The 68031-nt window shown below is 58.7% G+C and overlaps 3 protein-coding genes across 12 annotated transcripts; 2 read left to right on the forward strand and 1 right to left on the reverse strand.

Annotated features, from left to right (window-relative positions):
• Positions 1-5411: 5411 nt before the first annotated feature.
• Positions 5412-26158, forward strand: RGS19 (regulator of G protein signaling 19). 6 transcript variants are annotated; one of them, XM_087749905.1, is made up of 7 exons: positions 13944-14503; positions 14626-14718; positions 17627-17769; positions 17945-18081; positions 20374-20448; positions 21405-21639; positions 22474-26158. In XM_087749905.1, exons 4-7 carry the CDS (start codon positions 17981-17983, stop codon positions 22660-22662), a joined length of 600 nt encoding a protein of 199 aa, XP_087606031.1. In that variant the 5' UTR covers positions 13944-14503; positions 14626-14718; positions 17627-17769; positions 17945-17980; the 3' UTR covers positions 22663-26158. The 6 variants fall into 6 exon arrangements, with proteins under 6 accessions (XP_087606032.1, XP_087606035.1, XP_087606031.1 ...); XM_087749906.1 differs by lacking the exons at positions 13944-14503; positions 14626-14718 and adding an exon at positions 5412-5551; XM_087749909.1 differs by lacking the exons at positions 13944-14503; positions 14626-14718 and adding an exon at positions 5851-5870.
• Positions 26159-26299: 141 nt separating this feature from the next.
• On the reverse strand, positions 26300-43772 carry TCEA2 (transcription elongation factor A2). 5 transcript variants are annotated; one of them, XM_087749899.1, is made up of 10 exons: positions 43559-43763; positions 40773-40835; positions 39998-40103; positions 38435-38525; positions 32230-32363; positions 30707-30763; positions 29765-29919; positions 29277-29423; positions 27213-27284; positions 26300-26595 (listed from the first exon to the last, which is right to left on the reverse strand). In XM_087749899.1, the coding sequence occupies exons 1-10, from the start codon at positions 43625-43627 to the stop codon at positions 26587-26589; spliced, it is 903 nt and encodes a 300-aa protein (XP_087606025.1). In that variant the 5' UTR covers positions 43628-43763; the 3' UTR covers positions 26300-26586. The 5 variants fall into 5 exon arrangements, with proteins under 5 accessions (XP_087606025.1, XP_087606026.1, XP_087606028.1 ...); XM_087749900.1 differs by lacking the exon at positions 26300-26595 and adding an exon at positions 41996-42209 and having other exon boundaries at positions 26605-27284; positions 43559-43698; XM_087749902.1 differs by lacking the exon at positions 26300-26595 and adding an exon at positions 41996-42082 and having other exon boundaries at positions 26605-27284; positions 43559-43607.
• Positions 43773-60248: 16476 nt separating this feature from the next.
• Positions 60249-64579, forward strand: SOX18 (SRY-box transcription factor 18). Its single transcript, XM_087749894.1, has 2 exons — positions 60249-60871; positions 62867-64579. The coding sequence occupies exons 1-2, from the start codon at positions 60469-60471 to the stop codon at positions 63715-63717; spliced, it is 1254 nt and encodes a 417-aa protein (XP_087606020.1). The 5' UTR covers positions 60249-60468; the 3' UTR covers positions 63718-64579.
• The last annotated feature ends 3452 nt before the right edge of the window (positions 64580-68031 follow it).

Consider the following 68031-nt stretch of genomic DNA (forward strand, 5'->3'; position numbering starts at 1 on the left):
GTAGACACTTGACCTTGACTTCTCAAACCTTCCCCTCAAGTACCAGCAGGAGCTCTTCCACCCGCCTGTGGGCTTTTGTACAGAGACCAGACCAAACTCTGCTCTTTTCTACAGGCGGAAGGTCTCCCAAGGGCCTTTCAACTCCTACATTTTAAAAAGTCAGAGATGCCTTTGAACTCTCACAGCAGACAGAGGTTGGAACAGACTGGATTTGGTCCAGCTTTTTCCACCGTCCATCTCGTGGTCAAGGAAAGGGCACAGCTGTCCAGATCTTCTCTGCCTGCCTTGATTTCATCCAAGAGAGTAAAGAGAAGAGCCCAGCCACCTCGGTTTTGTCCTTATTGTCACCACTTTCAACTTCTTTCTGACATACTTCATAACAACTGTTCAGCCATCTCTCAAACAGCGATGAGAGTTTGAGAGAAAGTCTGTAGATCACTGAGAGGTTCAGATGAAAACTATCGTGGTAAAATGGATTATTCCCAAGATAATATTACCAAGGTCGTATGGATTATTACCAAGGGCCCTGAGAGCTTGTACCACTGGCAGCAGAGTTGATAACTTGCAGTGATTCCTTCAAGAAGGACACCTCTACAATACCAAAGGCAGGCTTTGGGGCTGCAGCGCCGGTACTGCCCTTAGTCCCGTCCTCAAATGCCAGCACTAGCCCTTTTGGCTAAGACTCCTGCTAAGCTCCTTCTCCCTGCCCACACCCCCCAGCTTGGCACTAAAAAGCAAACAAACAGCTCTGCGAGCTGCAGAATTTGCAGAGTCTGGCTGTCAGCAGGCTGGCGTCTCTTGGGGGACTGACCTGGGTGCCTGAGAGCGCACAAACTCTGCTGAAGCTTTTCCCACGGTTTGGGCATCAATCAAATGTCAGATCCGTGCAGATTCTCTAGTGTCTAATAAGGTCTGACAGCATGTGTTGGTCTTTCTCACAGTTGCAGCCCTGGCAGGGTCATTCTTTACCCAGCTGTTTGTAAATGCAGGCACTGAGCTCTAGACCTCTGTCAGTTTTGGATAAAACTGGCCAAAGGGTTAAAAAGTTTTTAGAAGAGAGGAATTTGGAAGAATATGAGTGCGCTGATATACAATGTGATTGCATAAGCTCTGTTACATTAGGAAATCAAAACAATCGACCCTTTTCCCTCTAAATGTGATAGAATTTATGGTTGTGTTGCTCCTGGTAGTGCAAAAAGCCCCTTTTCAACTTCGCTCTACAACCTGCAGAGAGCCACGCTCCAGAACTTCAAGCTGTTGCTTTATCTTCAAGCTTGAGTACAGGCGAGACAATCTTTACACTTCAGGCCCCTGGGGAAAAAACGTGACCCCAACCAGAATGACTCTTGAGTCAGCGTGTCAGCAGTGACGGGGAGCCCTGGAGATAGGCAGGTTTGTAGCACAGCTGATGGCTGAGGTAGAGATCAGTATGGGAAACGTGGCTCTGACATTCCCTGGGAAGCTCTGCGGCCTCAAAAGAGCAAAAAAGGCTATAAAGGGTGCCCGGGTGTTTCTCAAAAGGGAATAAATTAGCTGTGATGGGACTGCAGAGCCCAAACCAGGGATTCTGCAAAGACTGAGATGCACAGGGTGGATTTACGGCCCGGAGCAGGGCTGCTCCCCAGGGCAGCTCTGCCTCCTGCCAGCTCTTTGCGGGCACGGCCGGCGCGGTGAGCCTCACCTCGCCGCGTCCTCGGGCTGCCCTCAGCAGACAGGAGACGCGTATTCAGAGAGAGGACGAACACGTCCTTTGCAATCTCAGCTCTGACAAGCAGGGTGACAGCCGAGAGCTGCTTCTCCTGTAACTTCCACTTTGGGCTGCAGTAGCTTCCTTCGAGCTCCAGGTCCAGGTGCATCTTTTTTGGTCGCTCCAGTCAAACTGCCCTCTGCTGCTTGGAAAGCCTGAAAAGGCCCAGGTAGCTGGTGGGAGAAGGAGGCTTTTCTAAAGCAAAACATCTCAACAGCCTCCATACATCCCGTTTCGTTACCTGCCAGCCTCTCAAGGAACGCACAAACTGGCAACACCCTGGGAGGGATCAGCGCGCTCTGCCGCACCAGCGAGGCTGATCCCACCCAGTGCTTTGGAGATGGGTTTGAGCAGCCGTTGACAGGATTTCTCCACCAAACGGTGCTTTGCAGACCCATCGGGCGCCTTGCTGTGTCTCAGTCCTGACACAGGCTGCCTCCTCCCAGATGTTCATCAAAAGAGGCTTGCTGCTCCCTAGCATCCTGCCTGGAGTTCTTGGGGAGGAAAACAAGCTTTGCAGGTGCTTGCTTTCTGCTTTGCCTCTCCAGGTGGAGGTCACCTCTGCTCATTCGGCACCGTCTTACGGCAACACCAGCAGAAAATCAGAGAAAACGCCCATCGAAGGCCCTGCTCCGTGCTTTCGGGGCACGCGCTCTCCCTTCGCAAACGCCCATCGGGTACCAAGCGGAGGCGGCATCAGCACCTCGCAGGATGGTGCCCCGGCTGCCCGAGCGCCCCCGGGCCGGAGCCGCTCCGCCGCAGGCAGCGCAGTCCCCGCTCCGGCCCCGCCGATCGGGCCCCGCCGAGCCGCTGCCGGCGGAGTCGGGCGGCACCTGCGGGCGGGCCCCGCCACTGCAGCCGGGCACCGGGGGCTGGAGACCGGCTGGAGGCGGCCGAAAAGGCCGGGCAGGGTTGGGGTGGGGTGGGAGAGCCTGGGGGTGCTCGGGGGGCGCGGGCGGAGAGGCCGCGGCGGGCCCGGGCCCGGGGCGGCGGCGGGCGGGCAGCGCCTCGGCCACCGGCTGTCACCGTTCAGCGCAGGAACGGCTCAAGCCAGGCCGCCGCTGCCTGCCCGGGGCGCTGGGAGCGGGCAGGGCGCTGCCTGCCCTCCCCAGCAGCTCCCGCTCCCATCCCCGCTTCCCAAGCTGGCTCCGGGGGAGAGCCGCTCCCAAACTCAAAGCCGAACTGGAGCAGCGGTCCTGGCTCTTTATCCGAGCGTTGGCGATTGCTAGGAAAGGTGTCCCTCCCCACGGCGTGCGTATTTAACGAGGTGCCTAGGCCCCGCTGTGGCACCGCGAGCACAAACTGCCCGAGTTTGGCTGTTCATCGACAGCACTACTTTGCAGGTGAGTCGGGAGCTCCAAGCATTTTCTCCCAATCCACGCCTTCTTTTTAAAAAGGCTTTTAAACCCAACACTCGCGGTCTTTTCGCCATCCACAGGGACAGACTGGCTCCAGAATCACAAGGAATCCCAAGCCCCGATATCCATGGGGATTTCTAAAAATCCCAAACGCACGCTACAAAGCAGCTCCTGAAGATGTGGGGGCCTTTCTGGGCATTTGTGAGCTTCCAGCTAAATGAACCGCTAAAGCAAATCCCAGGGCTTCTGGCCCAGTCGCACGGCAGGAGGGAGCAGCCCGGCAGCCGCGGCTCCGCGCTGGAGCCGCTCCGAAGGTTTGGAAAAGTCGCAATGGGAAGAAGGACCCTGCTTCGTCCGCAGAGGTCCTTGGGCAGATCCCCCCTGGGCAAGCGCTTTGTAGCTCCCCCTGGACTGAGCCGGGTGGGTATGGGAGAGAGCGGGTTGAAAGGTGGGAGGCGCGGCGGGTGCCCTGCCATGGCCCCGCGCCGGGCAGGGGCTCTCAGCCCGCAGGGGCCGGGGTCGGTGCTTTCGGCGGAGCAGTCACACGTAGGGGCCTGTTGTCAACGCGTTCCCCGCGTCGCAGAGCGCACGTCTCGAGGATTGAAACAGGCGGTGGTTTGATCATTGTCTCTCCCAGGGAAATGGTTTTTAATGAGGTTTTAAATAATAAAGTGGGATAATTTTCCTGGCTGGCAAGATCATGAAATTTTTATGCCTCCTTTCTCTCCCAAAGTTTTATCACCCTTTATTTTTAGCAACGCATAATCCCCCCTTTTAGAAAAAAAAAAAAAAAACACACAGAGAAACCACTGATTTAGGGGAAGCCGCTCCTCGGCAGGGACTCTCGGCCGGGGAGCTCCGCAGGCAGCCCTGCCCCACGCTCCGGGGGTGGGTGAGGAGCCCCCAGGGGCGGAGGGGACCTCCGGTGCCGTGCAGGGTCCCAGTATTGGGCACTGGGTGCTGATGGAGGGTGCCAGTATTGGGTGCAAGGTGCTGGTACGACGTGCTGATGCACGGTGCCAGTACTGAGTGCATGGTGCTGGTGCAGAGTGCCAGTACTGGGTGCAGGGTGCTGGTGCTGGGTGCCCATACTGGGCGCTGGTGCAGAGTGCCAGTATTGGGTGCAGGGTGCCAGTACTGGGTGCGTAGCGCTGGTACTGGATGCCAGTATTGGGTGCCTAGTTCTGGTGCAGGGTGCCAGTACTGCGTGCGTGTTGCTGGTGCAGGGTGCCGGTGCTGGGTGCCCATACTGGGTGCTGGTGCAGGGTGCCAGTATTGGGTGCAGGGTGCTGGTGCCTGGTGCTGGTGCAGGGTGCCAGTACCGGGTGCTGGTGCAGGGTGCCAGTATTGGGTGCATGTTGCTGGTGCTAGGTGCATGTAGTAGGTGCTGGTGCAGGGTGCTGGTGCTGGGTGCCCATACTGGGTGCTGGTGCAGGGTGCCAGCGCTGGGTGCATGGTGCTGGTGCCTGGTGCTGGGTGTCAGTATTGGGTGCCCATATTGGGTACTGGTGCAGGGTGCCAGTAGTGGGTGCATGTTGCTGGTGCTAGGTGCATGTAGTAGGTGCTGGTGCAGGGTGCTGGGTGCCCATACTGGGTGCTGGTGCAGGGTGCCAGTACTGGGCGCATGCAGTGGGTGCTGGTGCAGGGTGCCAGTACTGGGTGCATGTAGTGGGTGCTGGTGCAGGGTGCCAGTACTGGGAGCCCATACTGGCCACCGATGCAAGGTGCCGGTGCTGGGTGCGTGTTGCCGGGTGCATGTAGCGGGTGCTGGCGCAGGGTGCTGGTGCTGGGTGCATGTTGCTGGGTGCCAGTACTGGGTGCATGCAGTGGGTGCTGGTGCAGGGTGCCAGTACTGGGTGCATGCAGTGGGTGCTGGTGCAGGGTGCCAGTACTGGGAGCCTATACTGGCCACCGGTGCAAGGTGCCGGTGCTGGGTGCGTGTTGCTGGGTGCACGCAGCGGGTGCTGGCGCAGGGTGCTGGTGCTGGGTGCATGTTGCTGGGTGCCAGTACTGGGTGCATGCAGTGGGTGCTGGTGCAGGGTGCCAGTACTGGGAGCCTATACTGGCCACCGGTGCAAGGTGCCGGTGCTGGGTGCGTGTTGCTGGGTGCACGCAGCGGGTGCTGGCGCAGGGTGCCGGTGCTGGGTGCCCACACGGGTGCCGGCGCTGGGCGCCGGGTGCCCGCGCCCGTGTGTGTGTGTGTGCGTGTGCGGGTGTGTTTTGACGTGAGGAAGTGCCGGAGCTGCAATTGCTTTAGGAAGTCAATCGCAGGGGCCGGGGGACGCGTGCGCAGTGCAGCCGCTCCGCTCCGCTCCGCTCCCGCTGCCTCTCCCTCTCCCTCCGGTGCCGAGCCCGGAGGCAGCGCAGAGGCGGCGGCCGGGGGGCAGCGGGGCAGCGGCGGCCGCGGACGGCGCTGCGCGGCGGCGGCGGCGCGGATGCCCGGCCCGTGAGTACCCCGAGCCCCGGCCCGGCGCCGCCGCCGCCCGCGGGATGCCCGGGGGGTGGGGGGGTGGGGGGCAGGACACGGGCCCGTCGCCCCCTCCCTCGCCCCTCCGCCCAGCCCAGCCTCCCTCCCCGCTCCCCCTCCCCGGGCGGCCCCCGCTCCGCACGCCTCCCCCGCCCCCCTTTGCACCCTCCCCTCCGCCTGCCCCCCCCGCCCCGGGCATCCTCCCTTTCGCACGCTTGCACACACACACACACACCCCCACACACACCCGCCCCCGGACACGCACCGAGCACCGCGGAGCGCCGGGGTTGATGGAGAGGTCGGGCTGTGTCTGTCTGTCTGTCTGTGCGTCCGTGTGTCCGGCTGCTGCCTGTCACCAGCCCCATGTGCGAGGGTTTGATGGGGGGGGGGGGGGGGCAGCGGGATGCTCCGTGGGGGGCGGCCGGCGGGGCGGGGGGACCCCGAGCACCCAGCGGGGAGGGGGCCCTCCCCGCCGCATCACCCCGGGGGAGGGCAGGGCTCCTGCGAGGAGGAGGAGGGAGGGGGAGGGAGGGGGGCACCCTCCAGCCGCAGGGCCGGCGGCACGGGGGTTGCCCAGCCCGGGGGGGGAGCTTGCAGGGAGGATCTCCCCCCCCGGAGGCCGCCCCGGCCCTCCCCGCACCCACAGGTGGGTGCCAGGGCGGTGCTGGAGCATCCACGCCCCGGCTCGGCCAGGCAGGCTCCCCGTGCCCCCCGCTGCGAAGGGGTGCCGTGCCTCGTCGCGGAGAGCAGCAGCGATGGGGAGCCCTGACCTGGCCGCCCAGGGCAGCGGGGAACGCCGGGGCTCGGGGAGGTTGGCTGAGGTCAGGGCGACCGTGGGCTCCGGTCCCCACCGGGTCGTCCGGCAGCAGCACAGCCAAAGGGTCGAGCGGGGGGACCTGGCTCGGTGGTGTCCGGGACGCGGTTCTCCCCCGTAGGGACGTGACATCCAGCCCTCGCCCAACACGAGCCCATCACGTGGGCGGCGTCGCGGGATGCCGCGACTTGGCGCCGCGTCCCCGCGGCCGAGGGATGGAGAGGGCCAGGCGTGGCCGCCGGAGCTGCTCCGCGCGTGGGTCGCGGTGCGTCTCTGGGCATGGAGAGGTTCCCCCAGGACGCTCCCTCTCCCTGCCGCTTCCGTGAAGCTGCTCTGGCGCGGATCCATGGCCTTATTTAAGAAACTAAACAAAAAGTGTTAAGTGAGTGGGAGGGATTTCCCCGCTGCGAGGGGAGTTCATTCCCCTCTGGATGCGTCTCCACCATCCCCGTCGATAGAGACGCTCGTCCCGTGTCACGCTGGATGAGCGGAGCCCGTGGCGTTTGCTGACCTGGTGGATATCGTTTTCTTTGGGAAAACGGGTTGCCCCAGTGGGCACATATTTCAGAATATCTCCCAAGGGAGAGCGCCACATCAGATTTCCCTACAAGGATTTTAGCTCCTCCGCGTCAGCCCTTCCCCACAAATGACTCAAGCCGCTGATCAAAATACAGTCGTGTTCTTCAGCAATTAAACAAACTCCACCTCATAAGATTATAGTGGAGAAGCAGGAATTTAGTGACATGAATATATCTCAATCCGGGTGTGGGTGCCCATTTTGATATTGTTATTAAAAAGAAGAAGGAACCACAGGCAGATAATCAGATAATGCAACTCAAACCCCGAGAGGGTAAGGGAGAAAAATACCTTGGCGGAGGGATTAATGCTGAGTCTGCCCAAGGTGCGGGAGCAGCGCGTCTCTGCCACCTCCCAAAGTGCATCCTCCCCTGCCTTTGCTTATCTTTGGTTGTAATCTCACTTCTAGGCTGGACTTGGGCTACAGAGTCTTGCGTTTCCCCTGGGCTTGTGCAAAGGGGGCTGGTGAGCTCGGGGCTCGGGGCCCTTCCCCGTGAGCAACAGGGCCGGAGCAGCAAAGCAGCCGCCGTGTCGCTCCTCGACCTCTGCAGAGCGTGGGCTGAAGCTGCTGTGGCTTTTCCTCTTTCTTTCCAAATTTTTATCCTCTGGATAAAATTATTTCGGAAAGTCAGCTCGAGAAGAGGTAGGAGCCACGCTCGGTGCACGTGGGGTGCCCTGCCTTTCCCTTCCAGCTCCTCGGGCCGGTTTCTCACGCCAACCCCCCGGCCATGCCTGAGCAGCCGCGGCAGAGCGAGGCCGGCAGGCATCGCCGCCTTCGTGCCGCCGCGCCACGCGCTCGTGGGGTTCGGCACTTCGGGCTCTTGCCTGGAATAACAGCGGCTTCCGGGTGAGCCGGTGCCCACGGCCTTCGCCGAGGCTTCCTATTACTCAGTTCCTTATTCGTCTCCGCACATCTCTATGCATTTCCATTACAAAAGCTGTTCAGAGAGGCGTGGATCTAAAGCCGGTTGTTTATACACATTATTTCATAGCTACCTCGTAATCTGGGGGGAAGAAAAGATACTGGACCTTATCACCGGGTATTTTCATCCCCCAACGTGTTACAGTATGTTTTTCGCCCGTGGGGAGGACAGGATGGGGGAAGAGTGTCCGACATCTTCTGTGGTGTAAGAAGGGAAGAAACCAAACTCGCCGGCTTGCGGGGCCTCCAGCAGCCCCGTCGCAGACCGGGAAGCGGCTCTGCGGCAGCCATCGCCGCCCCCTGCTCCAGCCGGCTCAGGGAGCGGGCATCCAGCGCCGCGAGCATCTCCCTTCTCCCACCGTCCTGCGCCCAGGGCCACGCCAGCCTCCTCCAGCTCATTTCCACCAGCACTGGGCTCAGCCAGCCCATTTCTTTCCCCAGCTGCTTCGCCACTGTTGCCCTGTGCGGCACAGGGAGGGTGACCCGCAGAAGGTCCCGAATCCTTACTGCCGCGGCCATGCAACGGTGGTGTTGAGCCGCGGCGCTGTTCATGGCAAATAACTCCACCGGCCGTCTCTCCCCACCGCGCCCACCCATAAGGTTTCTCAGGGATCGAACATCTTAAATCCAGCTCTGCGTGCTCTGCAGGAGCCGCCGGCCCGCTGCCTTGCTCCGGCCAAGCTGAGGCCATGCTGGTCCACCAGCCGTGGGGGGAGTCCCCAGCCTGCCCAGGTGCTGCGTGGGACCTGGGGACACGGGAACCGGTGGCTTTGGGGTAAAACTGTAGAGAAGTCAAAATCCTGGCTCTTGCTGGATCCAGAGTGCCGTGTAAAGCAAGGCAGCAACCCCTGGGTTTTGATCGAGCCTTTGCCCTTCTGCGAAAGCGCTCTCTGGGAGCACAGAGACTTATTTTATTTCTATTATTTTTGACTGTAAATGCACTGGGTTCCTTCTCGGGGGGGGGACCGGTGACAGCGACCTCCCACCTGTGACTTCCCCCCTCCCCAGCCACTGGGGTGGGCACGGAGGGTGATGCCCCAGCCCACCCCATCGGCTCCTCCGGGTCTGTGGGATCTCGGCCATCCTGGGTGAGTTTACCGGGAGAGGCGGGGAGCGCTCTGCCGCTCACCCGTCCAGCAAAACCTCCTGCCTTTGGCCACTCCGTGGAAGCAGAGATTTAACCGGGGGGAGGGTGGAGCAGCAACAGCAATGAAAACAACAACAAAGTCCTTTGGGGTTCAGCTCTAACATTTGCCTTAGACATGGAAAAAAGGGGGTTTCCTGACAGCAGGAAAATGTATGGTAGAGTTTTACAGCAAGCCGCTCTTCCAGTTCTCGAACAGCCTGGAAGCAGCCTCAGTTGACCTTTTGAGGGCTCTTTGCTCAGGCTGTGAAGATCCGCTGGGTTTGGGGGCCCCGCTTTGCCGCTCTCCAGACTTGCTTGTCAGCACTTGCCCGCTCTGGAGGCAGAAACGCTGTGGAGGCTCCGGGGCAGCAGCAGGACGGGCACAAGGGGAGCGGAGCCCCCGACGTCCCCACCTGTGGCCATGGCTCTGGGTGCACGGGGACGGGCTGTGGGTGCGCTGGCAGCCCGCTCCCAGGGACGGATTTACTGCTGGCTCGGTATGGAGCGGGTCAGGGAGCCAGCAGAGGGGTTTAGGGTTCAGGGTTTGGGTTTTCCCATTGCTCCCCCCCTGCAGGCACGAACCCAACCGGGGCTTAAGTAGTTTCTTCTGACAGAAGGCAAATGCCCAAGCAGCGTTGCAGTGCAAAGGGCAGGAGAAGAGCAAACAGGTAGATATTGGCATTGGCAGGCAGGAACCCCGGAAAAGGAAGGGAAAGCTTCAATCTAGCCTTGAAAAACAAGAAAAAACAAGGAAAGATGCTGCCTGTGAGTCTGGTGCGGGTTTCAGCATGAGGAGAGAGCTTGCAAAGGGGATTTGGGGCTGGGGAAGTGTATTGCCATGACAGCGGTGGCAGGAGAGCTCCTGTGTCCTCCGATGGTACAGCCGAGCCCTGCAGCATCCCGGGGGCTCGGTGAAGGGCATCGCCATGGCCGGTCACATCGGGGTTCTCGCTGAGATCCCTAGCGAGGGCCATTACCGCGATCCGAGCCCAGGATGCGATGGGCATCCACCCGCGGCCAGGCTCCTGCTGCCCCGGCCATCTCCCGCAGCCCTGCCTGGCAGCAGCGTGCCCGGCCGGAGCGGGACGCGGCGGCTGCCTGGCACTGCCCCGGGGCAGGGGCCACCTCTGTGGCCCAGGGGCCACGCAGGGTGACAGGGCTTCCTTCCTCCCCGCGCTGCCAGCCCCTCCCCAGGGATGGCCGAGCCGAACCCCGCTGTCTTTCTTCCCCTTTGGTCGGGTTTTAAATAACCGGCGCGGCCGGTCTCGGAGGACACGAGTTGCTCACAGAGCTGCCCGTTGCTTGTCGTGGCTGGAGCAGGGCAGAGCATCACTGCTGCCCCCGCGCCGGGGTGGCTGCGGTGACCGCGGCACAGGGGTCATGTATGTCCCTTGGGATGCTCCAGAGCTGGGACAGGGTGTCAGGTCTCCCAATCTCCCTTGCCCTGGGTATTTGCCTGTAGGTCCTGGGGGACTCCTTCCTCAGACCCTCACTGTTTTAACATGGGACTGAAGTCTGACGTGGGACGAAGTTTTCTTACTGGTGCAAGCGAAAGCTTGGCTCTGCAAGCTCTGGTCCCGGGACCCGCGGTGGCATTGGATCTGGGGCCGGGGGGACATCCCAGCCCTGGGTGCTCACTGGTGAGGCGTGACATCTGCCTGATGCCAGACCCCAAAAGGCATCCCTCAGGGCTGGCAGCGTGCGGGCAGCGGGGCCCGCAGCTGCCCAGCCAAATAAACCACAGTGGGCAAACGTCCCCAGGGTGCAGCGTGTCGGGGGTGGTCCCCCTTCTTCCCAGCCACCGTGCTGGCGTGGCCCCGGCCCGTCCGGTCTCACCGCTGGTTGAGCCGTCTGCCGGGCTCAGCCTTGCCCTGACCACATCAATGCCGCGTGGGGCCGCGCTTTGGGCAGGGAGCGTGGCTGGAGAGCAGGGCCAGACCTGTCCTTGGCGTGGCCGGACGCACCTCCCGCCCGTGCTGGCGCAGGCTCCCAAACCTCCGCCCTGTGCCCGGCCGGCGGCTCCCATGCTGGCATGGGTGTCCGGATGCACCTGGCAGGGTTTGGTCTCGTGCCGGGGCTGGGGAGAAAATCACCCCTCGGCTGCATCGGGGAGCGCTCGGAGCCACGGTAAGCAACCCTGTTGATCCAGCATTTCCCTGTGATGCAGGACCCCTCCTTTTCATCCTGATCCAAGGTTGATTGTCTGCCTGGTTCCTCATTTCCTCGGAAAGGGCAGTTCCTCATCGTCTTATCCTCGGTCCTCCTAGCATCCCTATCCCCCAAATTACCGCTAATGCCCCCTCCTCTGCCCCGTGGTCCCCGGGGGACACGGTGCTGCCAGCACTGGCATACGCTGGGATAGGGATAAGCGGGTCCTGGGCTGGCAGCACCCTGTGGATGAGGAGCACCCTGCCACCCACCCGCCGCAGCTCTCACCCCGGCCATGCCAATACCGTATCCCTCCTTCCCTCTTCCTTTCCCTCCCGTCAGCTGCCGGGCTCCGTCCGTGCTGTTTAGCCCCTGCTGAGTATTGATTACCATGATCACCGTGATCTTTCTTCTCCTTTCGCATGGATCATTACCAAATGCTTAACAGGAGTCTGCCTTAACAATGCCATGATACCTCTACTAATAGAAACGTAATTGTCAGGGCTTGCCTTATTAAATCCCCCAGCTGATTGTCGTGGGTGCTATTTTTACGCTATGAAATAATTAACTCCGTTTCTGTGCAAGAGCTGGGGCCGGAGGGGCAGTGAGCAGCCCTGAGCCCATCGTGCCGCCTGGCAGCCCGCGGTGGCCGTCTCGGCCATGGTGGCTGCGACAGGTTAGAGCTGTGGGTCTGCTTGCCTCTTTCCAGCGGGGGCTGGAGAGGTTCACGTGGTCCTTTTGGGAGGTCTCGTGGTGGGGTTTGGCTCGGAGGATGCTTGGTGCAGAAATACACCCCAGCTGCAGGCGAGGAGAGGGACAGGGAGCAGAGGAGGCAGCCGGTCCGGAGAAGGGCCCCAGCATCATCCTCTTCCTGGCAGGAGAGGTGCCCACAGGGCCGTCGGCCCTCCCAGTGCGAAGGATCAGGGAGGTGCTGGGACACGCTACATCATCTCCCAGTTCCCATCGCCAGGACCTGCCTTTCCACTCTCAGGGGATGGCAGAAAAATCACTGCCAGGCAGAGGAGCTCCCCCAAAGGCATCCGCTCGCCGCCGCTGCCGCCTCCTCCGCCACGTGCGCAGGCACATCTGCCGGTGTTATCAGCCACACGCACTCGGCAGGGCGGCGGGGACACGGCCGAGGCACAGCCACGTGAGCATCGCCATCCCCTCATCCTGGCAGAACCAGGGGAGCCCGACCTGCCTGGTGCCTGGGACCCCCGGCACCTCCGTGCCGGTAGCATCGGGGTCAGCCCAGCCCCGTTCCCGCAGAGTGGGGGGGCTTGAGCCTCACCTCTTCAGTCTTTTTCTAATAGATTGCTAAAAGGGGGGGGGGGAAAAATGCTGGGTCTAAAAATAGCTCCTAAAACTTCCTGTGCCGCTGGCAGGTGGCTGGGGCAGGCTGCGGGGGCGGGCGGCAGCTGTGGGGCTCGGCAGCGGTGCCTGCCTGCGGGGTAACCCCGGCAGAGGGGGGCCCGGGGGGTGCCAGCCCCCCGTTGCCCGCCGGGGCTGCCTGCGGGGCTGGCCCGCGGCTGGTTGCACTCGGTGGCTGGTTTCAGCCAAATTTGGCAGAGGTTGGAGGTGCTGGGTCCCTCCCGGGAGAAAGGCAGGGAAGCTGCAGGCTGGGCTGAGCCCTTATTAGACACTGGAGAATCCAGCAACAGCCAGCGCTGCCGAGCTCTGCTTGCAGTGATCCAGCGTGGCCAGTCCCGCAGCTGATGGGCATTTTGCAGCTCCCCCGAGGCACGGAGAGGGGCCGGATCCAGCGCTGCTCCCCGCTGAGGCATTGCTGGCGTGCGGCGGGGCTCAGCCGTGCCGACAGCTTGGCCTGGGCACCGTCTCTCTGCCGGCACCGGCGGGGTTTATGCATTGCCCCCAGCCAAGTGATCCCCACGGGGGTCTGTGATGAGCAGCAAAGCTGCTCTCGTGGTTTTGACCCATAAAATGTGAAGGGAAGGTGTCCCTCCTGGGGCAGAGAGCTCGTACCGTGGCCGGAGGCGGCCAGAGAATAAAAATACCCTCGGTGCCAGTGGGTGCCCCAAGGCCGGCGAGCTGGGGGTGCTCGGTGCTCCCTTATGGGAGCATGGCCACATCCCAGTATCCCACGGCTCTCGGAGCTGGCCCTGCCCAGCAGTGGCAGAGGGAACCCTGGAAAACCAGCTGGAAAAGAAGTGAGGTTCAGGTGACCAGAGAAACAGAGCTGGGCGCCTGTGGGGATGGCAGCGGTGGCGGGGTGGGTGCCGGCAGAAAAAGGAGCTGCTGATGCGAAGAGTGACTTTTGGGTGACGGGGGCGGTTTCCATCCGGACGGGGTGGGGTTGGCGACAGCGGCAGCGTGACTGCGTTGGTTTTTGGGTGCCAGGGTATGCGGTGTTGGGAGGAGAGGAGATAACAGCTCGGCGTCCCCAGGGAAGGCAAGGGAAGCGGCTGTGCCGAGCGCGGCACTGGGCCGGGCTGATAACAGGCACGTGCTGCGGCCGGGCGCCTGGCCCAGCCCCGCGGCCCCACGGGATTGAGCAGGGGCTGCTGACATCCCCCCCTCCCTCTTTCTCCCCTTTCTCCCTTTTCCACCTGTGGCAAGCCCACGCGAGCGAGGGGGCAGCCGCCAGCAGAAACCGCACACTGGTTTTGGTCACTGGTGCGGTGCCGGGGCTGGAGCCCTCTCCACCCACAGCGGTGCTGAGGGCAAATTTAATCAAGGAAACGGAGCATCTGATTTCTCTCTCTCTCTTCTTTCCTTTTTTTTTTTTTCTTCTGAAGAGGAAAAAAACCAAACAACTTTGTTTGTGAGTCACTCTTGGCCGAGGGAGCCGGGCTGTGCTCTGCGTGGCAGGCAGGCTGGCACATCCCCGCGTCGCAGGGACGATGCTGGCGGGAGGCGCGGCGGGCAGCTCCCCCCTCTTGGGGACGGGCCCCCTTCCCTCGCTGCCCACCTCGCTGCCGGCGTCCTCGCCCCGCAGGCAGCGCTGAAGCCCCAGGGACGCCTGGCGGAAAGCACCATCGCCTCAAAGCGGCCTGGGCTGGGTGCTGGGGACTGGCCCACCCTGGGGACGTATCCTGCCCGTCACTCCTCGGGGAAGCCCTGCTGGCCGATTCCTTGGCTGCGGAGCCGTTCCCGCGCCGCTGTGCCCAGGCTAACTCCGAGATGCCCGGCCGTAGCTGGCACTGCAGCCGGTGCCCATCCTGCAGTGGGAGCTGGGTCCATCTGAGGGGTGGGAAGCAGCAGCATGACCCAGCTCAGCCGCCGGCGGAGCTCGCTCTGCCCCGCTCCTGCCCCGTCGGGGTGGCCAGCCCCGCGGCGGAGCAGCGAGGAGAGCAGCCGGGCCCTGCCGGGGCTTTCCCAAAAAAGGTCTGAACTCTTCGGTTGAGTTTGCCACTTCCCTTACCACTCCCTTTCCTGTGAGAGGATGTGTTCGGCAGCTTTTCTTTTCTCTTTCTCTCCTCTTTTCTCTCCCATCTCCCTGCCCTCAGACCCGGCGGTCCTGGTGATGCCGTGCACCCCCTGAGCCGGCCGGGGTCACCCTGGCTGGCACCCACCGCCGCCACATGATGGCCAGGCTGCAGGTACGGGCGCGCCGCCGGCGGCTCCCCCGCTGCCCCCCCAGGCCCTCCCACCAGCCACGGCACGGGGTCGGGTGGGCGCGCCGGGGGCTCGGCGCGGGCTGTGCTGGGGTTGCCCCTGCACCGGGCTGGGCGCTGGTTTGTGCCCCACTTTGCAGAGGCGGGGGTGGCCGGAGTGGGGTGCCACGCTGCTCTGGGCATCGTCCCCATCCAGGGCGCTCGGGGAAAGTGGGGTGCATGGAGGGCTGTCATCCCCATGGCCAGTATTTGCCGTCACCTTCGTTTGGCCTGCGTGGGCACCCTGATGCCATGGCTCCCACTGCAGCTGGCACAGGGCGATTTTGGCGACTGCTTTGCCCGGGGTGAGCAGGGCACAGGGCGCTTCGTGTGCGGCTGCGTGGGACAGGGCTGACCCAGCGCCCCGGCAAGGAGCAGCCCAGTGGAAGGGGAGATTTCTCTTTTGAAATTCTGGGGAGCGCTCATCTTGTTCGGTTGCATGGGGGGTCCCCTCTCCATTCGGGGAGAGGACGGGGCGGTGCCAGGCTCAGTGGGAACGTCACGGGCGCGTGAGCTGCCACGGCCTGGGGACACCCAGCACATGGAGACTCCCAGGCCACAGCCACCGGGCAGCGGGCAGTGATGGCAAAGGCTGACGGGGGGCTCGGGCAGCTCACGGGCTTTGGGCGAGGGCGGCTTTTGGGGCGTCTCTTCTCTCTGCTGGGGAAACGTCCCCTTTTTGTCATCCTTCCTCTTTTCACAGCCTCGCGCGCGTCCCTTCGGCGCTCATAGGCTCCACCGCCTGCCGGGACTTCCTTATCCGCCAGCCCCGGCAGCCCTGCAGCGGTGCCCGGCCCCGGGGCAGCCGGAAACAACCCCGCGGCACGCGGCGCCCGCCGGCGTGGCGGGGTGGGGTGCTACGGGGCCATTAAGGGGTGCGCGGGGCTGGGAAACCCACCCTGCAAATCCAGAGCACACCGGCATTGCCTTTCGGTGCCACGGGCCGGGGGCCCTTTGCAGCCCCACACCTCCCTTCTCCTCCCTGTCCCCCTTGGCGCAGCCCACGGAGACGAGATGGCCCTGGGTGGGTGCCACAGCACCCGGGATGGGCAGCGAGCTGATCCTGCCTCCTGGCTGGATGCTGAGTGCAGCCCATGGGCATGGGGAGGGGATGCTCCTTGCTGGGGGATGCTGCTCCATCCCGCTGCCTCTCCGGGGTGTTTTGGCTCAGCCGCCTGCGGGTCAGCTCTGGCCAAGGTCGAGCACCAGCTGCAGAAGCGAAGTGCCTGGGAGTCCCCCAGGAGGAATGCCACGCGCTGTCCCCACGTCCCTGTCCCTTGGCCACCCCCTGCTCTGCACCCCAGGGCCGCGGCAGAGCCGGGGCTGCCTTTGCTTCGGGGCGAGCTGGGAAGAAGCAGGGTTTTCCCAGCCTTCAAGTTTTCCTCTTGCTCGCCCCGTTCCCACAGCCTCGTCACCGCTTGCTGTAATTAGTGCCGCAGCCCCGCTGGGAGCCGTGCCCAGAGCCTGGCTCTCCCTGTCCCGCCATGGGGCTGCAGGCCCCCAGCAGCACCGGGCACGGCGGCATGGCTGTGGCACTGCGGGGCGAGTGGGCTCGGCAGCGGGATGTCGCCGTGGGTGGGCAGGGGGAAGAGCGGCCGCTGGGAGTGGACGACGGTCGGTCTGGGGGAAGCAAAGGAGAGGGAAAAAAGAGGGGGTTAAATGGACCTGAGGGCAGCGCGGTGCGAGAGGGAGCGGAGCCTGCTGCTGAGCCGGGTGACAAGGTCACAGCCGTCCTGCCAGCACTCGGGGCTATAAATAGGGACAATTGGGACTGAAACACAGACTTTCTCCTTTTTCGTTCCTGCGGGAGCGATGGGAGCCAGAGGGAGGGTTTGCAAGGGCCCAGGCGAGGAGCTCACAGAAAGCGCTGCTGGGCGATGGCAGTGCCGGGGACAGAGGTCTGCACCCTCAGGGGCGGCCATGGGCTCGGGGGAGGCTCTGGGGACAGCCCTGTCCCCAGCTGGGACCCGTACCCCGGCTCCGTCCCCCTTGCTGAGTCCGCGGCAGGACTCAGACCTGAGGTGCTGAGACCTGGGGCAGCTCGAGACAGGGATGCTGGGGCTGAGGCAGCCGGGGGCTCTTCCTGCCTGCTGCCCCCTGCTCCCGTTCCTTCTCTCTGGCAGAGGAAGGACCGTGATTGCTGCCCGCCGCCATCGGCGGGGCACAGGGAGGCAGAGCCGGCCATGACCACATCCTTACCACCACCCTGCGTGGCGGTGGGTGCTGAGCCCTGGCACCGCTCCTGCCCAGGAGCATCCCTGCTCCAGGCTGGGCCAGCGGTGCAGGCAGGCAGGCAGGGACAGGCAGGCAGGGACAGGCAGGCCTGCAGGCGCAGGGGGAACCGTTCTACAGCAGTGGTGCAGAGCGCTGGACTTGGCCAACACTTGGCACGGGGCGAGTTTTGGTTTAGTGCCAGGAGCTGTGAAAACTCCCCCCACCCCGTTTCCTTCCACTCACATGATGCCGTGGAGCGGCTCCGACTTCCCCATCCCGGGCCCAAACGCGCCGGGGGGGTCTGGCCGCGCTTCCCCACGGCACGGGGCACGGCCAGGGGTGCACTGAGCCCCGCGCCCTGCCCGGCCCCGCTGCTCCCTGCCGGGGCTCGGCAGCACCGACAAAGCATGGGAGGGGGTCCTAGGCGAAGCGCGGGGCTGGCAGAGCATCTGCCGCCGCGTTCCCCCTCCTCCTTTCCTTCTCACTTCCTTTTCTTGCACCCCTTCTGTTTGCCTGCCGTGCCCCAGCCCGCCGCCTGCAAAGGGCTTTCCCCAGCCTGGAGCAGCCCCCCTGGGAGCTGCTCGAAGCTGGGGGTCCCTCTGCGAAGGTAACATGGTGCCGCTCCTCTCCCTCCCCGCAGGCTCCGTCCAGGAGGCGGCAGGGACATTAGCCGGGGGGTCTCGGCAGCACGGCTCACCCGCGGGCTGGGACCAGCGGAGAGCAGCAGAAGAGCCCCCAAAGCACGACCCAACCCCGTCCACCGTGTATGAGGCTGGGACGCAGGTGAGGTGGTGACCATCTCGGGGCTGGCTGGTGGCCGGGATGGCAAGCAGGAGCCAAAACTAAATCCCAGCAAGTCACTGCACGGGGTTCCCTCGTTCACCCCCGGGTGCTTGCACATGGGGGAGGGCAATCGTCAGCAGCTCGCTCACCCGCTCCCTGCCCTCCTGCCTTTCAGTACGCAGGACCCGCGTCCGCAGAGACACCCCTTCCGATGTCCCGGCATGAGACTTCTCCGACAACGGTGCAACCCGCCAGCAACCACCGCCCCAACGCCTGCTGCTTCTGCTGGTGCTGCTGCTGCAGTTGCTCATGGTACGTCCCACCGCCCGCCCCGGCCCGAGGCTCCCGCAGGGCTGGCGAGCATCACCCGCCCGCCGCATCGTCCCATGTTCAAGGGTCCCATAAAGAGGGGAGATGCGAGGGTCACCCGCGTGTTGCTGGTCCTCTGTGCTCCGTGCAGCACCAAGCACTTGGACCCGGCTGCTGCCCAAGCAGGCGTCTGGGTTCAAGGGAGACAGGCTCCTGCAGCAGCCTCCACCCCTGGGTGCTCCGCAGCCCTTTGGTGCAGATCCCGGCACCCACGCAGCACCACGGGCAGCTCTGGGCTGCTTGTGTACTTGTGTTGGGTTGGGGTTCAAAAGCCAAATGGGTGCCGTGATTAGAAAGAGTTTAAACGGTGTTTTGGAGCAGGTGGGCATCAGTGGTGCCACGGCACCTTGCTCTCCTCTGCACAGAGCCTAGGGAGCTTGCGAGCCCGAGCCTCACCTCGCTTCGGTGCACCGTGGCTCCTGCCTGTTGGGCAAATCTTTTAAAATATACAGAGCAGAAAGCGGCACCGGGAAACCCCGCTCTGGCGCTGCACTGGTGGCTGCCTGGGGCTGGGCGTCCCCGGCCCGGCTGCGGGGGGGAAGCTGCAGGCAGCGCCGGCGGCACAGCGCGGTGCTCAGCCGAGCTGCCCGACCTCTGCCTCCCCAGCCTGCCCTCCCCGGGCGCCAGGGCCGGGCAGCGGGACCCCTGGATGCAGCGCTGTGCAGGCAGGAGGATTTTGCTGCCTGTTTCAGGCAGGTGAGGGCGGGAGGAGAGCTGGGTTTCCCTGCCCAGCGTCACGGCTGCCTTCTCACAGCTGCAGTGCCCTGCCCGAGGTGGGTGGCCCTCGTCCGTGGGAGCCCTCCCAGGCAGCTCTGCCTTGGGACAGTGGGTGCAGAGTCTGGCCCTGGGCTCCCAGCGCTGCCCAAAGCCAAGGACATAACCAGCCGCTTGCCTGCAACTGCATCTCCCGTCCTCTCCGAGGATCCCCAGCTCCTTATTCTCTGGACAATGCAGATTTTGAAGAGCCCATCTGCTCTTCTCCACCTCCAGCATCAGCCCGCTCTGAGGCTGCTGATGGCTTCGGGCTTTGCAGCAGCTTTGGGCTTTACGGCCACTGACAGCGCCGGGCTTGGAGGAGCAACAAACCCTGGAGCTGAGCCCCGCGCAAGCCCCCGCTGCGTCCCCAGCACTGATGGCAGCCCCGTGCAAACCCCCGCCGCGTCCTTGGGGCCCCATCTCGCCTGATCCCATCTCGGTTCCTCACATCTGCAAGGCAGCAAGTGCGGTGAGCAGCTCCGCTCGCAGCCTGCCCCAAACCTCTCCCTCCCAGACACTGCCCCGGGCCCCTGGCATTCGGCTGTGGGCAGCGTGACCCTTCCCTGTGTCCCTCCTCCGTCTCTGCAAGAGCCTGTGAACAGAGATGGGACAGAAATCCCTCCTGTACCCCGCTCCCGGAGCAAGCAGTGACCGGTGCCAACCATTTTGGGGCTCAGGCGTGGCGGGCAGCGAGCCCCGGGGGCGGCGTGGGCAGGGACGTGCCCGCAGCTTCGCCCACCCCAGCCGTCTGTGCCACCGGGGGAGAAGTTTGCACATTTAATCCTGCGCGAGCGGCGAGGGGCAGTGTCGCAAGCAGGAAGCGCTGCGGTCGGCCCCGGGCGCCGAAATCCGAGGGCCTGAGGGAAGTTGGCTGGAGGCTGCTCCCCCCTTGTGCCACCGGCACCCCCGGGGGCGAGGGACGGGGGGACGGGGGGACAGGGGATGCCGGCACCCCCGAGCCCTAGCACATCCATCCCGCGCTCAGCCTCCGGGTGGACCGGTGCTGGGGTGTCCTGGGGGTGCAGGGTCCGGCCCTTCACTTTTCTCCATCTACCCCGGCCACCGGCTTCCTGGGCGAGCCACCGCCTGCGCCCACCCCCATTTATTTATTTATTGGTGTTTATTCGTGGCGGTTCGTGACGGCTTTGCCGGGGGCCGAGCTGGCACTGACCTCTGCCGGCTGCTGCTGCCCGGCCCTGCGGCCGCTCCGGCTCAGCCCTGGCACACGGCGCGGGCGGTGGAGCGGGGCCGGGGCCACGGCGGTGCCCGAGCGCAGGAAGCACCCTTGCACGATGACACCAGAATTGCACAAGGGAGCGGTGTGCCCTGGGGCAGCGGAGGCTGGGTGCTGGGGAGGAGCCGGATGGGGGGTGCTGGTGCCCACGGAGGAGATTCGGTGGCCAGGGCCAGTCCAAGGAGCAAGATGGGGGTCTGGGTGCGTCCCCAACGCCCCTGACTACCTTTCTGTCTCCCTGTTAGGAACGAGGACCGGGAGCGAGCGTGGAGGGCGTCCCGGGAGACCAAACTGGAGACCATCCCAAACTGTGAAGCATGGTGAGTGCAGGGGCAGTGCCGCAGGGGTGGGATGGGGGGACCGGCACGGCACGGCACAGCACAGCATGGCACCCACTGCCACCCTCCGTGGCACCCAGCCCCGCATCCTGCCCGCTGGTGCACCCACAGGGAGCAGGACTGAGGTGCCAGGACTCAGGGGTTCCTTGGGCTGCTTCCAGCGGCACATCCCTGGTTCCCACTGAGAAATGTGGAGCCCGGAGCCACGGGCTGCTGCCCTCTGCCATTCTGGCCCTTGAGCCCCTTGCAAAGGGAAACTGAGGCAGACAAGGATCTCAGCAGCTTTCAGGCCATGTCCCAAGGGCAGAGCCTCATCCTGCGGCCACCTTGCTCTGGGGATGCCCTGCACCGAGCACCCGCTCCCTGGGGGACGGGTACGACCCCCTGCATGCAGCCCAGCCGTGGGTGCTCTCTGCAGCACCTGGTGCAGCAGGGTTCAGGGTCAGATGTGCTAATTAGCCACTGCTAATGATTGCTCCTGCCTGCTTTAGCAGGTAACGAGTGTTTGCTGGGGAGCAGCCTCGCTCCCTCCCTCCCCAGCTGTTGGCGATGATGGACCCAGGCAGGCTCTCCCAGCCAGGGCTGCTCAGAGCTGCTGCTCTGCAAGGGAAGGGCTTTTTCTCCCTTTTGGGTTTGTGCAAAGCGCCAAAATACATCTCAGCTTGGAAAATTCAGCTGAAAGCAAGCCCACGCTCCAGCCCAGCCGAGCAGAGCTGGGACAGACCCCATGAGCGACCTCTGAAAGCCCCCGTAATACCTAGAGCCCGAGTGGGACCGGCCTCGGTGCGAGCACGGGGATGTGTTTGGGCACGGTCCCTCTGGGATGGGACCGGGGATGAGCAGGCTGAGCCGTGCGGGGAGGGACACAGCGGGGGCCCGCCGCCCCCCCAGCCTGGCCATAACGCTGTCCCCTTGCCTTCCCCGCCGGGACCCGGCAGCGCCAAACCCACGCCGGAGGAGGTGCGGGGCTGGGCACAGTCCTTCGACAAGCTGATGAAGAGCCCGGCGGGTCGCAACGTCTTCCGGGAGTTCTTGCGGACTGAGTACAGCGAGGAGAACATGCTCTTCTGGCTAGCGTGCGAGGAGCTGAAAAACGAGTGCAACAAGCACACCATCGACGAGAAGGCCAGGATGATCTACGAGGACTACATCTCCATCCTCTCGCCCAAGGAGGTACGGGGCAGAGCCCCTCCTGCGGCTCTCGGGGGGTGGCTCACGCTAAAACGGAGCTGGGGTTTCATAGAATCACAGAATGGTTTGGGTCGGAAGGGACCTTAAAGATCATCTGGTTCCAGCCCCCTGCCATGGCAGGGACACCTTCCACCAGCCCAGGGTGCTCAAAGCCCCATCCAGCCTGGCCTTGAGCACTTCCAGGGATGGGGCATCCGCAGCTTCTCTGGTGCCAGTGCCTCACCGCCCTCGTGGTGAAGAACTTCCTTAGATCCAACCTAAGGGATTTCTTAGGGAAGGGGCTCTGTGCGGCTGCTGCTGCAGCCCTGCAGCAGTTTGGGGATGGGGTGGGCGGGCGGGGATGAGTTTGGCAGGGTGGCGGGTTTGCTTCATGTGCGTGGCGCTGGGGAAGGCGGCCCCGGCCCCCCGCAGCCCCGGGGCGCAGCCGGCAGCGGGCCCCCGGGCTGGGTTGTGCTGCGGGGCCGAAACCTCAGGAGGGCACCAGTGGGCTGAGGAGCTGCTGCAGCCCAGCTCCAGCATCCCCAGGGAGGGGGCACCCAGGGTGGGAGCACCCCAACCCGCCTCCCTCTCCCCAGCCAGGGGACACGGGGAGGACCCGGAGACCCCCCCGCTCCTCCCCGCAGCCCTCTCCAAAACACCCTGGCTCCGGTGCAAATATCCTCCGGGATGGAGCACACCGTGGTCGCCCCACGTCGGGCCACGTGGATCCCCAGTTTCCTGCGAGAGCTTGTACAGGGGTGCAGGGGTGGGTGCTGGGGATGGGGGCTCAGCATCGGGGGTCCCTCAATCCCCCCTGTTTCTCTCCCTGCCGCCCAGGTGAGCCTGGACTCGCGGGTGCGGGAGGTGATCAACCGGAAGATGCAGGAGCCGTCCTCGCACACCTTCGACGACGCGCAGCTCCAGATCTACACGCTCATGCACAGAGACTCCTACCCTCGCTTCCTGAACTCTGCCATATACAAATCGCTGCTCCAGAGCGTTTCCCGCTCCTCCTCGGAGTCCTAAGGGCGCCCGCCGGCCACGGGGCCGCCGGCGGGGACACAGTGGCCGGGGGGGCTCGGTGCCTCCTCCCCTCCGCCGCCCTCCCCACCAGCCCCCCCAGGTTTTTAGCTTTTTACCTATGAACCGTCACCCCGATTTCTGGGCCACCCTCCAGGACTGTCCCCGGGGCTGGTGCCGCTGCGGCAGCGCAGCCCGGGCCGGCTCGTACTACTGAACCCCTGCCCCGTCCCCGCCGCTGGCCGGAGCGAGCCGGGGAAGCGCGCGGGAGAGCGCCCGGGGCCCGGCTCCCCCTCCCCGGCTCCACCCGCACCCCGTTTTGAAGAGGTCACTTTATCCCCTCTCCACCACACCTGGGGACACGGCACGTCCCCGTTTCCCACCGGAGACCCCGTTGGGGACTGGGTTGGGGTTTTTTTTGGGGTGGGGGGAGAGGTCAATTGATGTTAGGGTTTTTTGTGTTGTTTTTTTTTATTATTTGAAATGCTTTTTTGTTGGCTTTTATTGGAGGACTCGAGGGGCGGGAGGGGGGTTTGACCACCGTCTCCGTACATATAAAAACGTGCCAGGTTTACATTGCTCCGTCTGTTTGAAGTGGGGCGGGGGGCAGCGCTGCAGCCCCCTTTGCATTCCCGGCAGATCTGGGGGGCAGCACCAGGGCCGGATGGAGGCAGGGGGACGGCAGCATTCCGGGCCCGTGGCCCCCCCATCTCCAAAGCCACCTAAGGGGCTCTGGAGGGGCCAGAGGGGACCCCAGCAGCGGTGGTGCCGCGAGGAAGGTGGGCAGGGGTTGCCTAGCCGCTGCCCGCTCCCGGCGTGCCCAGTCCCCATCGCACGGCACCGGTTCGGTCACCACACGCCTGTCACCCCAAACCCGGAGCCTCCCGCATCCTCGAAGACCTCAGCGAAGGGGAAGATGTGCCTGCAGGTATTAATTTGCCCTCCTGAGAAACCCACGGGGACCAGGAGCCCCGAAAGCGAAGGCTCCCGGCTGCCCCACGCCTGCCCCAGCAGCGGGGGCTCTGCCCGCGTCCCTCAGGAGCCGCTTGGCACCAAGCAGCAGGCAGGGCTCCGCACGGGACGGGAAGGTCTGTAACATCTCTGTATTTTGGTACGGCGTGAGGAAGGGCTTACTGGAGCCCCCGCGCCCAGAATTCAAACATTTCTGCCAGCGGCCCCTGCCCTCTGCGCTGAAACGAAGCCAACGCCGGGGTCCAGCGCCTCAGCCCTGCTGCAGAGGACCAACACTAGGCTTTGCTTTTCCTGACTCCAACCAACCCCTGGTTTCCTATTTATCTGCCCCTTTCCCTCCTTCTTCTCTCTCTCTATCCCTTTCAAAGAAAAAAGGAGCACTGGTTCTTTTTATTGAAGATATTTTTTAAACAAACAAACAAAAAAATTCTCTCAGCTTTTTTGTTTATTCGTTTCCTTCCTAGTGGCACAACTGTGTGGAAATTCATGTCAGTAAATTTAGTTTTGTTTGCCAAGCTGGAAATACAGTTCAAGAAAATGTATTTTTGAGAGAGAGCAGGGATTGTTTGTTTGTTCAGGAATGTCGGTATTGTTATTATTGGGTTGTTATTGGCAGGTTTTCCCCTGCACTGCTACGGCCCCGCAGCATCCCCCCCTCCGCCGGGGAGGTTTTGGTTCTGGGTGCGGGCTTCGCTCTGTGAGTAAAGGAAATCTCTCGGGTGGCCTCAGCTCGAGGTTTGGAGGCTGAGCATCCCTGCAGCCGTTGGGGATGGTGGCAGGCGGGTCAGAGCCTCTGCACGCCCTGGAGCTGCTGCCACCAGGTAACCTCGCCTCTTGCGCCCACGCCTCGCACTTTTAAACACCTTATAAGTGAATCTTTACTTCCAAGACACCTCTTTATCCCGTGGCTTTCCCCTCACTGGCTCTCCTTGGTGTTATCCCAGAAAACAGCCCCAAGACATGGTATTTTTCCCTCGGTTTGAGGGGTTCCTTCTGCTTGGGACTCTCCCGCCCTAACGGGATTGCCAACAAACCGTGCCCAAGCTCAGCTCCCCTCTGTGCAGGAACGCAAGCAGAAAGGCAAGAGCAGCTCAGTATTTGCTGCCTCCTGGTCGCAGCGCACGAGCCCGAGCGCCTCGGCCAGCTTCGGTTTCAGATCCTGAAGCTTTTTTTAGGCATTACTGCGAGGACACTGTTCCCTCCCAAGCCTGGCTTGAATAATCCCATTTGCCACAAGACTCACGAGGCTTAAAGGAGTTGTCAGCATCTTTGAATCTTTTCCTTCTTGGGAGACTTGGCTGCACCCCGTAAAGTGAAAGCCCTGAGCGGAGGATCCTGTCGGGAGCCCTGTCTCCAGAGGAGCACAGCCCTCGAAGGGGCTGCGAGCACATTTTCCATTGCTTTCATGTGGCTGCTGACTCCTCTCTAAACATCTCTAAGGTCTCTGTTGAATGTCCGCTGGCTGGCATGCCAAAAAGCCAGTGGAAATACTTGTTTTTCACTCTGGAACAGGGGAGCAATGCCATAAGAGATGTGACTGCAAGTGCTCCTGCACCGCTTGGCAGCCCAGGACTGCTCCTGAGCAGCCTCAAGCTGAGAGGCCTTACCGGGGTCCCCTGAATGCCGCATCACCCCCGTTAAAGGCTAGGAAAAGGAGAGAAGAGGGATTTTAAGTCTCAGGCTGAAAGCCGTTGTGAGGACAGACAGCATTTCCCCACCAGGTTCATGTTACCTCCCAGGAAGAGCCTGACCCTGCAGGGCCCCCTCACAGGGTCCTGTTTGCAGACGTGGCACCCGAGGCTTGCTTTGCTACCAGCTCCTTTCTTGATCTCACCCCTTCCAAGCTCCAATCTCACCACCTCCGAGCTCACTTCAAACCTCACCCCTTTCTAGAGCTACGTGCTAACAGCTCCCACCAATACCTGTAATCCTCGACTCCTCCAGGTCCAAGCCTCTGGAAAAATGTCCTGTATTTGCAACGTTTCACCTCCTCCTGAGCCTCTCCAGCAAATCTCTCTGAAAATTCAGGCTGCCTTTCCGCCATCCAGCCAAGAGCAGAGCATACATGAGCAGGAAAGTGCCTGGGACTCCCTTTTAACACCCCCACCGGCCAGTGGATTCCTTCCACCTCCTTTATTGATGGCTTCTCCCTGTATCAAGATTAACCTCACCCAGGCCTAGCCCACCTTCCTCCCTGGCCTGTCCAAATCAAACTGTTTGGGTTGGGTTTCTGTGGCTGGTGTCACCCTGCTTTCAGTCTGTGACAACCTGGGCAGCACATTCCCACCTTGCAGCAGCGCATGCTGTTGGCATTTAAAGGCCTGAGCTGACAAGGTGTGCATCACTGCGCAAAACCAAAGGAATGCTGTCAAGATGGAAAGCGGCATCCAATCTGCGCCCCAAAAGCTGTGTTCTATCAACAGGTCTCCTCAGTCAGGAGAGGAAGACCAGTACTGCCCACCCAGCCACCCCGGGACTAACCCCAGCCCCAGTGTTTTAGGGTTCATGAGTTGACTAGGAACCAGCCGCCCCGCGCCGAGGGTGTACCTACAAGCGGCTTCTCGCTTTCTGGTGCTCCAGGCAGTGTTCAGTCCTCATCCGTCTGGACACTGACCATCTGTCAAGCTCCCGTGCGGTTCCACGCCATGAAAGCAAAGTGCTGCACCCACAGTTCAAATAAAAGTCAGAAACTGACAAAAATGTTTAATATTAGTTTTGAAGAAAAAGTGACCATACTCGCTTAGATGAGAAAATAACGACTAAGTGTGTTTAGTGAGCTCTCCTGCCAACCTGTCCGCCCACAGCTGTGGCTCTCCCCGGAGGCCCAAGCAGAGAGGCCTCTCCGCACGTGACAATGCAAACTCACTCGGGACACAATACACAATTGCCGTGGGAGCTGGCGTATGGAGGCTGCGCTCTGATCTGCGTTTGGCTGCCGCTCTCGGGCCATGGCACATATCAGCAGAACTGCAAGAGAAGGGAGTTTAAACCCCGATTAGAAAAACCTCACTGCCAAGGGGAGTTGCGGGTCATGTGTGTGCTGCCTAGAAGGCAGGGATCCAGGTGATGGTCTTGTTTCTGACGCTGGCAAGGGCTCGGGGGCTCTGCAGAGGCAGGGCTTGGCCCCTGGAGCAGGGGCAAACAGAGCTCCCGTTTGAATCTCTCAGCCGTGGCTCTTTGGCACTTGGTAGCGGTGCCGTTTCTGCTCACCATAGACTGGGAGATTTCTGCTCGCCCCCGAGCTCTGTGCGCGGTATAAAAGAGCGGTTTTAAAATCCCGACTGTCATCGCCACCATCTCTCAGGGGGCAGAGGGAGCACGGAAAGCACCGGGAAGCTGGTCATGGCAGAAGAGGGGACGTGAGGAGGGAGGCAGGGAATGCGAAAGTGAGACTTGACCCCAGCTGGTTTGCAGAGATGGGATGAACCCAGGAGCTCTTGCCTCTGTGCTGGGAGGAAAGATCACTTGCTAGAGCCAGTCAGCGTTTGGCAAGCACCTCTGAGGGCAGCAGCTAAGCATCTGCAGCATCGTGGGTGCAGCTACCCTAACACCCCTCAGTGCCAGTAATATCCTTGGTGCGCTACCTTCCAGCGATTCCCACACTCGTTGCACACGACGAAGGTGGTCATGGGCTCATCGGAGCTGCGGGTCTGCACCTGGGGGAGGACACGAGGGAAATGAGAGCCAGGCATCATCAGACATGGCCCCGTGGGGGCCACGGGGAGCTCCCTGTCCCTCTGGCCACCAGGCATTCGTGCTGTGGTCACATCGTCAGAAATCAATGAGAGACCGAGGCTTGGGAGGGCAAAAGGAGCTTCCCTGGAAAATGAGTCCGGTTGTTGTTTCACACACAGATACACACCTCTACGCACATCTTGTGACCCTTCTCCAGCCTGACACTACCAGGCTGACATGGTTTGGGGCAGATTTCCCTCCTCACCCCTCTCTGCTGCCCATTCCTTGTGGGTGACTCCGGAGGTGGCCATACCCACGGGCACTCCCTCCCTGTACTGTCCCCTGGGAAGCGATGCAGCCGGCGGCGAGAGGACAAAACCCTCGGCCCATCGAGCTCCACAGCAACACATAAAAAAGCACTCAAGCCATTCCCATTTACAGACCAGTCCTACATCCTGGCCTCACAGGAACACACTCTGGGTTACCAGGTTCTGCACATTTCCAGTCTGGTTTGTATTTGAGCCATTAAGGAACGCTGATATTTAACCCAGATGTGACTGCTGCCTCTGACTGGCTCTTGCCAGAAACACATACTTTGCTAAAAATCAGATTTTCATGGCATTTGAATACCACAAGGCAGATTTACACTGAAAATACCAGGACTCCCTGTGCAAGTTAGACAGCAGAACTATGTCAGGGGGTAATTATGGTGATCTACATGTGTAATTACCCAATATGCAAGAGTCACAGTATTTGCACGATGCAAATTAAGTGTGTTTTGCAAGCATGCTGGAAAGCTAAATTCTGTAATTCTCACCCAACATTACTGCCTGGTTTCGAACAATTTCATAATTGCCAGTTCATCTACTTGGAACTTACAACATCTCAGTCACCAAACAGCAATTTCACTGGAAAACTAATAAAAACACAGAAAACCTTCCGATACTTCTATTTAGAAGACACCGTTGTCACCTGCCCCAATTCCAGGCAGTCGGACTCCAGTCCACTCCAGGTGGAGACAGAGTCCCACGTGCTGCCGAGGCGAGCGACAGCCCGGGCAGCGCTTCCAGCTGCCTTACTGGGACGCGCTTGCAGAGCGAGGCTTCCCGCCTGAGCCAGCCCGCGGGATGCAAGGCGGCTGCTGAGCCAAAGGAAAACCCCCAGCCAGCCGCCTGGCTCGCAGCTGCATTTGCACGTCACGTCCAAGCGTACGAAGGCGTTTCACTCCACACTTGCACACACAGTTTGTGCGTGCCCACTCAGTAGCAATCGCGTGGCTGTTGGTGCATTTTTGGGTATCTGCACATTCTAAAACACTGACTCACAGCAAAGGCACATTTATCTCCAGATGCCTGGCGCAAACATGGGAAATAAAAAGCACTGGTAATGTGCAAGGCTTCCAGCAGCTGTCCATCGAAGAGAAAAATCCCCTCTGCCTGCTCACATCACTGCTTTGTTATTCCTTATGTTTCACCTGTTTCATGCTGTTTGATTTTAAATAAGTTGGGATTTGACCAGCCACAGCTTATCTACATTCTTAATTTGCAATTTTAATACCATCAACATGCCTGCCTCGGTTTCTGCAGTCTCTCTGCTCTACACTACCCACTCCTTTCTTGTCTGAATCTCCAGATTCCCAGCACCTGCTTTCAACGTGCAGCTCTCCCGACCTGCACAGCAAGCAGCACGGCTGTACTTCTGAAAGCTTCCTTGGTGCCACATAACCCCTGCTCTTGTACAAATGAGCCAAAAAAAAAAGTTACACAAGCTCCAAGGAAACGTGTGCAAAATCCTTGTGCAAAAGCTGCACATTTTAGAGAGCCTCAAGTGTACAAAAAGGTTCTCTCCACCAGTGGCAAGATTTGTGCCGTGCTGCAGGGCCTGTCAGAGAGCAGTAAGAGCTCGTGACCGTGACGGACCATGTCCCATGCAGAGGTCACCGGTGTGGAGGCCGTAGGAGCAGGAAGACCAACCTGGGTGTAGGTGCAGTTCTTCTTCTTGCATTTCCCACAGGTGAAGAGGTCAGTCTGCGTCCCTCCTGTCTTGGCCATCTGATGCTCCCGGATTGCTTCTTTTGTCATGGCTTTCCTGATCTCTTTCAGCTCGTTGCTGGCCATTTCCTTTCGAAAAAAAGCAATAAAAATCACATCTGTCCAGTTTTACCACCACACCCACTACAGCAGAAAGAGTCAACAGGACAGGGTAGCCTAACAGATGAGTATTAAGACAGAAAGCCTTTCATTCCCGGTTTCTGGTTCATACCTAGGCCCCTGTGATGATCTGAAGGCCCAGCAGACTACTCTCCACATTGCAAACCCCTTCGCTAGCTCGCTCCCCATGTGCTCTGGCAGCGGCTGCTGAGAAATCAGCAACGCTGGCAGCAGACCAGCCCTTTGCTTCAAGCTAAACCACAAGACACATCCCCTGTAAGAAGCAAACCCTGCTCCTCGGGCGTCCTCACCTCCGAGGTCATCACTGCAATCTGCTCGGGGGTAATTGCCCCACACAGCACATTCTTTTTCAGCTCAGGATTTTTGGAGTCCTTCAGATTCGAGATGCGGCTCCTCACTCGGTTTTTGTATTTCATGTCAGTGTTCTTGACATCTTGGTATATGCGTACATGGCAGTCAAGGAGTCTGCAATCAACCCAGAGGCCTCCAAGCACTTTCTATACCACTCGTGAATAGCAGGCGGTGTTACTCCCTGCCAGGACAGAGATGAGGGTGCTGGGACCCAACAGCAGTGTCTGCTCTGGGAGGTTAATGCTGGATTTGAGAGCAGGCTTATACAATCCCAGAGTTCAGGCTTTCAGTTCTGGCTTTTTCACTGTGCCAGAAGTAATCTTTATTTTTGGTTATGCTCAGGTTCTTCAACCTGCTCTTTCTCTCAGCAAGGTAGCCACAAAACCCTCCACTAAGAGCCCAGCTGCACCTCCTACCCCACAGCCCCCAACCCAAACTCCTGGTTTATCTCAAATCAACATGCAACTTGATCCTCACGGCTCCATCCTTCCCATTCCTTGTGTCTCTATCAGCACACTCTCCTCACCAGGGAGGCACAGGGGAGTTGCATGTATTTGGAAGCAGAGCCGAGAGCAGGAAATAGCATTTTTATGGGAAGGACAAACTGGGAATTACGGTCCATTATGGTGCGAACAGGAAGGAAATAACCGTGTCCATCACACCAGCAAGGGGTCTGCCCTGAGCTCTACCACCACACTGGTGGTTCCTTAGTGACCCAGGACTCAACCAAGCAGAGCTGGAACCAGACGCAGAGCCCTGACAAGCAGAGCTGCAGCAGAACATTTATGTAAAGACAGACTGTCCCATTTTTCCTCTGAGCACATTAATTTCACGGCCTGAGGCATGCAGGCCCTTGAGGAAGCCCCGTACTGTAAGGATATATTCTTCAATCTGGGCTGCTATGTGCTCACAGTCAGCGCCAATGGCAACGTAGTCATCTGTAAGACAAGAGAAACACGAGGTCCATGACTTCCAACCAGGCAAGGGGGCCCCAGGCTCAGTATTTCTGAGATACAAATCTAGATAATTTGCTATTTTGATTTACATGCTCCTTCCATCAAACAGCATCTTGGTCTTCGCTCTAGCTACCCTTTGGCCCTTTTGAAGAGGGCAATGATGAAAACAGACCAATCCAGCCAGTCTATGTCCTCGCCTCTCTAGGAGATGGACCGCACTAGACAAAGCTAACAAGAACCTGGCCCCCAAAAGATCCAGTATATTCTTGGAATAGTTAAAATCAAACATACACAGGCAGGAATTGAGTCTCAGATACCAACGTCAGTGAGAAGTAGCTCTACTCAGACCAACAATCTGGCAGGGCCCAAAAGCATGCAGCATCGGAGTCAAGCCTTCATTGCTCTTCTCAGCTCAGGACCCTGCCTGCCCCTCCCCTCCTCTTTCACGCACTTCTTGCCAATTAAACAGCATCGTACAGAGTGCAATAACTGCTATGAGTTTGGACACTGGGTATGGTAACCAACGCCATAAAGCGGGGAAGAGGGATGAGCTTAGCAAAAGACTTGAGGGGACCATTTCCCAAACTTCATGTGGAAAGGGTTTTTCTAAGTTACACAAAGTATTTGATGCAGCATATATATAAACACATGCACGCGTACAAGAAGGCTAGAAATAAAGACTTTGTGAACTTCTCCATCTGCCATCTACATTCCTTGGCTCCAAATTAATAAAACTCTGCAGTGCTTAGATCCCAATTTGCTAAAGGGATCTGCAATTTGGATGCAAGCACATGTTCAGCTTGAGGTGTTTAAAATCTGACTTTTGGAGATGCTGAGCACCTGCAGTTGACTCATTTCAGATGGCACAGCCTGAGTGCAAAAGAGACCTATTCCACCCCAGATCCACAGAGGACCGCGGTATTTAAGGGGCTCTGCTTTGCATGGGCAGGGGAGTCTAAGAGCAGATGGCGACTGGCATAAGCACCATTACCAACAAATTCCATGTATTGAGTTACAGCTTCATTTTGTGCCCCAAGGGTCAGCAGAGATGACAGCTTCACTTTACAGCAATCAGACAAAACTGAGACCTAGAAAGGGAAGCAAATACCTGCACACCTGAAGATGAAACTTCTGGCCAGACCACCCCAGGCTGCAGAGCAGCAGACCCCATGTTCTTCGCAGCCGTTGCCTGACACATCACCCTGCCTCTGGTTCAAACCAGGTTTATAGACACTTTATAGCAAGTGTATAAACACTGCAATGCCAGCCAGTCTGGCAAAGGGGTGACCAGCGGCTAGACCAAGGCAATGGCAATAATCCATTGACAAGGCTGCTCCAGAAGAGCGTATCTAAGAGGAGCTGGCGCTGACCTCCATGCAGAGGTCTGTCAGAATGCACCAGGAGCTGTGAAGCACTTCAGGCAATGCAGGGTTTCCCCCAGCACTTACCATCAGCCTGTAGAGCTGTTGTCAGCATTTCTCTGCATTTGTTGCGGACAGCATCGCAGGTGACGGGTGCCGGAGGGAAGGTGGTGATTTTAGGGGTGGTCGGAGTCTTCGGAGGCTCCTGCCTTTTGTTGGAGCTAAAAGAGAAACTTCACCTGTCAGAATGTCTCAGTTCGGGTCACTGAGAGCAGAGAAGGGATCAGCAGGTATGTGGCCAAGCATCCTGTTAATCATAATACAAAACCAGTCAGAGGAAAACAGTGCAAAGACATGTCCCCATCAGCATATAGCGCAATACAGGAACCAACACCATCAACCCCGATACGAGCTCTCCTGTGGAGTCTGCTGGCTGTAAATGGAGGGTTTAATCCACAAAGCAGGCCTGCCAACCGACTTCTGTTATTGAACACAACTGCTGCACCACCAGCCATCACGTGAAAATGTTACGAAGCCGTCGGACACCATCAGTAACTCAAATATACTCAGGACTTGCCAAGACCATCAGCACTCTCTCAGTCTGGTAGTGCAGTGCGCAGATGCACAGTACTTTATTCCTCTCCCACTTCACAGGACGCAAAGTCCGTAACTGCTCTCAGCGGAAAAGGAGCAGAAGGCACCAGTAAGGTTAATCTCAGCAGGTGCTGGAGCTGGCTCCTCATCTCACATCCTTTACTACCAAGATGTCAACAGCAGGAAAGAGAACAGCTAAACAAAAAAGAGAAAAGCGCTTTAGCTCTCTGTAGCCAGCAAGGAGTGCAGCACGCTGCCTTCTGGGGCAGAAATCCAGCACTAGCCTCTCCAGAAGAAGGAGCTGGCATGCTAAGGAAAAGAAAGAAAATGGCTCCTTCAGCTCTGATATTAAAAAAACAAAGTGTAACACATAAAAGGATCTTCCTTTTTCCTGTAATCTGGACAAGATTCTTCGATTACTCATCTCACAGATGAGCACCCCTACACAACCACACACGGTTTGCACAGGTGCCAGGCTGGCACAGGACTAATACTGCTTCACTCACAAAAATCACTTCATTTCTACCTGCAAGCAATCATGGGCACAAGCAAGGGAATGCAAACACCTCCCTCCTGTGGCTGCCTCAGGTCATCGGCCAGGGGAGCTGGCTGGAGGGACTGAAGGCACAGAATCACCGCCCGGACCCGCCTGCACCATCCCTGCACGATGTGGGCAGGCAGAATCACTGCACAGGCATCACTGCACAGGCATCACTGCACAGGCATCACTGCACAGGCATCACTGCACAGGCTGGGCTTGCACGCACCACCGTGAGGTCTGCGTGCCGGAGAAGTAACTTCACTGAGCAGTTCAGCTGGGTGTACAACCACAGCATTGAGACATCTTGCCCATAAAGCCCAACATCTGCGTGTAGAGTTAGTTAGCCCTGCAAATACTCCTGGTAAAAGATTTGGGCTATTATGATTCCCAGATGATTTTATAGAGCTTCCCTCCCACCCCCTTAAACCTAGGCAGCAGAACAGCAAATTTTTCAGCAAAGATTGCTCTGACTTTGGTGTTTGGGCCACTAAATGCACTGTATTTATGGCCAATGCCTGGTAACATTAATGCAGTAAGAGACGGGGGGGGGGGGGGGGCGGGGGGAAGAGAAACCCTGATATTTCACCCATGCCATACTGGCAACATCTCCTTGAAGATCCAAGTGGCTTGACAATTGCTGCTAAGCTGGGTCACTACTGCCAGTTCTTTGCTACCAAAAATAAATCTGTTACGAACAGGCACTTCCACTACACTGTCCTGGAAGGGATTAGTCAGCCCACAGCAAAGCAGCGCTAAGCTGGAAACCTTCGGAATCTGCTGCCGCACAAACTGAGCCAGACAACTTCAGGGACTTGTCCTGGGAGACCCTGCTGCTGCTAAGTTCAAATCCAGTCTGGCTCTGCAGTGCCTCAAAGCCTGTAGATCATCGTTAGGGCTACTGGATTTGTGCAGTTCAAAACCTCGCCAGGCCCTTTTAAGAAGCATCCACCAGCGCACCTTCGGCAAATTGTTCAGCTCAAACCATAGCAGGAGATTAATTTCTTGCTCAGATGAAGTAGATGTACTCTGTGAGGAAGATTATATTGGGAGCTTAATGTGTTTCCCTTTGACCAGTAGCTGAATAAAAACACTTTTACCAGCTAGTTTTACTGGTCAGCACTGCGAGAGGCTATTAAGGAAGAGATTTGTGTCCAAACAGCTCAAAACGTTCAATAGGATTTACACTGCACATATTACAAAAAAAAGAGACAACTTAGCTTGCAAATAATCAATTAGATTATGATCTTCTCCCATCTGGGATTTACAAATCGCCATCAGGTACTTTTCTGCTTAAGCAGCTATGCACAGATCACAGGCAGCATGCATGGGGGTGTATATAGCAAAGCATACACAACTCGGGAATAACTCATCTAAAAGTCACAGCTGATCATGTTGCATAAAACAGTTTGGAAAAAAGGAGACTTCCCAAAGGACAAAGGCAAAAAGCCTAGAAAACATACCTACAATAAAAGACTGAAGGAATTGGAGTGGTTTCGGGCAGGGAAGACTTAGAGGAGACAAGTCCTGAAATACCGGAAAACTGGTTACAAAGGAGGACAGCAGGAAAAATCCTCCATACTTGCTAAAGACAAAAGCATGAAGAAACGGTCGTAGCAAGACAGGTTTTGATTGAGAGTAAGTTTCGAATTGTAAAGGTGAGTTATGAATTAGAAGATACTGCCAAGGGCAGCTGTGGAAATGCCTTACCCTGAGGGTTTTTAGGATTGTTCAAGAGCAGCTTAGAGAAAGGCCTGTCGGGGACCGCCTGGGCAGAGGTTGTGCTGTCCTGGGACGGGGTGGCAGGAGAAGCTTTCCTGAGAGCTCTTCTAGCTTTAACTTTTGTCTCGTTTTGCAAGCAGCAGTGATGCTAAGGACTCCTAGAGCAAAACACTGCGTGTGAACTCTCACCACTGACCTTCACCCCATTCAATACTTAAAGTCAGGCCTTTAATGTTCGCACAGGCAATACTTGATTTTCAGGAAGGTTCTATCTGCAAATGCTATCGTCTTAAATATTTAGATGTTTATTCCCTGGAGGTGGAAAAAAGCCAGACAAGATGCATGGTTATCCCACTTCTGTTAGCTGATGAGTAAAGACATATTCGCCTACATGCACATACATGTCATACATGCCCTGAGATGACAACTGATCACTCACACATTAGATGAAACAGACTTCTCAGCCATTCCAAAGACTGCACAGAAAGTTCTTTATTAAGCTTTAGAAGTTAGTTTATAATCTGAATAGTTGGGAAATAGACCTCAAACACACCTAGGAGACTTATTTCAGGAAATCATTGTGGTTCACACTGTTCCTGTTAAACAGGAGAAAGAACTTGTAAATCTATCCAGGCAACAAAAGTTTATACATAAAAAAGGCTATGCTGGAACTAAACGGTAACAAAGCAACAGCTAGGGACTGCAAGCAGAACTCAGGGCTGCACTGGAAGAAAATCCCACAGAAGAGCTGAACGCAGGCCACAGATCCAAAACCTCCTAATAAAGGCAGTTTAGAGAATCCTGGAAAAGAAAAAGCTCATGCTGCCAGAGATAGAGAAACATTAGACATAGCCCATTAAAATGTACTACACTGATGGTCTAAAATACTACAGCACAACAGAATATGCTTTGGATTACAGTAATGCAGCATATAACTTCACAGGTGCCAGCTCCACACTGGCTGGCTCGGAGCCTTCAGGTCTCGCTCTCTAGTCGCTACAGAGGGATTTCTACATCTGTGCTCCAGAAAGCAAGACAAGTTTCAGGCCAAGAGCTATTCAAGTATTTCTCCCTGACAGAAGAGGAAGGCCCAGCCAAAATCTATCAGACTAAGTGGCTGAAATATCTGAATACAAGCTGATCTCTTTGGTGTCTTGATAGCAGCCTCATCTGAACCAGCTATCGCACACTGAGCAACTAGTCAGACTCCCTTCATCACAGCCTGTGCTTCAAAGAACAAAGACTCTTCACTGCTAATAAATCTTTTTTGTGCCAAGGCAGATTAGTAGTATATTTTGCAGCACTGGAGAATAAGCATTTCTGTCTCTAAAGAGAGCCTGGCTCAACAAACTGACACCAGGATCTAGCCACTTCTGCCTGCCTATGCTAAGCTAATCCATTTGCTTCTGTTTATCCCGCATAACCAAGGGGATGCTTTGCCATTCAGAAGATGGAAGAAAAAAAAAAAAAAGAAAGCAAGCAAGCATCAAGGGAAAAAAAAAAACCTGCAGTAGGTGCAGCACATCCTCAAGGCACAGGGGAGGGTTAGAAGCACAAGCCAGAAAGCTCCACTCCACGTACCCCATGGTAACTGTCCGAAAAAGCACGGAGACAGTGAGGTTTTGCCTCTCTACCTACAGCCAGGATCCTATTCCAAGTGAAATTACTACAAGCCTCAGCCTCCAAGCCAGATGTCCTAGCAGGCCCATTCATTTTGCTCACCAAGTGCCTACCGCCACTGTGCCCAGGGAATGCCTCACGCTCCTTTCCCTCCAGGCTCCGCATTCCCAAGGTCAATTTGCCCGAGGTTAAATCAGAAGCTTCCCTTTCTTTGAACGGCAATGCTAGTTCCTGGCTCAGCAATGCTAGTTCCCGGCTCGAGCAGTACCAGCCAAGTCAGTAATGCTTGCCTTCTCCTTTCCCCATCAGGAACAGCCAACAAGTCCTTCCATGCAGGCTTCTGCCCTTGCCCTGGAGGGAAATCTGCCTCCCTTTACCAGTAAGGGCATGCATAAAGGCTCTTACTGTGACTCAGTTCCTACCCTCATCAGCCCTACAACAGATCCTTCCTGTGTCCACACCCTGGGGAAGGCAGGACCAGTCTGCACTTTGGAGTAGGAGGATCATGAAGAGAAGGTATTTGCATCACAAGGCCAGTGATACTGCTCAGACCAACTCTCTCAGCTTACAAAGCAACCCCTTCTCCGCTACTGCTGACTGCTCTTTGGCCTCCAACCCTCATCTCCTCTCAATGGGACAAAAGGAAACAGCAACTGGGAGACTCCGTCCTACTGCTCTTACCCACATACCGCTGTCACACACCAGACTGCTGCTGGATGTGTCAAACACACGGATCTAGAGATCACTATGAGACTCAATTCTGGCTGTGAAGTCTCCCCAGTACTTTCATTGCAATACTCAGCAAATCCTTTTTCACATTTTATGCAAGTGAGATAACCAAAGATGCAAGTCAAAGTCATGTAGCTCAGCATCAGCAACCTTCTCCACCAGCAGCTCTGTGTAGAGCTGCAAAGGCTCACACCAAAGCGTCCAGCCTTGAGACATCTGAGCAAAAAAGGAAAAGCAAAGGGTAGAGCGACAAGAAAGTGACCAACAGCGACAGGCTGCAAACGTGGAAGGGCCTGCAAACCAGTAGGACTACAGCCTTAATACTCTAAATCTTCTGGCAAGCTTGGGAAATTGGCTAAATCACTTGGGGCTCAAACCTATGAAGCACACACCCTCCTGGGATCTGAGGCCAACAGAAGTCTCTCGCCTCTGAAACAAAGCTTTAAATCGCATTTGCCCCCTCCCCTTTGATCGCTGCCTCCACTCAAGGCCTTGGAAAGCACGGTCACAGCCAGCGGAAACGGGATGCAACATCCGAGGCATGGCAAGGAGCAAGCACGCAGCAGACCTGCCAGGTGGGTGGACTTCAGCCTAGAGTGAAAAGAGGACTTCTGCTGGGACTTGTCGAGAAGAGGAGAAAGAAATGGAAGTTTTACTGTAGTGATGTATGAATCAACCCCATCCATCACTTGAAATTGCAAAGGCCAAAAATAATCTTCATTCTAAGGAGTTCAAAGTTAGAAATAAGCAAAAATATATAAAAACGCAACACACAAGAACAGAGAAATGTCTTACTAGTAGAAAAATCAACACCTAACCAAGAGTAGAAAAACATGAAATAAGATGTTAATAAAACCAAAAAACTCACTAAAGCCACTGTATTTGTAGATGTTTATTTCTGTGTTCCAATTTATTAAAAACACCACACAGATCATCTCTGAAGAAATCTAGACTCTTGGCGTTTCTGACCAGGAATTTGACTATGCAAAATTCCCAGCTCAGACACTTAAAAATAAAAATTAATGTAAGGCATCATAAAAAAAATTCAAATTCTGTAACAGCATCATCTTTGCTAAAGGGAAACATTACCTTTGGTCTCTTGAGTTACCAGTCTCCTTCGAAGAAGATGTTGGCAAGGACAGGCTTTTCTTTTTCTCCTCACTTTTTTCCTCAGAAGCATCTATATTCAAAAGAAGAGAAATGGATGCTAAAGGGTTCAGAACTGGCCTTCACGCTACAACCCTGCATGCACTAATCAATGCCTTAACACTACACAGTGTTGGCCTAAGGCAAGTTATTATTCTCCAAAAAGAATCAGAAGAAAGAACGCCTTTATGGCCTTCCTCGCTTTCCAACAGACCTTTTGCTTGCCTCTAAGTAGAAACTAATTCAAACAAAAGCTTTCCTCACCAAACTAAAGAGCAATCGCCTTCCCTGCCTAGCAGATAAGCTTCCTCACAAGACATGCCTCATCACAAAAGTTTCTTTCAGGGACACCCTGGCTGCTGAGTACAGATTAGATCAAGTTCTCTAAAGCTCCAGTAAAAGCATTTCCAGCCAACACCACCTGAAGGACCAGTACAGGCTAGTCCTTCTGGGAATATAACTTCTAGTGTTTCCCGAGTGCTGTGGAAAGCCAAGAGCACAACCCTGGAGAGGACTTTCATTACATTACAGAACAAATTTGACCCAGAGGTAAACTGTCTCAGCCTAGCCAATACACATCAGCCCTAACGTGGAAGTGACAGTCCCAGCCAGGACAGGAAAACAGGGCTGCGAACACCCGTTTAGCCTATCAAGAAATGGGGAGCCCTGGGGTGCAGACTAGAGCCAGCTGCACGTTTTGCTTTGCCTCAAACACCACGTCCCTCTCGTTCTTTTTACACACAGCTGCCCAAAAGGTCCGTTTGAAAAATAAGGAGTGTTTGAATTTCACATTGCGGTGCTTTGCCACAAGCAGAGAGTGGGAGACACGTGGTCTTGCTAGCAGGACACAGAGCTGCCCTTCCAATCCCAGTGCTGCAGACGCCTCATTCTTTTATCCCAAAGGTAAATATGGTTTTAGTGCTTGTAATCCCTCCATCTGTAATTTTGACATTAGCCTGTGCTACATCAGCATCAAGATTTCTCAGACAGAATTACGAGCTTCTGCTTATCAGCATCCATCACCATGAAAGGCTCCCCAGCAGGAAACAGCCCATGTGAATTTGTCTACAAGGTGTTAAACTACGGTCCTTCTCCAACTCATCACCCAAAACGCATTCCAGCATTTCTCTTTACAAGCCGTTGCACAAGGTTGACAGCACACGCTGTATTAATGCCACAGAGCACACAAGTGGGGGCGGAGGGTTCAGAGTGCAGATATTGTTTCTACAAATAATGCTGCTTATTAGTATCCGGACAGGTACACATTAAGAACAGCGCTGAAGCTTTCAATGCTCTTTCAAGGATGAGCTAGCTAAACAGGAGCTAAATCTAGAGGAATGCACGGTAGGAGACAAAACTTGAAAGACAGTGGGTGCAATTGTAAAGGCCAATTTGCTAGAATATTCTATTCAGATCAATAGATAAGCTCTCCTGAGAAACCCAGCCTCCCACTGAAGCCAGCTCCTTCACAAGTTGAATGTGACAGGAACATGCCGATTTTCTTACCTAGAAGTTTTTTCCAAGATTTGATGAGGGATTTGGCAAGCGATATCACTTCTTCATCTGTGCTCTGCTTTCTCAGTGCATTTACTGACATCCCAATGCGGGTGGACTGCAAGTGAACATTCAAATGAATCATTCAAGAACGGATTCGTTACTTGTTACTAACTGAAATCAGAAATAAGCACGACAAAGTCAAAGCAATGACCAAGATATGAAGCACCCAAGGACTTGCAGAGTGATTATCCCCTTACAACTTTGGAAGAGCAAGATGACACTCTCCAGCTTACTCAAACAGCTCAGAAGCTAGACATCCAACTGCCCACAAATACCCTCCCTGCACACCTATTAGTGACACTCAAGCTTAGAGCGGAAAAATCCAAGATGCATATCTTAATCTCTGAACTGTAATTCTGTTCACACCTCCCCAGTGTCCTGAATATCACCATTACAAAGACTTAAATAACTTCTCCCATGACTGCCCTTTGTGCTTGCTACTTTAACCTGGTCTTTCCTCTCTTTGAAGCCTAAGAAAGGATTTGAGCAGTTACCCACATTTGCCTCATCAGCTGTGCACAAGTTTCAGGCAGCATGTGGTGGCCCAGAGCTATTTAATTCCCAGTCCAAAACCCAGGCCCAGTACTATTTTCTGGATTTAATGTTTATTTTGAAGCTTTGAGTGAGGCAAGAAGTAAGAGGAAATCTATTAACTTTATTTAAACAATATTTTGAACTCATCCAGATGCAGACTTCAGCTTTTTACCCTAACTCTGCATCTCACCTGCAGTAAGTCCAAAGTCATAGGCATACTTTTCAGTTCTTTCAGTAAATCCATTGCACCATCCTGGAGAGGAAAAGAGAAACAGAATGAGTGCCTCAGCTTTTAGCAAAGAAATGCGGCAGCTTGGGAATAAATTCAGAAAGTTGAAAGGGAAAAGCACCAACAAGCCTTCCCTAAAACATCAGCAAGATTACTGCTGGGATTGCTGTTCCGGCCAGGCAGTAAATCCTACAGTCTGGAGGCACCCGAAATATTGGAATGGGCAAAACAGAAGAGCACTGGAGCACTACAGATTTTTGCTGGTGTATGGCAGAATTGCAGCATTAGCTTATTAGCCTTACCTGGCAACCTTAACATTATTAACACCTGAAAAATACACTCCAAATCACAACTGTCCCCTCAGCACACCACTTGGCTTGCAGGAGCAATCCTACTATCAAACTCACTATTTTGGGGGCCCTGATTAATGATATTAGCTCACAAGAACAATTTAGCATAGCTACAAGAACTTCAGTCACCCACCTAAAGCTCAGAATCACTGTCCAGAGCCAGAGCTAAATGTATACTCTTTCTACAGCATGAAAATTAACGTAGCTTTTTCCTAGTTTTCGTATTAATACCCTACCCTGCTCTGTACAAGAGCTGATACCAGGAGCAAAGCCATCAAGCAGTGAAGCTGAAGAGCTGGTCACTTGAAACTCATTATATGAAGTTTCCTAGCATCAGCTCTGCATCCCAGAACCCAGATCCAGAAAAAAAAAATCTGACTAGGCAATCTGTAGATACCTAAAATTCGTAGTCACTCAGAGAAACAGCAGGGACAGAAACACTCGTCTCCCTTCAGCAGCACTCAGCAGATCACAGCCTGGAGTATGCCTGTCTCCGTTCTGCTGGCTCTTTCCTCCCATCCCCCTTCTATCAAACAAGGCCTTCTACTGTTCACATTTAACAGCTCATTTAAAACACCAACCACTCCAAGCCCACTTGCGGCACAAGACCTACAGAGCCTTCGATTGTAGAGAAGCAAAGCAGCCTGCACTGACAGACCCTGTCCTCGCATCCCGTCCTCCCGATGCAGAAGGGCCGTTTCCGAGGCACTGGAGGAAGCAATCCAGCTGCCAGTGCCACCCTGCAGAACAGATGCTGAGAAAGCCAAATCAAAGCGGAGTCAAAGCTTTCAGCATGCACACAAGAAACTCACACCAGCATAAACCACACATTACCATATCCGGAACGAGCGCCTTCCCACTCGGGCAGTTTCACACCTTTCCGTTCCTCCAACAGCCAAACAGACTGCATTAAATCCAGCCCTTAACATAGAAAATGACCGGGTGATTCCTGTCTCCGTTACCAGGAATGGAGCCACTTGGCACAATGGCAGTAAATGGGGATCCATGCAAAAACTAGAGCAACAAACAGGTACTCCAGGCAACCATCCTGCAGGAAGAGTTCGCAAATTAGCCGATGTACAATAAACATGCTACAGTTCAGGACCATATAAAATGCCAACCAAGAGGAAACATTGCATGCCGCTCATTTAAGAAGCTGCCTCTTTCTCAATGAAGCTTGGAAGCAAATTCTGCAAAGTTGCTCCTTTCCTATTTGAACAATGGCATTGAAAATCTGCCATCAACGGGAACAGACACGACAGGCTGCGGTTGAGCCCAAACACACTTTCCTGGGTTGTTACAACAGCTACACCAGTGCCAGCACTCACCCCTATCTGCAGCTGGCAGAGCTGGTCCAGCATCCAAAAGTTCAGGCAGCAACAGCACCCAGCATCCCCTCACCCAAATACCGCATTCCCCTAACCCCTTCCCCTCCTCACCCATCACCTCCCACCCCCCACAGCCCTCCCCAGCCCCAAAAGCCCTCTCCCCCACCCCAAACACAGACGGGCAGCCTACCTCCATCACAAACCCTTGTCACCCAGCCTGCTGCCTTGGCGCTTGCGTGACGCTGTTTGTACTGCTACGAGCCCCAGCAGACGCGTCCCGTTAGGCAGGGAAATACTCACTGCTGTCCCCCCCAGACAGTCACACCCTGCGAGACCCCCGGTGGGCAGACAGCAGCAAGGCCAGCCCTCCAGGCTCCAAAGGCCACGCGAGAATTAGCAGAAGCACTTCTTGCATGGGATGGGGATGCAGGAGGCAAATACAGAAGCACTGGGGTTTTCCTTGCGGGCACGACAGAGCCCCAGGCCAGCGCTGGGGGGCACGCACAGGGATCCCCCTTCCCCAGGGCTCCCCACAGGACAGGGGACGAGGGCTGAGGATGCTCCCCGGGGGGGAACACCCCAGTGGGCAGCACAGGGTGAGCCCCAGGGTGCTGAGCTGTGGGACTGGGGGTGCTTGAGGCCTGGGGTGGGGAGGAGGGGGTCCCACAGCACCATGGGGGGGACATGGAGCCGCCCCCCCCCCCCAATAACAGGCAGCGGGATGGAGCAGGGTGGATCCCACAGCACTGCAACAGATGGGGAACGGAGAGGGAGAGCACCCCGCTGCAGCCAGGGCCGGGGAGGGAACCCCGCCGTGACGGGGGGGTCTGCACCGCCACCATGACGGCGGGGGGCTGCACAGGGAGGGAGGCCCCCAAAATGGGGCCGGGGAAGGGGGAGGCCCCCTCACAACGGGCACGGAGGGAGAAGCAGGGGGTCCCACAGCACGGCAGCGAGGAGGGGGACCCCGCTGAGAGGGAGGCCCCGGCTGCCAGACCAGAAACCGGGGACGGCGGGGAGGCTCCCTCACCCCAACCGGGCTGCGGGGTGCCCGGCCGCCGCCACTCACCGCGCTCTTCTTGGCCACCATCTTGTCCAGCCGCCTGGCGATGCGTACGATCTCCTCCTCCCCGCCCATCGCGCCGCTCCCCGCGGCTGCCGGGGCCGGGGGCTGGCGGCGGCGGCGGTTGCCCGGTGCCCACCACAGCCCCCGGTACCGCAGTCCGGGCGGGCGGCGCGCGGGGCACGATGGGACTCGCAGTTCTCCAGGCGCCCGCCCGCCTCTTTCCCGGCTCTCGCCGGGACTACAACTCCCAGCGTGCCCCGCGCCCGCCCTGCCCCGCCGCGGGGCACTGTGGGGGCTGTAGTCCATCCTCGCAGCAGCCGCAGGCCGCCGCCCTGACGGGCCGGCAACGGAGCGCGGAGGGGGAGCCCCGCGGTCGGTCGCTCCCCTGGTCTCCCCCGCGGTGCCGTTTCGGGGTCTCCCCGAGCCAGCAGAGACTACACGCGTGTCCCAATGCGTTGTCGTGGGCCACCGGCAGCTGAGCCAGGGCCGCTGCCTGCCTCTCAGCCTGGCACAGCATCCCCCAGGCAGAGGCTGCCCTCACCGAGCTGGGCCCCGGGTGGCTCCCCATCACGGAGGCCTGGGCACCACTGCACCCCACACACAGCCCAACCTGGCTGGGAGCAGGGAGCCCTGCCCTTTATAACCTGCCCAGCCCCTGCCACAGGTGGGCCCCGCTTTGCCCCCTCCACCAGCCCCAGGTGAGCGCATCCCGATGGAGCCGCCGCAGCCCAGGCAGCAGCACCAGCACCACCTGAAAGACAACTCGAGCCAGCGGCCCTGCAGTGCTCTGGGCCAGGCAAGCAGCTCCAGCAGCGACCGAGCACAGCAGGGATATCGCCCGCGGCTGCGATGCGGCGGCGGGTTGCCCTCAGCACCGCGGTTAGCCCTGCTGCCTGGCTAAACCCCGATGTGGGGCCATGCAGCCGGGCCAGTGCAGCCTTAGGAACACCAGACTAATTAACAGAAGGGTGAAGAGGGTAGGGATGATTTGGGGGTGCCCAGGCCGGACCATGGAGCCCCCCTGTAGGTGGCACTCGTACACTGTGCGAGGGCGGCGTGTCCCCCGGGAGCTGCGCAATGTCTGCTCCTGGGACTCTGCTGAATATTGTTGCTCTCTCCAGCTGGTTCCTGGCAGGGAGAGGACTTCGATGCCTCCTGCACAGCCGGCTTCGCAGCCCTCGCCAAGCATGGATGTTTCGGAGAGGGCCCTGACTGTGCTGGTAAAGAGCGGCCATGTCCTGCCCCGGCGGGGCTGCAGATCAAGTGAAAGCCTGGAGATGCGCTGTGTATGGCCTCAGGCTGCAGAATTCCGTGTGGGGAACCAGGGCAAGTGAGTCACCGAGGGCAGAGTTTAGCTTTACCAGCACACGAAGGTGGGGAGTACTGAACAGATCCTGGGTGGCTGTCCCCCAAACTGCCTGTTAGGTACCTAAAGCTGCCAGCTTGCTATTCTTTATGGCAGCTCACACGGAGTTGGACAGAACTCTGGGATCCCCTCGAGCAAGAGCTGCTCCCCAGATGTGCGAGACACATTTCGATTCATCCCCAAACCAGCAGAGGTGGCCCCAGACCAAACCTGAGCTCCAGACCCTCTCCCTGGCATGACACTTGGAGCTACCTTGAAACTTCTTGGCTTGGCCCCATGTTTGCGAACGCAAGTTCCCTCCAACCCGCCGTCTGGAGCCTCCGCAGCATCTGGAAAGCCTCCATCCCTTGGCAGGGTCTGGCTGTGAAGCGAGGGGGTGCCATTTTGGAGAGGCCCACCTCTGCGACGGGAGGAGGAAACAAGTCCCAACAAGGGGACCTTCTGGAGGTCCTTGGAAGCGGGCAGCTGCCTGTCCCGTGTGTGGGGTCGGGTCACGCCAGTCCTTGGCGTCAGAGGCGCGCTCGAGCGGCACTGCTGCCACTGTGAATGTGGTTTGTATCGCTGCAACGCGAAGATGGTTCCTGACCACAACTATGGCCGGGGACGTGTCTCAGATTCCAGAGTGCACAGTCACCGATGCCGAGCGCCATCACCCCGTCGCTCCCTGCCTCCGAGTGAGAAACCCGTCATCCCGCCAACGCCGGCCTCCCGCCGCGGCGGACCGTTCTCGCCCAGGCCCCACGACTGCCTGGTTGGCAGCGGGTTCCCAAGGAACGTAATGGCGTGAAATCCTCACGCCTGCAGCCCCATCCACTGCCTGCTGGGGAGGAGAAGAAAATGCCCCCTGGCCCTGCACGCCTGCGGGCACGGGCCAGCTCTGCAGCCTGACCCTGCCCGCCTGCTGCTCCGCTCTTCCCAAGGGTTAACAGGACAAGCGTTTGCAGAGCGGGGAGGGTTTCTGGCTGACCTTGGCTGGGAAGCAGCGGTGGCGTCGCTCAGCCCAGCCCCCCGAGCGTGGAGCCGGTGGCCAGAGCGCTCCCCAAGCCTGGGTGGAGGTAGATCCAGAGGAAACTCCACCTCCGCGGGAGCCAACCTGCTATTGCAGGAATTCCCAGAGAAATTCCCGCTTGGGCTGATCTGTCAACGGATCCATGAACTTTCTTTTACCTCTTGTGAAAGCAGCTACTTGAATGTGCTAAAAACAGAGCAGGGGCGAGTCTGGCCCGGGGAACTGGGCTGGGGGGAGAGGTTGGGAGGGGGCTTTAGCTGACCCTGCACACCGAGAGGCACCGTCAAAGTCTCTGGACGTGGTGCCTTGCTGGCAGCTCCCCTCAGCAGGCAGAGCTGGTGGAGCCAGGAGAATTTTGCTGCAAAATAAAAACCCAGAAAAATCTCACCTGGTTTTCCCACTGGGCTACTGTGTTCCCCTCAGCTGACTTGGACCCGGCGGATGGGCTGGATCAAGTCGGATGAGCTTTCCTTGCTTCCAGTATCCCCAACAGATTCAAGACGCCATCATTCATTTGGAGATCGGCCACCAAACCCCACCCTTTCTCTTGCTCCCGGCCACCGGAGGCTCAGTCTGGTCCGCTTCTGGAGAAGGCAGAGACGAGAGGCACTCCTGGGCCCAGCCTTGCCCACCCTACCCCCCACGAGACCCCCGGGGAAGCCCTGTCCTGAGACACCCCCTAACTTCAGGTGTGCCCAGGTCTCCAGGACCTCAGCCTTGGGGTCACAGCTGGTAGGGACAGGTTGGCTGACCCTGGGTGACGCGCTGGGCTCTGAGCCGGTAGCGAGAGACCCCATCCAGGGAACCACGGATGGCAAATAGCTGCTGGACCCCGAGCCCTCATCCAGCACTGCGAACGCCAGCCCGGAGATGGGAGCAGCTGCTGTAGGATTTGCCAGAGCAGCACGGATTTTGGGGAGGGGTTTTGATGCATCTCCCCTCCTTTTCACCCTCGTGAGCCTGCCTTGGCAGCGGCGGAGGGCTCCTCGCTCTGCTGGGTGGTTCGCTTTCGGCTCTCGGCCATCTCCACCTGGCACGGCAGCCAGCGCAGCAGGGCTCCTGCGGCCTGCACGCGTCGCTGGCGAGGATGCCCGCAGCCAGCCACCCTCTTGCACTGATGGCCAAGCCATTGCCAGCACTGACCTCCTGAGGATGGTTACTTTACTGTTCCTCCCTGAGCCCAGGGCAGCTCAAATCTGGGAGAGGAGGAAGACAGAGACAGCAGAACCGATCCCTTAGACATGGGCTAGTGCCATCTCCAGAATAGAGGTGGGGATCAGCCTTTTGTCCCCCTCCTTGCTGCAGTTGTCCCATGTCCTTAGGCTCCTAGCCCTGGCACCAGGGACATTTGACCCTGGAGGTCAAAATGCTCCATCCAAACACTTAAGAAACCTGGCGAATTTGGCCCAAATTGTGACTTGCGTTTCTCTCTTGCAGACCGTCCTGTTTTCTGCTCTGAGGAGCCAAGGGACCGCTCCACACCTCGTCCCATGGCACAGGCCCTCCTAACACAGCAGAAGCCAGCATGGTTCCCAGGAGATGTTGCAGGCTCCATCCGCGCTGCTCCGGCAGAGCGGCCCACAGAGGCTCCGTGTCCTCTGCTCCCCACAACCTCCCACCCCATCTGTCCCAGAGGTGCTGGTGAGCAGCCTGTGCCTGGGGATGCTGCATCTGGACCTCCTGGGACAAGTCCTGCGCCAGGAAGGGCTGCAGGATTTGGCTGCAGTGGGCAGCAGCCGCGGAGGGGAACATGGCCAGGACCACCCTGCATGGTAGCCCAGCCTCTACCACCCTGCGAACGGGAAGCGTGGAAGGGAGGATGCGGAGGAGATGACGGTTCCCCTGGGCCCTGCTCATTGCGAGCGCCAGGGTGGAGTTTGGACCTCCAGCTTTGCAGATGCTCTTCCGAGCCACTTTGGATGTTCCCTAAATCTCCTCCTTCTAACAATTTTAATTATCCTGGCTGCTGTTCAAAATAATAATGACAGGGGGAGGAATAAGTACTAAGCAGCAGCCTGTCATGCTTCATGAGGTGTTCTCGAGGGACGCTGGGCCAGACAAGCAGCTGGCCCAGAGCCATGCCAGCCAAGGCTGTCGTGCCACGCTGGCCACCAAGGGGCTCTGGGCTGGTCCGTGTGTGCGTGACAGCGTGTGCAAGCGCTCAGGTCTCCTTGCTCTCCCCCTCTCTGTCTTCTTTTATTTGCCTTCATAAAACATAGGAAGTTCAAGCCATTCATTTTGCTATTTGTGTCTCCCTCCCCACGCCCCGGTTCCCTCCCTTGCCCCCTGCAGCCTCTCGGCTCGCTGCTTGCCCAGCATCCTTGACCCCGAGGAGTCTGGTGTGTATGCACTTCCCTTTTGGCCCATGGAAAGCACCACTCTGAACTGGTGCCTTGATAAGTCTGCTGTGGGAAGGCAGGGGCTCCTGGGCTCTCACACAGGGCTTTCCCATGTAGCGTTTCCTATGCTGTCCCTGCTCGCCAGCGCGATCTCCAGACCAGGGCGGTGGGGAAGCTCTCCGGATGGCGGTGCCCCTCCGTGGCACCAGGTCTGTCCTCCTCGGGCTCTCGTGACTTGCTCTGTCTCAAAAGCCGTGGCGCCTGGAGGGAGGCATCCTCCCAAGGAGGAGGAGGAGGATGGTTAGCTTCTCATGGACTAACGTGGCACCTCCCAGCTCACCCACAGCAAAGGGCTGCAAAGGGCTTTGACCCCCCCAGCCCCTTCCTCGCAGTGGTTTTGCAAACAGAGCTCTGATATTGTCTCCCACGGAGTTTGGGATGAACAGGACCTGTTGTCTACCTGCAAAGGAGCAAGAACATGGCAGGGCAGCCAGGGCTGGGACCGAGATCTCCGAGAGGGGCTGGAGACAGGGATCGACTGGCAAGAGAGGGAGGAAGGAGGGGCTCAGCAGGGAGGGCTGGGGCAGCACAGAGGGGCCTTTTCTCAGAAATACCCTCCCCTGAGCTGCCCTGCCAAAGCACAAGGCCCTCAGCCTTGCAGCCGTGGGCTGGGGGCCGCGGCAGTCCCTCCATCACCACCATCACGGGGACACAAGGACGGTGCCCATGCAGTGGCTGCACAGACAGACGCCTCCTGCCACCCACCAGCCAGGCAGAGGGCGAACGCCAGGCAGCGAACAGGCAGCGTTCGGCCTCCTCCGGCCGTGGCTGGAGCGAAAGCTGCTTCGGCACGGCTGCGGGGAGCTGCGCGGGGCAGGTTCCCCCCATGGCGAGGGCGCCCATGATCTAAAAGCCATTGGGACTCCCAGGCCCGGGGCTGGATTCATGTACCTGAGGGGGCTGCTGGGTGAACTGGGGGGACTGGGAGGATGAGTCTGCACAGTCGAAGTCAGCAGGGCAGGCGGCTGCACCGCGGTGTGCCGGAGGGTGAAGGCAGCGTGCTCCCTGCCTCACTGCCTTCCTTACGCCCTTTGAAACCTCCTGGACACCCCTTTGCTCCGTGCTAACCGCATGGCGAGGCCGAGCAGGGCCAGGTCACCCGGGTTTTGCCATGCCCTCTGCTCTCCAGCTCTCCCCGCAGCGATGGGACTGCAGATAAGAGCCTTCTCCCTCTTATCACGCCATCAGCGGTGCTGCAGACGGCTCAGCTGCCCCACCGCCGAGCACCGAGCCCTGATCTCATCAGCACACCGCACACTTGCAGCTCGAACAATAACCTCCTTCCCTGCCTGACACAATTCCCAGAAATGCACAGCCTCCTGCTAAAGCCTCCCTGGGGGAAAACATGCCAGCCGGCCTGTCGGCACCAGCACGGACATCGCTGCCAGCCCCTGGCAAACGCAGCCTGCTGTGTCCCCGGCGCGGAGGCACCTCTGCAAAAACAAGGGTGTGCTGGGTGGGGTGGAGGGAGCGGAGGGAGAGGCCAAGCCGGAGTCCTTGGGGCCATCCTTTAGCTGGATGTGCTCAGGAAGTCCCTCTCCCTCCGGGCATTCGCGACCAGGCGCCTTGCCCCGTCCCAGCCACCCCCTTCGCAGCCCCCCGGCTTGGCTGCCGTCACCCTGCCTGCTCCGAATGCCCGCTGGGCTCACAAAGGCTGCTCACAGGGCCAGGAGGCAAAATCAAGCCCCAGCTGCCCGGACTGGGAGGGTGGAGGCAGGGCTCGCGGCTCCCCTTGCCCCAGCGGACCCCCAGCCCGGAGAGGCTCTTCTGCATCTCACAGCATCACTGAGCGCTTCAATCTACCGGAGCTTTCCCTCGGCACATTTGAGTAATCGCTGTTGCCACTTCCAGATGGAATACCTGGACACCCGGGCAGGCACGGCTGGATGCTCGAGGCGGGTATTTACCCTGCCCTAGCTGAGCTGGGAGTGGGAGAGGGCCAGGCCAGCAGCTGGCACGGCCGTCCTTTCTCCGTGGGCTTCCTCTGGGGCTCATCAGCCTGTCTGCCCCACACACGTGCCTTGCCAGGGCCAGATGTGCCATCTCAGGAGGTGCAGCGGCAGCCCTGCCTGCGCAGGCAGGGCCACGACAGCACAGCTGTGCCGGAGCGGTGCAGGCTGCGGCCAATGCACGGTGGGGTTTTCCTCCCTCCAGATCTCACGGTGATGCAGCAGACACGCCAAATCCCCACGGAAAAGGTGCAATGCCGGCAGCATCCCATAGCCCACGTGGATTGGGAGCAGCCCCCGGCACAGAGTAGCAGCCGGGATGCCAGCGCGGGTGCAAGGCAGCGACATGGTGCTGCCGGCGGTGCGGGAGGGCCAGCCTCGTGGTGTCCCCGACACGGGAGGGCCAGCCTCACGGCGTCCCTGCCACGGGGTGCATTGTTCACAAAAACACATGGGGAAGGCCGAGGAGGACAGACTCGCCGGCTGCGTCGGGCTTCCTGCCTCCCGGCCGTGGCCGCCGCCTGACATCATTGCTCCCGGTGGGAATGGCCGCCCCGGCCCCACTCGGCCCCTGACAGCAGCCAATAAGTGCCTGACCTCCTGCCCAGCTTTCCAGCCCCATCCCACCCTGCCATGGTGTGGGGGCTTTTATGCTCACTGCCCCCCTGCCACCACGGCACGACGGCTGGCAAACCTGCATCCTCTTCCTCACCACCGTGGGCACAGCCGAGGCGATGCTCCCTGTCACCTCGCCATCCACCTCCGAGGGTGCGGGATGGCACCGTGCCTCGGTCCCGGTGCCCCATCTGCTGACCACCCCTTCCCTGCCCTCTGCGAGCTGGCTGGCTGGAGACCCTCCGTCTTGCCCTTTGGGTCCTGCATCACTGGAGCACCCTCTCTGTGCCCTCGCTGGTGTGTGGCATCACGGATCAGGACCTTGCCTGGGTCCCAGGGGCATGGCACAGCACCGGGGCTGGGGCAGGCAGAGCCGCGGGCATGGGGCAACCCCGCGGGCGCCGCTTCGGGGGGGGCCACTGCCCTGGGCAGGATAGTGCCCCCGTCCCACTCATCCTCCCATCCTACTCATCCACCAACCCAGCCCAGGAGTGTGTGTTCTCCAAAAATCCCCTATTTGGATTGACAGGGGCCCAGGAGGGCTGAGGAGAAAGAGCGTGGGGCGATACGACACGGGTGTTGGAAGGATGCTTCCCCCTGCGAAACGCACGGGTGCGGCATGGCCCCTGTGCACCAGACCCAGCTGGTGCAGAGGCACCGGTCTTCTCCCCACCATCCTCATATCTGCCCGAATGACAGCAGGGATTTGGTGCAGCACGTGCTGGATCACCCATCCGCCCCACACAGACCAGCGGGGGCTTTTTCAGATATACAGGCTTTGTAGTGAGAGGGTGTAGAGGGATCCCGCAAGCCTCTGGTTGTCACTGCGGCAGCCTCCCTCGCCCCGCAACCCCTGCTCCGTCATTTACAGCCACGCGTTTTTTTTCCCTGGGCAACTTCTCAGGAGCCGGCAGAGCACGACCTGGGGCTGACGCGCTGCAAACCTGCCTCCTGCCCTTGCCCAAACCCACTGCCATCAGCACTTTGCTGCAGCTGCTCCCAGCACTGCTCTAAGAGTTTTCCCTTGCAGCCAACCCCCCCCCGGCTCCATCCTTCTGGCTCCAGCCCACTGGGGATGGAAGGTTTCTCCTTCCCGAATACAAATATAACTGTAATCTGCTAAACCCCGCTGTTGATCCCGACTGCATCCTCCTGTCCTGAGCTTTCCTACAGTGCGCCTTTTATACCGGTAATAGCACCAGGCTCCTTCTCCCATCATTGTTGACTCGACAATGAAAACTGTTTGTATTATTGTGTCCCCGAAGCTTTGCCAATAGCACATGTGTCCCGAGCTGATAGCAACAGGCTTTGGCAAGGCTGCAGCTCCATCAGATAAGAGCCTTTAACCTTATTTCTCGTGGCTCGAGCACGCCACGAAGGGCTGTTCTGTCCTGAGCCTTTGCTTATCCTTCCCAAGCGCTTTCAGACCCGAGCAAGGCTGAACGGGCCGAGCAAGCAGGGTCGTTAGGAGGAGGGCAGAGGTGGAGGTGTTCAGGGCGAGCAGCCTGGGAAACAGCCTCAGCTTGGGCGAGAGAAGAGCCCTGGAGGGAGATGGAAAGATAGAGCCGCTTTCCCAGGCAATTTAAGGGCTAAATGCATGGCGGTCCCCTGCCTTCCTCGGGGACCCGCTCCACCCCGCCGTGCTCCACCTTGGCCCGGCTCCCGCGCACAGCAGGAGCTAAGTGGAGGAGAAATGCTGGAACCCGGAGGCCCTCGCACGCTCCCGGCTGGCCCACGAACAAAGCCTTTCCCTTAGAGCCCTTCCCCACCGCCTCCCTCCAGCCCCCTGCACCCCGCCAGACACGGGGATCCCCAGCCTTCGCGCAGCCTTCGTTCCTGGGGGTCCACGCCATCCTCCTCCTCCCACCCTGCATCCCTGCATCCAACTCCCCAGCGGCCGCTCGCAGCATCCCACCAAGCCCCAGCTCCGCTGCTGGGGGATTTTGCTGCCGTTTTCCCTGAGCTGCAGCACAAAGGCTGCTCTGAAATCAGCAAGTGAAGGAAAAGATGCTGCCTGTGGCAAGCTTTTAAATCTCATTTTTAGGCCAATTTATGGGGGGGATGTCAGAGTTCTTGGGGTTTTGAGCTGCAAATGCAGTGCATTCATGCTCATTTCCCTTCTCTTAAAGTCCCCAACACAGCACCAAAAAGCAAAAGTTGTTCCTCTGCTTGCAGGGAGGGAAAGCTCTCAGGCCCTTTTCTTTATTCTTGGTATTATTATTGTAATTATTATTATTATTGTTCTCTCTCAGGAAAGCAGCACTCTGTCAAAATTACCCTGATACATCCTGCCCTTTGCCAGGGAGACTCTTGTCTCTAAAGGGCCCGAGGAGAGGCTGGGCTGCCCCGTGGCCTGCACAGCACATGGGGAAACTGAGGCACGGAGCCATGGCAGCGTCTACCCTGCTCTGAGCCAAAACTCCTCTCTTCCACTTGGGTTTGGCACTGAGGGTTTCCCTGTCGATGTGAAGGTGAGGTTGCTCTCAGCAACATCCTAATCCTTTCTGCTGGGCGGTGAAAGCCTTGGCGAGAAAGAGAGGTGGCCACGAGACCCCGTGTGCAAGGAGGTGGGTTATGAGCTTTGGCAAAGGTTGTTGGTGCCAGGGATGCTGCCAAGGGCTCCCCTTCTTCCAGGGATGCTATAAAGTGTTCCCCTTCTTCCAGGGATGCTGCAAAGGGCTCCCCTCCTTCCAGGGATGCTATAAAGCGTTTCCCTGCCTCCAGGGATGCTGCCAAGTGCTCCCCTTCTTTCAGGGATGCTATAAAGTGTTCCCCTTCCTCCAGGGATGCTGCAAAGGGCTTCTCTTCCTCCAGGCCTGGCTGGTGTGATGCTCAGAAACCAGGCACCCGCCTCCCCAGGATCCTGGGGGCAAACTGGCCAGCACATGGAAAACCCAAGCGGAAAGCGCTGGGTTCAGGGGCTGCAGACAAAGCGGGGAGAGGGGAGAGAGGAGCGCGGCGCAGCCAGCAGCCATCTGCCATCTGCCATCTGCGGCGGGCCGGTGAGGTAATGCCTCGCGCTAAGTTAAAACATGTCGGGAGCCACAGCAGCTCTTGAGAACAGCAAACCTTTCCCAGATGGAGACGTCCTGCGCTGCTGCATCGGCCCTCCCGACGAGGAAGAGGACGGGTGACCCTCCTGCTGCCGGCCGTGGGGCTCGGTGGGTGCAGGGGTGCAGCCGGCAGCCCCCTCTCCCCTGCTCGCCTGCCGCTGGAGTTTTGTTTCAGGGAGCAGAGAGGCAATAACCAGCTCAGCCCTCGCTGACGAGCTCCTGAGGACTGAGACGCAAAGCGGTGGAGGTGCGATCGCTGTGTTGCCTTCCTTAATTCCCCTCCTCTCCCCTGCTTGAAAGTGGCATCCTCAGCCGCGATGTAGCACAAGCCCTTTTATCCATGGTGCTTTTGGTTGAATGATGCTCGAAGAGCAAGGGATGACAAACACCCAGCGGGATGCGGAGGTCGGGAACCCGCGGAGCAGAGCCCCAGCGAGAAAGGTTTCTGCAAAAGGGAGGCTGCACTTTCCCCGGGGTGCACGTCGTCTCCCGGCAGGCCCCAGCGTGGCAGAGCCCTTGCTGTTGGAGGAAAGCAGGGGACAGGGTCGCCGAGGCCGTGGGTGAGGGTTCATTGCTCCACGGAGAGGGGCCACGGTGGAGCTGCACCTGGCCGTGGTGCTCGTGGGCACGCGTGGCTGCGGGGCCACAGATGGGCAGCCCCGACCCACCTCCCCAAAAAAGCCAGGCTCAGAAATCCTCCTACTTGTAGTCTTCCTTTCCCCAGCACCCAAGAGGAGGTCGGGCGGCCCGGAGGAGCGAGCCTGGGAATGCAGAAAGAGCAGGATCCCGGTTCTTGGCTGCGTCTCCTGCACAGACACCAGCGAGCAGCATTTTCTGCCAATTCAAGTGATGGAAGCAGCGACTAACCCCGGCGTGCCCAGGTTCTGCACAGCCCAACTGTCGGCCAGCTGCCTGTTCCTGGGAGGACGCGGTGCCACAGGCAGAGCGCATTTTCTTGCTAGAATCAAGAAAAGAAATTGTGCCGATCGGAGCAGCTGAATGGCAGCCAAATCTGCTTCTCAGCGGCTTTTCTACACTCTGTATTCATGTATTTGGCATGAGTAGCTCTGCATTGAGGTAATTCATTAATGCTGAACCAAAAATGTGTTTATGGGAGTCTTGAAATAGTTGGTAGAAGTGTAAGACTTTCCTTCCTAAAAGCCTGGGCTCTCTCTGTGATGGGAACCGAGTATTAAAGCAACAACTGCCGCCGCAATCAGCTGCTGGGGAAGCGACTCCAGCCAGCACACAGACGTGTGCCCCGAGCGCACCCGTCCGTGCGCCCCGGCGTGCTCAGCCCTCCTCGTGCACCGCATCGTGCCGAGCCGAAGCCTTTCCCCGGCGTTAGCCCGGCTGTGAGCGCTGTGGGTGGGATTTGCAGCAGCTTCACTCACGCTCGGGGCCTGGGGGCTGCACCCCGGGTTTCAGGGGGAGCGGCTCAGGGAGCAAAGACGGGGGGATGCGGCGGGCAGTGCGGCCCCCCGAGCTGGGGGGACCATCACCGGAGAGCCAGGGCTGCACAAGAAGGGGCCGTGGCAAGGCAAAGGCAGGGGAAGGGGAGGCAGGACCGTCCTGGTGAGGACCAAGGGCTCTGGCCACCGCTGGGGAGGCTGCAGCGGCTGCGCCTGCGCTGAGAAAACAGCTTTTTCGGGTTAGCTGTGGGTTTCGCTGCTCACGCAATGGGTATTGCTGTTGTCGTTCCAGTTATAATCCTGTATAAACAAGGCTGACCTCTGGTTATTGAAAAGAGCTGAAAAAGAAAGACAACTTTCTCCGCTTCCTTGGATGTGGTGCCTGATTGCCGGGCTTGGCCAGCGCGGTCCGCACCGTGCTCCCAGCTCAGCCCCGCAGCCGCCAGGGACCTGCCGGCATGGGTGGCAGCGATCACCCGGGGCCAGCACGCTCCCGGGGCACCTTTCACTGTCCCCAGTCCCTTTCACTTGTCAGATGGAGCTGGAAGCCAAGAAAAAGAGCAAATGAGCAGAAAACAGCTGAGCTGGCCGTTCCCGGGGCTGGGGCTGACCACGACCACCCCTTCTCCACCTGCCCTGACTCAGGTGGGAAAGAATCTCGTCCCCAGCTGGGGACACAGGGGACACGTCACCCTCGCACGGGCACGTGGCTGCTGCCGGGATGCTCCTAAGGCAGATGCCGTACCGCGTCTGCCGGCGCCCAGCAGCCTCCGGCCAACTTGCTCGGTGCTTGCCAGCTCTGCCTGACCCACTGAACTATTTGTCCACAAGGAAACCAGGCGCTGAGCTGGGCCCTGGAAAAAGGGAGGCTCCGGCGAAACGCGGAGCATTTCCCAGCAGATGACTTCAGCCTCCCGGCAGGGCTCACACAGAGCCCCGGCCCCGAGTCCTTTGCTCTCCAGGAAGCGCCTTTCTTCGGGAAGCCTTTGTTCCAGCAAGGCTGCAGCAGCCCCGGCCCCAGGGACCCTGCGGGACCCGCCGGCGCGGGGGCACCTCGCGGGGCGCCGGTGGAGCCGCCGGCCCGGGCGTCCCACGGTGGGACCGAGCAGCCCTGCGCGGGTCACCCCGCTCCCCTCAGGCATCCCTGGTAAAGGGCATCTCCTTCGGGATGAAGAAGCGGGTGCAGGTGTAGGTCACGTCCATCCCACCTGGCCGCACCGCTCCAGGTACCTGTGCCATGTGGCCTAAAGATAATTATTAGCTGTAATTAATAAGAAATCTCTTCCTCTGAAATAGCTTATTCATCCAATCGGACATACTGTGGTACCAGCCCCACACCGGTAATTGCGTGGCGATTAATTCATTAGCAGTGTGAACACATCCAGAAGCAAGGCTGGTCCATGGGAGTGAGTGAAGGCGGCGCTGGTCACCGCAGGAGGGTACAGTGCCCGCACCCAGGCCCGGGGACAGATTCTGCTCCTGCCCCTGCCCCATCGACTGCTCCCCTTGTGCCTTGCACCCTCTGCAAAATGAGTATAAAAAGCAATTTTCCCATCACGGTTCGGGGCTTTGCTGCTGCTGTGCCGCAGCGGCTCTGCCAGCATCCACCTGCTGCCTCTGTAGCCTGGATGCAAGTTTTGGGGGTAAATCCCTTGGATTTGGTTGCACAGCCCCTAGCCCAGCCTGGGACTTCTGCACCCACCCGCAGCCGTCAGCAGCAGAAATAGCCATCGGGCCCAGGCAGCCATGCTCGCTCTTCCCTTCTTGCCATCCCCACCACCCCCACTTTGAGCCCTCAAATCCCCGAGACCCCTTGGGATGGTGCAGGTGGTGCCGCCTCTATTTTTAGGCGGGTGGGAGCTCGGCGTTGGACCTGGCTGGAAGGAATAACCGGCAGCGAGAGGCGCGGGCTGGGGGTGGGGAGGGAAAATGCCTTTGTGCTGGGGAGCGGAGGCTGCCGTCCCCGCCACGCTTCCTCTCTTAGGTGTGGTGCTGGGCTGCGTGGGATGCTAGGAAGGGAAACCGGGGGCCGGGGTGGGGGCAGCGAGCCACCAGCCCAATAAAACTGGGGGGGGGGGAAAAGGAAAAAAAAAATATACAACTCCTGAGGCTGTGTGGCAGGCTGGGGTCCAGCTCGCCCGACGCCAGGCCTGGCGAGGAGGGCGCGGGGAGAGGTCACCCAGCTGGCGCGCACCCGATCTTATCTCTGCCCTGGGATGTCCAGCGCTTCCTCCCCGCGCGTTGCCGCAGATGTGGCCGGTGAGGAGCCGGGGCTGGGGGTCACCAGAACCCCATGCTGCATCCCTGTGTCCCTGGGGCAGTGGTCCAAAAGTCCCCGGTCCCCTGGGCCGGTCCAGGCATTTTTGGGTGCTTTGCACCAAGGCATTTTTACACCCAGGCATTTTTGGGTGCTTTGCATGCTGCTCCATCCCCCCTCGCAGCTCTCCTTCCCCTCTCTCCCTGCTTCCCAGCTCTCATCCCTCCTCCTCCAGCAGCCATACCCTTCCTTTCCCCCTCCGCCACCCTCTCTGGCTCTTCCCCTCCATCCCTGCCCAGGGATGCGGCACCGACGGCAATGCAGCGCAAGGCAGGGTTTGCAGACGCAGTGCAAGGCACGGTTTGCACCGCGTGCATGCTCTGGGATTGAAGCGCCCGCCTTCGCTCCGTGGGCAGAGGAGGTCCCAAACTACCCCAGCGCGGCAGCGACAGCAGCACCGCTCTGACCCCCGCCCCGCGCCCCGCTGCATAAGGAAAGCATCGCCAGCCCCCTGCCGTCCCGTGTGGAGGAGGCCCACGCTTGCAGCGGCTGCACAGAGCAAGCGTGGAGGGCGCGAAGCTCTGCATCTGCCTTCCCCCGGGAGGGTTTGCCCCAGCTCTTAGCATTATTTCCAGGGCTGAAAAAATCTGAGCTGTCCCCTCTCCCACCCCGCTGCAGCTCATCCCTGCCACGTCCCCAATGCCAGCTGGTGGCACCAGGTCTGACCCTGGCTCCAGGGCAGTTCTGAGCCCGCCCGGAGGCCAAGGATGCTGCTGGGGCCACGTGGGAGGCCACGGGCTGGATGCGGCCAGGGAAAGTGCCACGCGCTTGGCCAAAGCCTGGGAGAAGGGCCAGGATCGGCAGCCGGGGGATGTTCCTGGGGTGTCCCGAGCAGCCACCCAGTCCGACTGCCCCAAAGGCGGCTCACTTCACCCCACAAGCAGCCATCGGCCCTGGGCTGGGGGCCCCCAGCTCCCCCCAGCACCCACCTTGCTGCTCCCAGGGCAGGGGCAAAGAGCCAAAGCCTCCCGCGGCTCGGGGACTCGGCTCCGGGCAGCGGCACGCAGCTGCTCCTCCGGCACGGCGATGCTCCGGCACCCTCCTCGGCTGTATGGCCGGGGCAGGACGGGGGCGAGTGGAGAGGAGGCTCCTTGCAGCCGTACGGGCTCTCCCACGGACTGGTGCTGATTTGCTCTTGCAAAATATTAATAAGAGGCTCCAGGAACATGAAGAAAATCTAGCCCGAAACCTCTGTTGCTCCTGGCTAGTGACTGAAGAATAAGTGAGACAAGATTATTTTAAATTTTTTTTTTAAGGCCTTTGTTTTGTTTAGGGTTAACAGCAGATCGGCTTTTTCAAATCACTTCCAGACACACAGAAACCATGGCATGCAATACCCCACTGCTGCGAGGAGGCTGGGAGCTGGGCTCTTGCGCAACCCGGCGCCCCAAGTCTTCCTAACGCCGAGGTTCACGTTTCAGGCTGGGGTCTCAGGCACGTCCGCAGCCGAAGGGGCCTTGGAGGCACATGCCCGGAGCTGAGGCATCTTTCCCACGTCACCCTGAGTGCCTGGGGGGTGGCAGGGAGCCGGGACAGGGTGCAAGCAGAGCTCCTTGCTTGCAGTCGAGTCCCACAGAGTTCATAATTCCTCCGTGCCAAGGGCAGGGAGGACCTTTGGACCACCTAGCCTGGCTCTCGGCACTGCAAATCCCTGCTGGACGGCAGCCGAGCGAGCGGAGCAGTGACCTGGCGGCGGGGGACGCGCTGCTTCTCCATGGCTGCCGGTGGCAGCGTGCCATGGGAGCACTGCCGTGCCCACGGCGCGTGCGGCAATGCCACGGCCGTGCCAGCCCCAGCAGCGCAGCTCGGGAGGCAGGTTTTAGCCGCAATCACCCGGCTGCCGGTGAACCCACCATTCCTCAACAGTCCCTAGGCTGACAGGCTGGAAATGCATTTCTTTTCATGTGAACAGTGCTTAAAAGCAAGGAGCTGTTTCTCCCACCGGCACTGAAATTCCCACCAGAAAATTGCCGGGAGAAGAGGGCTCACCCCTGCCTTCACCCCAAGGCTGCTCCGACCCCGGACGGGGAGCGCTGGCCAAAACATACACACGAAATAAGTCATAAAAAAAATAAATGCAAAGCCCCAAGCATCCCTGTCTGCCTGCAAACAGGCAGCCTGGCAGGCAAATCTAAACACTTCCCTGCCTCGGCTTGCTCTACAGGCGGATCGCAAGTAGCCAGAAAAGGGGCTTGGAAAGAAAGAGGGAAGGAAGGAAGGAAAGGAGGAAAGAAGGAAAGAAAGAAGGAAAGGAAGAAAGAAAAGACAGAGAAAAAAATTAATAACCCTCCTCCTTGGAAGGAAGGGAACTGGGCAGCAGCGTCCACGCCGGTCCCAGCCCGGCCCTCCCCGGGTGGCTCTTCCCGCTGGTGCCTGGGGACGCCCCCCTTCCTCCTCCTCCTCCTCCTCCTCCTCCTCCTCCTCCCCCTCATCTCCTCCTCCTCCTCCTCCTCCTCCTCCTCTCCCTGTCCTCCTCCTCCTCCTCCTCCTCCTCCTCCTCCTCCCCTCCGCCCCGCTGATTGGTCCAGCCCGGCTATATTTTGCCCCTTCCAGCCCAGCATCATCCCAAAAGTTTTTTTTGGGGGGAAAAAGGGGGGAAAAAAAATAAAGGAGGAAAAAAAAGAACAGAAAGGAAACCAAAACAAGCCGACCCCAAATCCCCCCGAAGCGCAGGCGAGGGAGGCGAGCGGCGGGGCTGCTGCTCGGCGGCTGCTGGACCCGGTGGGACGCGGCGGGACCCGGTTTTCTCTCCGGCACCCGGTCGGGTCGGACACAAAGTGCTGTCCAGCTGGAATGAATATATCTGAGTCTAACTACTGCCGAGAGGAGATATCGCAACCCCGGGGCGACTGTTCATGGGTCACCGCCGCCGTGCCGGCCGCTGAGCCCGGGCTCGCCTTCCCGCGCCCCCCGGGAGCCGCCTCCCCCGCCAGCCGCACGCCCAGCCCCGAGCCCGGCTTCGCCTTCGGCCCCGGCCCCGGCGGCGCGGCCCCCGGCGCGGCCCCCAGCCGCTCGCCCAGCCCCGAGCCGGGCTATGGATACAGCCCCCCGGCCGGCCGCGCCGAGGGCAAGGCCGGGGAGGACTCCCGCATCCGCCGGCCCATGAACGCCTTCATGGTCTGGGCGAAGGATGAGCGCAAGCGGCTGGCGCAGCAGAACCCCGACCTGCACAACGCCGTGCTCAGCAAGATGCTGGGTGAGCGGGACGGGCTGCGGGAGGAGGGCTGCGGGGCTGGGGGTGCGGGGTGCGGGGGTGCGGGGCCGGGGGTGCGGGAGTATGGAGCTGGGGAGGCAGGGGTATGGGGCTGGGGATGCGGGGGTGCGGCGGGATGGGGATGCGGGGATGCGGGGATGCGGGGATGCAGGGGTGCGGGGCTGGGAATGCGGGCTGCAAGAGTGCAGGGCTCTGGGATGCGGGAGTATGGAGCTGAGGATGCGGGGATGTGGGGGTATGGGGCTGGGGATGCAGGGATGTGGGGGTATGGGGCTGGGGATGCAGAGATGTGGGGGTATGGGGCTGGGGATGCAGGCTGCAAGAGTGCAGGGCTGGGGGATGCGGGGGTATGGAGCCGGGGATGCGGAGATCTGGGGGTACAGCACTGGGAATGCAGGCTGCGAGAGTGTAGGGCTGTGGGATGCAGGGATGCAGGGCTGGGGATGTAGGGGTACGGGGCTGGGGATGCCAGGTACGGAGCTGGGGATGCAGGGGTGCAGGGCTGCAGGGCTGGGGATGCAGGCTGCAAGAGTGTAGGGCTGTGGAATGTGGGGGTACAGAGCTGGGGATGCAGGGATGCAGCGGTATGGGGCTGGGGATGTAGGAATAGGCAGCTATGGGGCTGGGGATGTGGGCTGCAAGAGTACAGGGCAGCGGGATGTAGGGATATGGAGCTGGGGGTGCGGGCTGCAGGAGTCCAGGGCAGCAGGATGCAGGGATGCAGGGCTGGAGATGTGGGCTGCAGGGGGATAGGGCAGTGGGACGCAGATTTACAGGGCTGGGGATATACGCTGCAGGGGCACGGGGTGTTGGGATGCAGGGATACGGGGCTGGGGATGTGAGTTGCAGGGGGACGGGGTATTGGGATGCAGGGATACAGGGCTGGGAGTGCGGGATCAAGAGGTACGGGGCATTGGGATGTGCGCTGCAACAGGGCTGTGGGATGCAGGCTGCAAGGATATGAGGCAGCGGGACATGGGATACAAGGATACGGGGCTGTGCTAGCCAGGCTGCAAGGGCACAGGACTGCAGGATGCAGGCTGCGAAGAGATGGGGCTGCAGGATGCAGACTGCGAGGATACAGGGGTGCAGGAGCTGGGTTACAAGGATGGGGTGCTGCGGGATGCAGGGCTGTGGGCTGCAAGGTTAGAGGGCTGCGGGATGCAAGCTGCAAGGATATGGGACCAAGGGATGCCAGCTGCAGGCTGCAAGGATGCAGGGCTGCGGGGACGTGGGCTGTAAGGATGCAGGGCTGTGGGGTGCAGCGCTACAGGGCTGTGGGGTATGGAATTAGAGGATGCGGGAATACAGGGCTGTGGGATGTGAGGATACAGAGCTACATGTATGCAAGATGCAGGGAAACAAGGCTGCGGGGTGCAGAGATCTAGGGCTGTGGGGTACGCAGCTGCGGTGATGCAGGATATGGGAATACAGGGCTGCAGGATGCGGGATACACAACTGTAGGATGCGGGATGTGGGAACACGGGAAGCAGGATATGGGTAGACGGAGTTGCAGGATGCGGGACTACGGGAAGCAGGATATGGCCAGCCGGGGTAGCAGGATGCGGAGACACGGGGCTGCGGGGTGCGGGGAGGTGGGATTCAGGATACGGGGCTGCGGGGTGCGGGGTTTGGGGCTGGGCAATTGGGGCTGCAGCGGAGCGGGGCTGTGGATGCGGGATGCAGGGAAGCAGGCACCCCAGGGACCAGGCTGTGCCGAGGGGCAGCAGGAGGCAGAATCCCCTGCCCTGGCAGCCCCCCCGGGGCTTTGCACCCCCATTCTCCCCCTGGGACAGCCCTGCTTGGGCTCCCATTCCCCAGTGCCTCCTCGTGCCGGCTCCAGGACCCTGCTCAAGTGCTGAACCGGCCGAGGGAGCCCTTCCCAGCCCAAGGGTGCCCTCTCCCTGAGTGCCCCCACACCCTGGCCAGTGCCGGGTGGCCGAACCGGTGTCACAGAGCTTCGCTTTCCCCTTCCAGGCCAGTCGTGGAAAGCGCTGAGCGCCAGCGACAAGCGTCCCTTCGTGGAAGAGGCAGAACGGCTGCGAATCCAGCATCTCCAGGATCACCCCAACTACAAGTACCGCCCAAGGAGAAAGAAGCAAGCCAAGAAAATCAAGAGGATGGAACCCAATATCCTCCTGCATAACCTTTCCCAGCCTTGCAGTGACAACTTCAGCATGAGTCACCATGGCGGCAGCCAGCCGGGCCACCCCCAGCCTCCCCCACTTAACCACTTCAGAGAACTCCACTCCATGGGGTCGGATATTGAAAACTATGGCTTGCCAACTCCTGAGATGTCTCCCTTGGATGTCTTGGAACAGACCGAGCCGGCGTTTTTCCCTCCGCACATGCAGGATGACTGCAACATGATGCCCTTTCGCGGCTACCACCACCATCACCAGATGGAGTTTCCCCAGGAGAAGTGCATGGGGCGGGACGTGGCGGTGCCCTACGCGCAGACCCCATCGCACTTGGCCGACGCCATGAGGACTCCCCATCCCTCCAGCATATACTACAACCAGATGTGCTCGGGAACTCAGAACGGGCTTTCTGCCCACCTGGGCCAGCTCTCGCCCCCACCCGAAGCCCACCACATGGAGAGCGTGGATCACTTGAACCAAACCGAGCTGTGGACAGACGTTGACCGCAATGAGTTTGACCAGTATTTGAACATGAGCAGGACTCGTCCCGAAGCCTCGGGACTCCCTTACCATGTCTCCCTGTCCAAAGTGACTCCTAGAAGCATCTCCTGCGAGGAGAGCAGCTTGATATCCGCCTTGTCCGATGCCAGCAGCGCTGTTTACTATAGCCCCTGCATCACCGGTTAGGTTGGCCCCAACGTCCGATGCTCCCACCGGGAGAGCCCCGGCTCTCCGTTAAAAACAAAAAGCCATCCTCCTTTAACCACGAGCTCCATGATATTTAGAGTATCTCATTAAATGCATCGCTTTCTTTTGTTTGTTTTGTTTTGTTTTTTTTATTTTGGTTCTTTTTTTAGAGGAAAAACATGCTGAACTCACTGATATACCGTATAACTATGTAACACAGCTAGACGCCTTTCCCAGCACTAGCCTGCCTGCCGCGCTCCCCGCTCCAGCCCTCGGCAGGGCGTAGCTGTAGCTCCCACCAGCTCCGAGGGGCATTTTTAAGCCAATTCCAGTAAATCCTGCCTGAAACAACCAGCACCAGGCCGAGCCGAAGCGACCTGCCCCCAGTATTTAACCCAAGGGCAGGCGAACTTGCGGGCAGGGGAAAACTTTTAGGAAGACTTTGCCAGGGCCGTTAAAGAGTCGGCGCCCATTAGGGGTGGGCTTTAGGACAGTTTTTACTGTATTCTCAGCAATATATTTTAATTGGGCAACAAAACTATATTTTTACTAAGCATTTTTATATATAAAATGGTATTTAATGTCTTTTGGGTTTTTTTTTTATTAGACTTTTTAAAAATAAATCAAGGGATATCCATGAGATCTAAAGCATTTATGTAGCAAAGCTGGATTTAAGAAAAAAAAGGGGGGGGGGAGGAGATATTTTGTGAAAAGGGAATGACAATGTAAATATTGTGGAACAATTGACTGGAATTTTGTACAAAAGAAAAATATGACTGCAAACACTTTTATTGTCTAGAACTGTATGGAGAGCAAACTGTTTTATACTGGTTAATTATTAAAACATCTTCATATAATTGTTCCCATCTTGTGTGCTTGTTGTGTGAACACATATTTTCCGCAAATACATGTTGTCCCAACCATTTCCAGATTTTTGTATCCGTTGATTAATGTTTTGACAACCTGGCAAATGTATTAATTTCCAGGCTGCCGCCCGCCCGCCCCGTCAGCCGCCTCGGGCTCCGCGAGCGCGGCTCGGCTCGGCGCGGGACGGCGGCTCCGGCAGCGCTGGCGGCAGGATGGGATGCTGGCGGCCGCCCCGCGACACCGCGCCGTGCTGCCCGGAGATGTGCTCTGCAGGAAAAGCAGCTCTTCTCAGATTAAAATATAATAAACCATGTGATATCCTTCGCCAAAACAAGCTTTGGTGTGGTTATTATTTTGCCAGCGCGTCAGTGCGTGGTCCCCACGGCTCACCCCATTTTCCTGGGAAACCTCCCAAAAATAGAGCCCGGCTGCTCCGACGCCTTTGCTCTGGTCCTCGGAGCTGGAAGAAAACCCCGCGTGCCGGAGCCTTTCCACCTCCCGGCCCTCACGGGCTCTTTCCCGGCTCCGACAGCCGTCGTCGTGCCCGGCCAGAGCCTGCTCGGAGCCGCCGGTGCTTTGCCGGAGCTTCATCCCCCTCCCGTGAGCCACTTTATGATTTACAGTAGTTTTTTGTTCAATTTGAAAAGCAGAAATGACAATCTGTTGCATAAAACCCCGGTGGCATCCATTCCTTGAACGCCGAGTGATTTAAACCAGGGCGATATCGCCAAAAAAGGCTATTTAAAAAAAAAAAATTGAATAGAAGAAGAGTTTTTTCGTTGTTGTTGTTGGCAAAGAATTGCCTTTTAGGGGAAATGGATATTTAACAAATGACATTAATTTTCAAGCTTCTCCTAAATTAAATTCACATTAGTGTTAACAGGACTAAATCCTGACTTACTTTTTTTTTGTTGTCGTTGTTTAATGCAAAGCGCTAATAACCGGGACCACTTTGGGGGCTGGCGACGTGTTCCCAATAAACGCCAGAAAGGCGCTTCATTGTCTTTCCATATACAGTATGTAAAAAGGGGGAATACATGGAAAAATGACCTCACTACCTACACGGGAGGGCTGGCGGGCGCCCGGCGGGTGCCAGAACCCGCGCCGCAGCAAACAAACACAACACCAAATGAGAAGCATCCTGTGCCGCTGCCGATGACTATGAAAGGAAGCAGCCGTCTATAGGCTCTGTCCCGCTCCGCTCCCCCAAGCAGCCTGGGAGGAAGGAGATGGAGAAGGGGGGGGGGGGAAAGAAAGCCCTGACTTATTTTCCAGCCCCCAGCTTCCAGGTACCTTCCAGGCGAGGATGCGATCACTTCCTGGGGTTCAAAGAAGCGATGCGCACGCCGGCCCTCGCCCAGCTGCCCCGCGGGGCCGGGGGGAAGCCGGCTGCGGATCACATCGCGGAGGAAACGTTAAGTCATTTTTCTGCAGCAGAAATTCCCTTCTTTCCCCACAGCTTGGGCCGTGCCAGCTCGCCTCTGATCTCAGAGGATGGCTAGAAATCCTTGGGGTGGTTTTTTGGCTGCTGTTCCTTGCTCTGGAGCAATTTGGGTCCAGGCATGCCCTGGTTTCGGGTGCTCGCCCGTGCTGGTGGCAGAGCTGGGAACGAACAGGAGCTTTCCCAAAGTACCTGCACTGCAAAACTGTTGAAAATGTAACTTTTCTGTGAGGGGAGCGGGGGTCTCCTCCTTTCATGCCCAAGGGTGCTGCAGGGCTGGGGCGGGTACCCGGCCTGAAACCGCAGGGTGATGGATGGTCACTCCCAGCCCTAAATGCACCGGGGATGCACTGCGTTGCAACCACAGCTGCTGCATCGCTGCGAAAGCTCCGAGCGGTGCGGGGGCGATCTGCGGGGACCTGCCGTGCTCACCCGTCCCCGGGACCGGGTCACCGAGCCCCACGGGTCACCGAGCCCCAGCGCCAGATTTCAGCTCCCCGGGTCTGCATCGCTCTAACACCGCGCGGCGTTTGCCAGCAAAGCCCTGCCTTGCTTCTGCACAAAAGCAGGCAGGGTCCTGCCAACCCTCCTGCCTAACTCAGCCCTGGGTGTTTTTATTAATAATAAAGCCTAATTGCAATCGAGGCCGTGAACAATGCGCGGCCGCCCCGTCTCGCTGGCCAGCCCTATCCCAGGTCATGGGGAAATGAGAAAGAAGGAAAAGGAGAGAGGAAGAAAACAGGAGTGCAGGTTTGGGTCAGAAAACAACAGGCAGAAGGACCCGTGCCAGACCCCGGGGGATGCCGCCTCTTCCCATCGCTCGGTGTTTCGCACAGCCTTTTTCACCTAAACTTGCCATTTGGACGTTAAATTAATGAAGTGTCCGAAACCGGGGCGGTTCCTCCAGCCTTGCCTCCGAGCGGGCAGCGCGTGGCTGGTACCGAGCTGGCGGGCACCTTCCCGCAGCGTCAGAGCTGCAGCATCACATTTTAGCCGTGGCCAGGACAGGATTTGGCCCTCCCCAGACCCAGGCTTTGGCTGGGCTGGTCGGCACCGGGGCTGGTCCATCTCCGTCAGGAGGGCAGAGAGCTAGGCAGGCACTGCAAGGGATGCTGGTTCCTTGGTGAGCTTCAGCCACGCCGCTAATTAGCTGGGTTTGCTTTGGTGCTAAACCCGCTATCTCCCAGTTTCGCTTGGCTTTGGCTATTTTGTTCAGGTCGGGGTTAGTTAATGCAAACCACGGGTCAGAAACCCCAGCTGGGGATGGGACGGGCTGCTCCAGCCGTGCCCGCGGGAGCTCGGCGGTCCCTCTGCCCGGCCGGGACACATCCTGCACCGCCCGGGCACCGGGACCGGGCAGAGACGGCCAGCCCTGCGCACCGGGAGAGCCTTCTTATTTTTACCATAACCTCCTTTCCCTACCCCCATCCCCGTACAGCCGCGCCGGGGCCAGGAAACCATCCACCAGCCTTTTATTTCGCTGCGTGCCGGTGGCTCAGGTGTGACATGGGACTGGAAATGGATGGGGCTGAAATAGTTTGGGGATGATTTCACTGCCGTTATGGCTCAGGCCGGGGCTGTTACTACGCAGCCCCTTCCGATTTTTATGACTTAATCTCTCCAAAGCTCAGGGCCTGATGGTTTTGGACTTGGGAGGAGGAGCGAGGGGCTCTTAGCAGGTCGTTATGGCAGAAATATGGAGAAGGTATTTGACAGGTATATGTAAAACCTGACAGGCCCATCCTGCCGGCTTTCCCGGGATGGCTGCCGGGGCAGGGAGAGGGGAAGGCGCTGCCAGGTCCTGCGTGGGATTTATGGGGGGTGGCATCTGCTCTGCGTCCCCTGGAGATGTGGGGCCGTGGATCCCCCCCGCTGCCCCACGCCCCGGGGCTGCTTCTGCAGAGGTCCCCACATGCCGTGACACGAGTGCCACCGGCCCCGGGGCGGCGTGTGCGCCGTGCACACCCGCTCTGTCCTTCCCATGCCGCCTGCCACGGCTATCCCGG

The sequence above is a fragment of the Nipponia nippon genome, unplaced genomic scaffold (genome assembly GCF_047370975.1).
Source record: "Nipponia nippon isolate SJK-2023a ecotype South Korea unplaced genomic scaffold, ASM4737097v1 scaffold_13, whole genome shotgun sequence".
Taxonomy (NCBI): Eukaryota; Metazoa; Chordata; class Aves; order Pelecaniformes; family Threskiornithidae; genus Nipponia; species Nipponia nippon.

Coding starts and splice junctions, on each gene's coding strand:
- RGS19 (XM_087749906.1), top strand. CDS start 17,981: ATGTCCCGGCATGAGACTTCTCCGACAACGGTGCAACCCGCCAGCAAC. Junction 18,082..20,373: donor TGCTGCTGCAGTTGCTCATG/GTACGTCCCACC, acceptor TCTCCCTGTTAG/GAACGAGGACCGGGAGCGAG. Junction 21,640..22,473: donor CCATCCTCTCGCCCAAGGAG/GTACGGGGCAGA, acceptor CCTGCCGCCCAG/GTGAGCCTGGACTCGCGGGT.
- SOX18 (XM_087749894.1), top strand. CDS start 60,469: ATGAATATATCTGAGTCTAACTACTGCCGAGAGGAGATATCGCAACCC. Junction 60,872..62,866: donor CGTGCTCAGCAAGATGCTGG/GTGAGCGGGACG, acceptor TTCCCCTTCCAG/GCCAGTCGTGGAAAGCGCTG.
- TCEA2 (XM_087749903.1), bottom strand. CDS start 43,627: ATGGGCGGGGAGGAGGAGATCGTACGCATCGCCAGGCGGCTGGACAAG. Junction 30,764..32,229: donor AACAGCTCTACAGGCTGATG/GTAAGTGCTGGG, acceptor CTTGTCTTACAG/ATGACTACGTTGCCATTGGC. Junction 29,920..30,706: donor AGCAGCCCAGATTGAAGAAT/ATATCCTTACAG, acceptor ACTGCCATGTAC/GCATATACCAAGATGTCAAG.